The sequence below is a fragment of the Amblyomma maculatum genome, chromosome 1, assembly GCF_055883805.1.
Source record: "Amblyomma maculatum isolate TAMU_Amacu chromosome 1, ASM5588380v1, whole genome shotgun sequence".
In the NCBI taxonomy this organism is placed as follows: domain Eukaryota; kingdom Metazoa; phylum Arthropoda; class Arachnida; order Ixodida; family Ixodidae; genus Amblyomma; species Amblyomma maculatum.
In genome coordinates, this window is record NC_139344.1 from 239624837 (window position 1) to 239685784 (window position 60948).

General features: G+C 44.7%; 2 protein-coding genes across 2 annotated transcripts; both read left to right on the plus strand.

Moving 5' to 3' along the window:
- Positions 1-21780: 21780 nt before the first annotated feature.
- Positions 21781-60407, plus strand: LOC146206018 (leukocyte surface antigen CD53-like). Its single transcript, XM_084590656.1, has 7 exons — positions 21781-21974; positions 24833-25018; positions 29331-29405; positions 31064-31159; positions 36198-36302; positions 53479-53562; positions 59427-60407. Exons 1-7 carry the CDS (start codon positions 21909-21911, stop codon positions 59487-59489), a joined length of 675 nt encoding a protein of 224 aa, XP_084446782.1. The 5' UTR covers positions 21781-21908; the 3' UTR covers positions 59490-60407.
- On the plus strand, positions 44998-50749 carry LOC146206019 (uncharacterized). The gene has a single exon (XM_084590655.1). The coding sequence runs from the start codon at positions 46305-46307 to the stop codon at positions 48234-48236; it is 1932 nt and encodes a 643-aa protein (XP_084446781.1). The 5' UTR covers positions 44998-46304; the 3' UTR covers positions 48237-50749.
- Positions 60408-60948: the final 541 nt, after the last annotated feature.

The following is a 60948-nucleotide window of genomic DNA, read 5'->3' on the forward strand; positions in this document are numbered from 1 at the left end:
GATAGACCTCAAGGAGAGCTTAAGGACAAAGCGTTTTAATGGACGGCCAACAGTTGTGCGTCGCAGCTTCCTTCTTCAGCATTCCGTTCGTGTTCTCTTTCGTCGTAGTCTTCCTGGCCGTGGCAATATAAACGTTTTGAGTGTGCGTGCGGGCATGCGTGCGTGTGTGTGAAAGGGAATATACATGTGTGCGTGCGTGCGTGCGCGCGCGCGCGTGTGTGTGTGTGTGTGTGTGTGTGTGTGTGTGTGTGTGTGTGTGTGTGTGTGTGTGTGTGTGTGTGTGTGTGTGTGTGTGTGTGTGTGTGTGTGTGCGCGCGTGTGAGTGAGTGAGTGAGTGAGTGAGTGAGTGAGTGAGTGAGTGAGTGAGTGAGTGAGTGAGTGAGTGAGTGAGTGAGTGAGTGAGTGAGTGAGTGAGTGAGTGAGTGAGCGAGCGAGCTAGCTACGGTTTCCTTTCATTGGAACTACCTGTATGTTTCTTCATCCTAGCCCTGTCATTTTTCTTTTGATGCGAAAGTAGAACTAGCCGGGGTAAATCGGAGTTATGTCTAAAGCTTCAACTTTTCATAGCTGCTTCTTCCTAGGTATTAGTGTCGATTTCAGAAGCACTAGCACCTACCGGGCTTCTTGTAAAGTGTTGGGTTACGCTAACTATACAGCAGCACGCACAGATGCCGTGGAGTGAAACAGATAACGCGCTCGTGATCGAAGTCTTGGCCTGTTAGCCGGCCACTTGGCTGCTGTGTCAGCGGCTACCATGACTGGTCGCACAAGGGGTTTATGAACCGCACTTGAAGCTTGCGAATTGGGATGAATCCAGCTTTAGATTGCATCGATTAGCCCGGTTCGGCCGAATGCCGACTACATGCTCCACCTGAGACCTCAGCGTTGTCCCTTCCGTCGTTTTGAACAGCCCTCGTTGTCCGAATTAGGTGACGAGGTGATGAGCGTGTGGTTGCTCTCACGTGGCAGCGAGGACGCCGTGTGTAAAACAGTGGCAATCACAAGTTCAGTCTCCTTATCTCGTGTTTGTACAAGCTTGTCCGGCGTAGGCTCCCCTCGTCGCTGCTGCCGGCGGCAACAGCTGTGCCAGGCGAGCAGCAAGGAGCGATGCCTTTTCCCAGAGAACAACCCTTGGAAAGGCGAATGTCTTCGTCGCGGTGCCTTTCTGCCGCCCTGATTTCAAGATTTTTGATGAACTGCAGTGGTCGGGACAGCACGCGACAAAATTACACGATTAAAGTAGTTGCACAAATATCGAGTAAGTATGCGAGAAGCTCTGCGTATTACAAGCAGAAAGGATGGAGGTTGCATTGAGTGTTTAAAGTTGACTGCGATAACTATAGGATACAAAGTTACTTCAGAGGCTTGTACAAACAGGACATTAGCAGAAAGGTTCGCCAATCCACAAGTCCCTCGATCTGACATTATCGCAGTTTGTGTGCTGTTAGAACAGTCACGAAGCCTTGCAGGTCAATGACGCATGCTCTGTAGCGTTTTCTTTCATTGTGATCGAACCCTAAAATTTTCTAAACACTAGAAGAAAGAAATCGACCGTGACCGTTAAAGCATATTACTTTCGAGCAAGTGTTGTCACTACTTTGCTGCGCAGAGGCTGGCATGCCCAAATGGTAAATACATGAGGAAACAACATACAACTTTTGACCGAAGTGCGGCATCGGATGAACTGTGAAGCTTCACATGAAAAAATACGTGCGCTTCGCATTCTGCATATACTAAAAGTGCTCGTGCTGCACAACATGTTCGTATTAAAGAACGCGCAACGTTCATATCATTACAATACAGCAGACCGGTTCCCCGCCGTGGTAGAGCAGTGGGTAGGGCACTCGACTTCTGTGCCCAAGGATGCGGGATCGAATCCCGGCCGCGACGGCCGCTTTTCGATTGAGGCAAAATGCGAGGCGCCCGTGTGCTGTGCGATGTCAGTGCACGTTAGAGAACCCCAGGTGGTCGAAATTTCCGGATCCCTCCACTACGGCGTCTCTTATATCCTGAGTAGCTTTGGGACGTTGAAAACCACAAACCAAACCATACCTGCCCGGTTTTTCTGGTTATATTATAGGTTCAGCACCCTCCACCCTGACTGGAAAGAGAAAAGACCTCGAATCAAAAAGGTCTTTGTAGTGACTCGAGCCATATCAATGATTTTGTTGCTTATCCAGTAGAGCGTGACGAACGCCTCATGCAATTACAGACGAAGAGTGATGTATGTATGTAGTATACATACACGCCGTGTGAAGAAAACAGGACGGTCGTGCATCGACTAATGCGTCTTCGCGCTCATACCCTGCATGTCACAGGCTCCCGGTTACAACGACCGCGTTTCCAAGTCACGATATGCAAAGACGCTCCCTTCTTGATCTTTCAGTTAACGTTGATGATTTCAAGCCGGCTTACACTGGTGCCAGATGAATTCCAATACCGCTCTTCTCACTTCGAGACGTATAAAGCGGCGCATAACCATAGTCATCATTACTGTCATCATCATCATCGTCGTTGTCGTCGTGGCTGTGAGAACGTGAGCCAAATAACTGTCCATTTTACTGTCTCCCCTGTTCTCTCCATCCGGCGCCACAGAACGCCGAGAACGCAGCCTCGCCCGCGTCCCAGGAGCACGACAGGTTGCTGCTGCTGCGCCGCTGCCAACGAGTGGGAGATAAGAAAGCGCCACGTCGCCCCGCAGCAGCCGCGGCCACTTCGGCGAGTCGCATTGCAGAGTAGCTTCCTGCCCGCCACCTGCGCAACACTCCTCGAACAGCTCCTTTGGGATTCTAGAGTGAACGATGCCACGCGAAGGAGGCGCCGGGCTTTGGTTCTTGCTGAGCACGCACGTAGGGCCGCCGCGTCGGTGGCACGAGCGACTATATAGTGCGCCGAGCACGAATGAAAACGTGCGTAAGGTGCGAGGAGATCTTGTTTTCGCTAATAGAATTACCCGCAGAGGAATATCAGGAATCTAGCGACGACCACGCCATCTCTACTCACTTACAGCAGGTTTCCGTCCCAGTAATACTGCTTTACTTTTTCATAGTTTCCTTCTATGCTCCGCTAGAGTATTGCAGAGTTTGTTTTGTTACGTAGCTATTCGCGAAGTTGACGTTCACAAAAAATTCTTCTTTGGCATTCTCTTTACATGTGTGTAGAGAACGTATACCTACTGCTGAAATTCCCGGCTTTTGCTGCCCCAGTACGTAGATGAGACACCTGCCTCGTTATACCGAGGAGAAACTTGGCCCAGATCTCGGAGCTTAATATTCTTTTTTTTTTTTTTCCGCGCAGTGCTTGCCGCACAGCGTCTATAAAACGCGGCAGCTGCACAGAGAAAACAGAATAGAAGCGAAAATTTTTAAGCTGGAGCAATATACGTTTAAACTGGGCATATATATTGCTCTTGTGTCCCGCCATAACTGATGGGAACTTATCGAAGCTTTAGCGAACGCCCAGCTGGTCTAGTATATTTTCTGCTTTTTGCTCGAGGCATGCAGCATTACTGAGAGGCGTTTGTCAGCATCTGTTCACGAAGGCCATATTATCCTGCAGCCGACGTTACTGAGACGTCGGCGGCGATAAACCCGCGCCGTATACTGCAGCTTGCCAATGCCACGTTGCTGCGTTTATATAACGCTGGACAAGAAGTACGCATACAAGAAATAGCTTTTTTTTTTTCTTTCATAATTTTTTTGAGAAGAAGCTCCACTACGGCAGCCAACTCGAGCTTTCAGCGTCAGTGTCGGTGGGTGCCTGAAAGAACGCCAACTCGGGGCTTTCCTTTCATGTGGGAGGGTGCACATTAGAATCAGCCTGGCATGACATTTGAATTCACGTTACCCCTATAACCACGGACAGGAGTTGCCAACTCAGGTCGCTGTTTTCATATGGGAGGGTGATATCAGAATCAGCCTGTCAACACCGTTTGTATTGTCGTTACCCCTATGACACTCAGGCACGTCCATACGGCTTGGTTATTGCGGGACTTTATATGTGGTCTGGTAGCTTACGCTCTCGCGTCATACCCGTAATGGCTGAGCTTAAGTGTCCCCAATAATGTAGCGCCCTACACTGATAGGGTTTGGTAGGGGAATAATGCAGGTAAATATCCAGGTTTAACCAAAGCTAAACCGTCAGCTATATTTTTTTTTTTTGCCATTTCGCTCATCTTTTGTACAAAGCACGGCTCCTTATACTATTCATTATAAGTTAAAGGCGCCACAACACGCACGCACACAAGAAAAAAAGAACGGGACAGAGCGCCACTCACAACTGATTTATTGTGCAGGAAAACGTACATATATATCACTGCCGGCACACGCGCAAGGAACACATTCAGCATCATGTCATATAAGATAAGCTATGTTTCTTATATGACGTTGTTATATGACGTTGAAGAAAGCGTTTCTTCAACATAGCTTATCTTATATGACATGATGCTGAATGTGTTCCTTGCGCATGTGCTGGCAGTGATATACGTATATGTACTTTTTCCTGCACAATAAATCAGTTGTGAGTGGCGCTCTGTCCCGTTCTTCTTTTCTTGTGTGTGTGTGTGTGTGTGTGTGTGTGTGTGTGTGTGTGTGTGTGTGTGTGTGTGTGTGTGTGTGTGTGTGTGTGTGTGTGTGTGTGTGTGTGTGTGTGTGTGTGTGTGTGTGTGTGTGTGTGTGTGTGTGTGTGTGTGTGTGTGTGTGTGTGTGTGTGTGTGTGTGTGTGTGTGTGTGTGTGTGTGTGTGTGTGTGTGTGTGTGTGTGTGTGTGTGTGTGTGTGTGTGTGTGTGTGTGTGTGTGTGTGTGTGTGTGTGTGTGTGTGTGTGTGTGTGTGTGTGTGTGTGTGTGTGTGTGTGTGTGTGTGTGTGTGTGTGTGTGTGTGTGTGTGTGTGTGTGTGTGTGTGTGTGTGTGTGTGTGTGTGTGTGTGTGTGTGTGTGTGTGTGTGTGTGTGTGTGTGTGTGTGTGTGTGTGTGTGTGTGTGTGTGTGTGTGTGTGTGTGTGTGTGTGTGTGTGTGTGTGTGTGTGTGTGTGTGTGTGTGTGTGTGTGTGTGTGTGTGTGTGTGTGTGTGTGTGTGTGTGTGTGTGTGTGTGTGTGTGTGTGTGTGTGTGTGTGTGTGTGTGTGTGTGTGTGTGTGTGTGTGTGTGTGTGTGTGTGTGTGTGTGTGTGTGTGTGTGTGTGTGTGTGTGTGTGTGTGTGTGTGTGTGTGTGTGTGTGTGTGTGTGTGTGTGTGTGTGTGTGTGTGTGTGTGTGTGTGTGTGTGTGTGTGTGTGTGTGTGTGTGTGTGTGTGTGTGTGTGTGTGTGTGTGTGTGTGTGTGTGTGTGTGTGTGTGTGTGTGTGTGTGTGTGTGTGTGTGTGTGTGTGTGTGTGTGTGTGTGTGTGTGTGTGTGTGTGTGTGTGTGTGTGTGTGTGTGTGTGTGTGTGTGTGTGTGTGTGTGTGTGTGTGTGTGTGTGTGTGTGTGTGTGTGTGTGTGTGTGTGTGTGTGTGTGTGTGTGTGTGTGTGTGCGTGTGCGTGTGCGTGTGCGTGTGCGTGTGCGTGTGCGTGTGCGTGTGCGTGTGCGTGTGTGTGTGTGTGTGTGTGTGTGTGTTGTTTGGACGCCTTTAACTTATAATGAATAGACACCAACTAGCCCAACAAGAAGTTCTCCTTATACTATACCCAGAGAAGCATGAGAGGTAATATTTACCCGCTGTTACTAAAAATCAGCGCTGAAATCTCGTTGAATCGCGGCCTGAAAAATAAACGACCCAGAGCTTCGGATACTGGGACGCAGTAATTCGCGTTCCGGGGACCATACAGGGCAGTCATTGGAACGAAGTGCGGCCGAGAAGAAAAACTTTAACTACAAGCAGGCGCCAGATTTCTTTGGTGGATGCTTGCCTCGAAGCCAATTTAATTTACATTGGATGCCGTTATATGCCTGAATAGCAAACAAAAAAGATATCTGCCTGCCAATACACAAATAGCAAAACAGCGCGAATCTCAAAGTGATTAGAATACCTTAAAGGAAGCGCTGTAAATGCTGATATATATACTAGCCATCCATACCTATACTCCGGACTTTGGAATTTCGATAGAGCCTCTCTTTTTCTCGTTTAAGCAGCCGGGGCATTTCTGCAATCAGTTGATAGCCTTGGTCGCTCCACGTTTTTTCTGGAGGCAGGAAAAACGTCGTAGCAGTCGGTGCCCGCACGTCTGCGCGTCGTACGTGACAGTGAAATGCTGCAAACTTGTGTTGCGGACCTCTGACCATGCAGCTTTCAAGCTGCGCGAATAAAACGTATATATCGGGAAAGCAACGGCAAAGGCCGTGCCGCACCTCTCGGCGCATATAGACGAGCAGCTACAAAGCGCAGACCTGGGCGCTGCGACCAATGAATTCACTTGAGAAAAATTAATTGTCAAGAACAAACATATAATCGAAAGATGCCGGCTGACCGCTGATGATCCATACTTGCGCCATTAACGATCCAAAGTGCGCATTTCTGTCTCGTTGATTCGTGGCGTGACACGTTTTTGTTTAGGATCGTCGGGCGTTCTCGGAACTCGCCAGCGCAGGGCGCCACAGGCAGAACAGATCAGCGAGATTGCGTGTCACCCCGTGGCCCGTGCGCGCTTTCAGCTGGCCCCGTCTTGCTCGTAGTTTTGCTTTTGTTAACCCAAATTCAGGCGCCGGGGCAACACGGCGTTCAATTTGTGCGTTCTTTCTGCAGCGGCGCGACGGTCGTCGCGAATAATAATGGCCGCGCAGTGCCGTAGAGGCGGCCCGAGGCCTGCCCGAGCCTCGTGAGTGCCTCCCAGGAAATCAGAGCGAGGCCGAAGAGAGCGCAGCTGTTACAGCGCGGTGTACATCGGACGACGAGCAGTGCGCGTCCCAGTGCCGCATTCTTCGCGGCCACGTTCACTGTCTGCCGTTTTATTTCGACGCTTCTCCACCTGAACACTTGATGCGCAGCTGAGCAGGTTATTTATTGCGTTACAGGAAAAAGAGAGAGGTGGACGGCCCACCTGTGAGAACGGGTTTAATCGAAGCGTCCGCAGCCCACCCTTTGTCAGGTGGCCGAAGGGGCACCCACCGGCGGTGGATGCTCTGGAGGAGGCAATTTCCGGCAGGGAAAACGCTAAGAGGAGGTGTCAGCTGCTTCCCCAGTAATAAGCTTAGCTGCATAAAAAAAAAAAAGAAAAAAAAAAAAAGCCAACCGCTTTTTCTGGAGTCTGCTGGGAAAGACGTTTTCTTAAGACGCAGCCAGATATATGGCATATTAGGCTGCTTCACTGATACACATGCAAGTACCGAAAGCTCTTGCTTCTGTTTTTTTTTCTCGTTTCATTCATTCCATCTCAGCGCGAAGCGATGCAACAGGGGCGTCAAGCCTGTCCCCAATTTGACTCACCCCTACTCCTCAGCCCTTCCCGTTTTCGCGCCGCAGCCCTACTAATGTTGTGGCGCCGTCCCTTTCTTCTTGGTCGGGGGGTGCCGGAAAGATGGCACATACAGCCTCAGAGTAAGGTCACCTCATGAGGTCGACCTCACTATCACGGAGTGAGTTGAGGTTGAACTGAGGTCGGCTGTGAGATGAGGATTTTCGTAGTTGCCATGGCTGATTTCGACGAGCTCTGCTTCCGAATCGGAGTTCAAATGTAGGACCACGATTCGCAGTGACGCTTGTTGGTATTCGGTTACCTCCCTTCGAAAGAGGGGTAACCACGCGCCGATCCTCTCTTTGGGCCGTTCCAGCGTAATGTTCGAACAGCCGTATAGACACGCTCCCCGCTGGTCTTCTTGGAAGGAGCGCTGTTTTCAGTCTTCACACTTGGCGTTTTTTTGTTTGTTTGCAAGTGAGTTATTATTCTTTCTTTTTGTCTAAGGTTTTTGAGTCAGATTGCCGAGCTATGTTTCAGTGGAACGGCTGTGCCCTTATACATACCGCTGGCTAAGTTTTGTTTCGGATATTGCGCAAAGAATCATTGTGCAACCCTCGAGCTATCTTGCATTGGACCGGCTGCATCCTTACACCTTAAGCTAAGTTTTGTTTAAATATTATGCAAATAATCATTGCGTAGCCCCTTTCCACTCTCTTTCTCTCGCATTGGTCTGTTTGCTTCTTTGAATGAAACACAGACTGCAGTGCAACTTGAAATCCGGTTAGACGACCGTGAGGAGCCCTTGTGACGGTCGCATTTTTCATTTAGAGCGGAACGGGCACATGGACGAAACAGGGAGGAAGGCAATGACAGTACGGCGTCTCCTCATGCGAGCAAGACGAGAATACCCAGAGTGCGAATGGAGGAGTGGATACCAGAGCCAGGTGCACGGGGCCGGCTATGCGTGTTAGTCTTCTTTCTGTTGTCGTGGTTCCTACTCATCTTGTCACATTAAAGGCGTAAATGGATTCGCGGAATGCACGCAATCTCCAAGGATGGAGACGCCACTAGGGCTGGCGTACTGTTGGTTCATTTAATTTTGAACAGGACAAGTGAATTGCCAAAAGAAGCAAGGACCAATACGTTTAAAGAAATTATTCCCATGGTGTTGTGAAAATGTACGCTCATTTAGCATCGTCTTTATGGCGCCCAGGTGAGGGACTCAGAGAATCCTCAGGCGAACTTCATAGGGCAAACTGGAGTTCGTTACAAGGAGAGCGCTCTACATGTGTATGTGCCACTCTGGTCGAGTCGTTTTTCCCTGTACAATGTAAATAAAGGTGTGCAGTGTGCTTGAGAAGTGGACTGTAACTATTCCAGGAAGACTGAATGATCGAACTCGCGGGACTTCGAGCTCACCACCACCTCTGCCTAGAGGGAAGGGGTGGAAACGGGTGAATGGCTTGACTTGGGCAGGCATAAAAACCTGAATGTCATCAACCTTAAAGATTACCTGCACTTTCCCTGTTTCTTCTTTTTAGAGCGTTAGTCTTACTGCGTTCATTTGCGAGTCTCGCGTTGTTCCGCGTTATTACTGGACCTAGTACCTGGCTTGCTTGAAAAGGCTCCATTTAAAAAAAAAAAAAAAAAACATCGTCTAATTTTAATTCCAACAAGATGATCAATTGATATAGGCAAGCCTTAATTCGTTCGCAGCGTCCCGTTACAACTACGTATACGCCCATATATGCTACAGCTGTGGGGCGAGGAAAAGAAAAGCAGCCATTAATGTACACAGCTGGTGTGAGATGACCACATGACATCTAAAGCAGCAGGCCTGCCATCTTGATGAAAGAGAAGAGTTACGGTTACAACAGTTGTCAGTGCGTTTACATGCAACCCTCCATGCGATAGCGGCGCGGGAAGGGCACTCCCTCTTTTTAGTCTCTCTCCACATCCTATACTTGCATCCCGCGCGAAAACTCCTTACCCAAGTAGAGGCTCTGACGAGAAGATTATAGTCTGTGAACAGAATGTGCTATGCCCTAATTGACGAGGTAGTGGAGTTTTTCGGTCTGCACCCGGCTTTTGTCCAAAAACAGGGAAGCAATGCCTTATAATTTACCTCTGCACTACTTAACCATGCTAAGACAATCGTGGGCTTCGTGCTCCTGTAAAGACATTTTGTGATTTTCGCCATACCCTTACCCTGTTATTTCTCCCTATCACCCCCATCTTTCATTTCCTCTTTGTCTCCACCATAGCAGCTCACGTGCTTCCGAGCGCGATAATAGATGCCGCGGTTGACACGAGTTTCTCCCTTACTTTTCAATATTTTTGAGTGCACTGCTTGATGGCTAGTTAACCTATCGATCCCGTTGTTTCACCGCTCTCCTCGCTTCCACAGTTTCTTGATTCTGGCTTGTGCCCGTTTGTAAGAGGCATTCAATAGCCAGTATCATGTCGTGACATCCATCTATGGCGTCCAAAACCGAAATTAATATAATAAAGTTGATGGACGTTTATCACTGTTTTTTTCTCTTCGATTTAAACCAAGGACTCCAAAACTCCAATTATTTTTGCTCATTCTGAAGTTTTCTGCCACGGTATCTTAACGCTGCATAAATGTCCTTGCAATTACACTCCATGAATTCCTAACAAACCTTTCTGAAATAGGAAGCACCAGTCAACGAAGATATGTGGTCTGAGGAATAATTACAGGTAATAACATCTGGTTTGGTTTGGTTTGTGGGGTTTAACGTCCCAAAGCGACTCAGGCTATGAGAGACGCCGTAGTGGAGGACTTCGGAAATTTCGACCACCTGGGGTTCTTTAACGTGCACTGACATCGCACAGCACACGGGCGCCTTGCTTTTCGCCTCCATTGAAAAGCGGCCTCCGAGGCAGGGATTCAATCCCGCATCCTTGGGAACAGTAGTCGAGCGCCGTAACCACTGCGCCACCCGGCAATAACATCGTAATTAAAATCAAGAAGAAGAAATGAGCATGGGCGGGACATGTAGTTCGAAGAGAGGACAACCGATGGTTGCAGAAGGTAACAAACTGGATTCCAAGGGAAGGAAACCTTAGCACGGGGCGACAGAAAATTAGGTGAGAGGTTGAGGTTAAGAAGCTTGCAGGGGTCAAGTGGATGCAGCTAGAACAGGACCAGGTTAATTAGAGGAATATGGGAGAGGCCTACGCCTTGCAGTGGCAGTGGGTACACCTCAAGTGTCACTTTAAAGTGGAAGAAGTACGGAAGTTGGAAGGCAAAGCGGAACTTAGTGCAGCCACCTGGCTGTAACATCACAGGCGCTAGCTCATTGCCGTTAATTAAGTACAGACGTCACGCTCTCTGTACTAAATCTAACAACCATACGTAATACATTTTGTAAAGAGCGTCACGGGAGTCTGCAATAAAAACATTTCTAAGCTGGTCATTAGATTTCATAATTTAATCTATAGTGCAAAAATACTGGCCCCGGTGATATTTTCGCTCTGTTTCAACAGAAATTTTAAAGCATACTGGCAGATCATAGTCGGTTCGCTACACGTTGGAAACAGCAGCCCACATACATGTACTCGCACAGAAATGAAAAATGAAAGAGAGGGAAAATAGAATAGAAAGGCAGGGAGGTTAACTAGGTGATGCCCAGTAGGCTACCCTACACATGGGGATGGGAACAAAGGGAGAAAAAAGAAAGAGCGCCAAAGAAAGGAGTCTGTCACAGTAAATATATAGTAAAAGGGGGTAGAGAGCGTACGTACAGTCTTTGTCAAAAGTGTAGAGCTCAGGGGGTCTGCTTCTCAGCCGTGTAGTGGCGCTGATTTATCATTATTGGAGGTACTTTTCATTGGATAAGGTAGGACAAAAAACCTTCTTACCTTTATGAGATTCGGAACACTGGATATGCATTACAAGCCGCATGAAGTAGCTCAGAAGCAGACCACCTGGGCTCTTTACACTTTTGACAAAGACTGTACATTTAAAGTCTTGAACTAAACCACGAGTCCTTTAAAAACTTAAGGAGCGCCTTCACTGCTTTCCTTTCTGATGTAGGAGTCATCCAAGGGCCCAGAATCTTAGCTTGTGTAAGAGTCCAATCGGTGGAGTGTATATATACCAGCTAGGAGGTCACGCTCACGCTCAGAAATGAGGGATGCAACCATGGTTGCGTCCCTCTGATCTGTTGTTCTTGCGTGCATGCGTGCGTTGCTGTTTCAAAAAGCCGAGCATCTTCTCTGGGTTTTTTCTTTTTTTTTTCTATGCTTCATTTTCATTGTGCTTCTTTTTTAGAGTTTGCTTCGTGCCGAGTTCTCGTTTATTACCTAAAGTTCCTCTTGTTTTTCGCGCTTCCCGCAGTGAAGCCTATATATTTCAAGGATCCCCATGCCATTTCAACAGCCAGTGGTGAAACTGCTGAGTACGCGTGGTTAAAAGCGTGGCTGTTCGCGTTTTAGTTTGTGCAGTTATCCATAGGGCCTGCGCCAGCCGCAACTCAGCGGAATGCGGCTGAAGCGCGCATGCACGGCTCGTCGAGGTACTCCCGCTCTTCCGTTTTCAAAAAACGCTCGTTATTTTGGCGAGATCTCGAGGTCAAAAAGGAGCGTTAGAAGTGAAAAGAAAAGCACATATACTATACCACTTAAATCAGGCGCCTCCACCTCTGCAGTCAGCAGTTCTAGAATTATTGTGCATATGCATGAACTTGACAGCAATGTGAGAACGCGACACGATGCATTGAAGTTTTGGGATGAGAAAAATAAAAGGACGTATGTTCCTTCAAGCTTAGATAATTAAGTGCGTGTTAAGACAGCCGTAATTCTAGTCCTCAGACAGCCTCACGCCATTTCGAAGAGCATAAAATTGCGCATATATATAAACTGGAAAATACCAAGGAGGCAAATGTGATGTCAGAGCGTTACAGGCAGCTGGAGGTCTTTCGTACCTGTACTTTTTGGCATTAAAATTTAGCGTTGGATTTCAGGCGCATGTTAGTCGATCGCCACGTCCGCGGTTGCTGACTCTCCACGGAGGCTTAGCAGTTGCCTGAGATAACCACTTTATTCTTTCAGTGCAGCATTAAGCGCTCAGTAAGTTGGTGGCTTGTCGGTCGTTCAGCTCCTGAAGTCGCGGGGCTCCTTCACCAGGGCTTCTTTCCCGCCCGCGGATGCCGCCTTTCGATGGAGGCGAATCAGAAAAACGTCCCCGTACTCAGGACATACACGAAAGGAGTTCAAACTTTTTTTTGTGCTCATTTATTGATCGTTTGAATATTGTACCTCGATGTCTGTTCTCTCCTGCAGGGTTGAGTTATGACCAGTATATTATAGTTTAATGCTACATTATGCCGATTGCCAGAGAAAATGACTTATGAATAATAGAGAGAGCGATTTTGGGCCTGAAAACATCGCTACAGTTTGTGTGTGACGTCGCAGTGGAGAGCACCCGGGGCGCTTTGATCCTGACCCCCTTGAGTCGTTCAGCATGCATACGGGCGGTTTTATATTTTCCCTCCACCAGCGTAAGGCATTCACGGCCGCAGACCCTTGTTTTCGTAATCGAACTAAGAAACACTCGGATCGAGCCCCGAAGATTTAAATCATGCGCAATACGCGAAACCACCAGTACCCTTTAAATTACGGCTCGCGGCGAGCTCCTTTTGTTTACAGGTTGAGCCGATGCAAGCCTGTCGAGCCTCGTATCAACGTCAGCGAAACGCGGCCGCCCCGGTTTAGAGCTGAAACCGGGAACTTCGGGTCAGTAGCCAAATAGCGCGCGAAGCCGCCGTGCAGCAAGCACATCGATCGCGCCAGCGGGCGGTCGTGAGACCAAGGGGTGCGGGCGTTGCAGCATGTCAGTCCGGTGTTTTTGCCAGGATTTCAGTAAAGAGCAGGCCAAACGCACCACGGAGGACTTAAAAGCGGCGACCGTACTCGCGTGCACATTTCCTCTGCTGCTAGCAGCTGTGGCAGCCTTTATGGTTACGCCTCTCGATATCTAGCTGTTTAGTTTGCTATCAAGGAGCGTACTAATCTGACAACTACGGTCTGTTGAGATCCGCTAGTCTAGCCGGTGGGGAAAAATACCTCATTAGCTAGTAACTACTCAACATTTACTTGCACGCATACATGTTCTTTGTGCCTGTAGTTTGCAATTTGGCAATTTTTCTTCCTGAAGAAGTTGGTCAGTCGCACAACCACATTTATGGTCGCACCTTAGTTACGTTACAACACCGAAGTTAGCTAAATGCCGTTCCTAGCCGACACGTGTGACCAGCGAAAGACACGGGAATGCAAGAAAAACAAGTACGTGCATGGGACAGCGCTGGTCCCGTGTACTTTGTGTGTGTGTGCGTGCGTGTGCGTGTGTGTCCGCCTGTCTTTCGCTAGTCCAGTATGTAGATTCGCACCAACTGACCCAAATGGTCACCATATTAAAGGAAAACAACACATTTTCCCTCCGCAAGATGGTCATAGTGTATCAGTTTGGAACGTCTGAAAAATAAAAGAAGCTGTGCACCTGCGGCGTGAGAGACCGCGAAGAATCATGGCGGGACAAAAAAAAAAAAAAAAAAAAGACAGTTTCAGGCAGAGATAATGAGACAGGTACAAGGCCCTTGCGAGGCATACAAATCTACATTTACTCTACAAACAGAGAGCATCATATCGACCAAACCAAAAACCAATCAAGGCACGCACAAATTTCTACGAGTTCAGTATACACTCAAAGTGTGCAGCCCCTGAGAGCCACTGCTTTCTCATTGAACCAGGTTATTTCATTTAATTAAAAACCTGGCACGAGCGCTTAATAAAATTGCACGCCTCACGGTTCGAATACGCTTTATTAAAAACACATTATATTAGGATTATTATTATCATGATTATTATTATTAATATCATAATTTTTAATCGTGATAATATTTACTAACAAGCTAGTTACAAGTCAAGACAGCCAACAGATGCACATATGTATAAAGTATTTGTTTTTTTAATGTGCACTCCAAGAGCATTTCTGAAGGTTTCTTAGGGTGCATGCTATTTAATGATCTCGAGATGAGACGAGACGTCTTTGAAGTTTGACCTTTTTTTGTTATTTCGGCGACTGAGAGCGGAGCGGAGCTTCGACGGGCTCTACGCGAGACGCGCACCGCCGTTGCAAGAGCGAGAAAGGGGGAGAAGGAAATAGAAGGAAAGAGCTCTCATGACGCGTGAGTGCGCGCAGAGCTATTTGCATGGTTTGGATGGTTTCACGTGACACCGAAAGTTTCAGTTGCACTAGCGTACACAGTATGCGCGCCGGAGGCGGGAACGTGCGCTAGAATGCCGAGACAGTTTCAACTCTGTAAAGTTATCCCACACCACTCAACTATCCGCATATATTTGAAAATTGCCCGCTACCATTCAGCCTTAATGAAATTTTGTTATCAGCCACTGTACCAACCTTAACTGATTATTTGCGAATACTATCAATTTGGCCAGCAAAATTGTTGCAAAGGAAGCAGTGCTGCCAGGGCAAGACTTCTGTACATCTGTAACGCCTTAACGCAAGCTTTAAAGCTCCTAGCAGGCATAAAAAAATACCTGTACCACTCAACTTGTAGCAGTTACTAAGCTGATGCCTTCTGTCGAGACACGTAAGCCTTACTCGAGTCACGTCAACGGCTGAAAGTGTCAGCATTGAGGCAGCTGCCTTACGAAAGCTACGTTCATGTATGGCGCAGCCTGTTGTCACCGTAACGGATTCAAAATCTGCCCTTCAGAGCTTGGCAAGAGAGAGAGGCTGAAGCTCCTTTGGTGCCTCTTTGCTCCCTGCGCTTGGTGCATAATATGGCATGAGGCTCCTCAGTGCGTTTCTAGTAGGTGTCCTCGCACAAACGCATTGTTGCTGCTTGCGTATATGGGGAGGCCCACCTGCCAGGTCACCGATTCGTGCCTTTATTCCGGATTTGGGTTAAATTATAATGGTCGCAATGGTGGAGCAACTGTCATAATATTCCACAAGGCTAATCCCACCGATAGCTGCAGCAGCAACCTCAACCTCTCAGACACGTAAGAGCCTTTAAAACTTTCTTATCGTTTCTCAACAAATATTTAGCCCGTGACAATGAAACAACCATATATCACAACCGGCTGCTATCTTGAAGAGGCTGGGGGTTACGTCGTGACTTTGATTTCTTTTTGTATTCAAACGGGAATTAATATGGTAAGGTCAAGGGAGCAAAAAATCACCTTTTATGTGTGCCGACTGCATCTCAGAAAACATGAGGTTTCATAGCGCACAATACAGAAGGTCTGACTTACACTCATTGCAACAGCACCGCCGGGGTGGCGCAGTTGAACTGCGCCACCCCGGCAATTTGTTCATTGTTGCGAAAGTGTGGTATGTTTTGCAAGCATTGTTTATGTCAAGGGTTAGCGTCCAGAAATTTCACCGATTGCTGGCGGTTTTCGTCTGGGGTTCGGTGTGGGAGAGAACAAGTCGTACAAATTTGTTTCGCTCGGTAAAAGGTGGAGGACTTTTCTTACGGAACCAAACCGACCCTTTTCTGCATGCGGTTTGTCAAGTTAGACTGAGCCAAGACTTACCTGAATTTTTGGTGTCCTCTAGCAACTTTAAACACAGAAGACTGAGTGTCTTTTTTTTTTTTTTTTTGCTTGAGGTTGTGGCTTCCTTTAACATTTTAAAAGTGAGATTCTCAATGGAATACCTAAGTGTTGTAACCCAAAAGCAACTGTATAAGGACCTGCTTGATGTAATGATGCCAGTGCCGTTGTATCGATCATTACACTGTGGAGGGGAATGTAAGGATGTCCTAAAAAGAGTTAAAACGATGCCAGCACGGTCGTCAGCAAAAAGTTCTTTCTTCCTATTACACAGTGGTACATTACCTGTCAAACCGTGGTTGAGGGAAAAAGGTGTCTTTGTTCCGTGGTCGGTGGACTGCTTGATTTGCCATAAGCCGGAAACCGTAGACAACATTTTCTTTGACTGCTGGGATGCAGTCTTTCTGTGGGATATCTTGCAGAGGACTTTAAAAAAGGACCTGCCAATTACACCATATGGTATACGGTCCCTGCCGGTCCATAATCAAGAGGGTGTGCCATATGACTTATTCATGTTGCTTTGCCTCCACAGTGTATAGAAAACGAGAATGGCTGTGAGACACGCGGACGTGGATGCTCGCTCAGCGAGGGAGTATTTCATTGAGAGTATCAACTACATGACCGCCATCTATAGTACCCAAAGTGAGAGACCTGAATGGATGCCAGTTTTGAGTGAACTGGCTAACCTAAAGCGTTTTTGAAACTTTGTGAACCATTACTTTTCTTAGAGCGCTTCGTGGCATGATACTTTGACTTTGCCCCACTGTAAATGTCATTGTTAACAGGAAATAAAGAAAAAAAAAAAAAGCCGGGGTGGCGCAGTGGTTAGGGCGCTCGACTACTGTGCCCAAGGACGCTGGATCGAATCACGGCCTCGGCGGCCGCTTTTCGGTGGAGGCGAAAAGCAAGGCGCCCGTGTGCTGCGCGATGTCAGTGCACGTTAAAGAACCGCAGGCGGTCGAAATTTCCGGAGCCCTCCACTACGGCGTCTCTCATAGCCTGAGTCGCTTTGAGACGTTAAATCCCATAACCCAAACCGAACCAATCATTGCAACAGAAGAAATGCCAACAGAAGATATGTTGTGCGCTATGGAAACAAGTGTATAGATTACTAACTATCCCGAACCCCGTCTCTTGTCAGAAAACGAGACATTTGATGGTCACGCGACACAAACTTATCACAGCGGGTGCAACGCGCGATATTTCGAGGACGCTGCGTTTCCAATGACGAACAGCATGCATGTAATCATGAAATTGAATGACGAAAGTATAGAATGAATGACGGAACTATATAATCAGTAACCAATGAATGCAGAGAAAATGAGGGGGTTATGAGATGCACAAGAAATAATCCAGCAGCTACTTACACAGTGGGAAGTAAAGGGGATGTTCTTTTTTTATCAATGCGAAGTATTAATTAAAGTTTGAGATAACTGACTACAAACTAGAAGAAAAAACAACCACATGCCGTTGGTGGGATCTGAACCCACCTCCTCCGAATTTATCGTCCGGTGCTCTATCGTTTAGTTGCGGCGGCGGCTGTTTAATCTTTCACTTTCTTAGGTATTTGTGTTGCGTGCAACCGATCCTTGAGGGTGTTCGCTAGTGCCACCCTCCTCCACAATGAGGACGTGGACGTCCTGTGTTACCGCAGGAGTTACGTTGAACGTGATCGAACGGGTACTAATTTTGTTTTTGTTTTTTAGCTTGCTGGGGAATCTGATATATTGCTTCCAAATCAGATCGGAGAGCAACTGAACGCACGCAGGCGGTGAATTAGAGGCAAATGTTTCCCCAAGGCTTTTGTGTGGCCTCTGCAGAAGTGGTTAACTCAAGCACATGTTCAGCCCAGAACGAGGCGCGTAGCCAAACGTTCCGTGGATCCAGGGGCTTTATTTGAGGGCCTCGTGAAACCACGAAGAATTGAAAACAAAACTGTGCACGCTCGAGGAAAACATGAATGCTGCTTTGTAGGGTTTAACGTCCCAAAGGGACTCAGGCTGTGAGAGACGCCGTAGTGGAGGGCTCCGGAAATTTCGACCACTTGAGGTTCTTTAACCTGCACTGACATCGCACAGCACACGGGCGCCTTGCTTTTCGTCCATCGAAAAGCGGCCGCCGAGGCCGGGATTCGAACCCGCATCACTGGGCGTAGTGGTCGAGCGCCCTAACCACTGCGCCACCCCGGCGGGGGGGAACGTGAATGCTGTAATATTTTCACGCGCATGCCGGCAAACAAAATGACCATTTAGCTTCAGAAGGAGGAATTTTTTTTTTTATGACAGTCGAATATGTCCTTTTAACTCTGTGCATATATTTGAATATTTTTGCAGACGACGCGCGCCCACGACACAGACGCTACAAACAACGTGCATAACTAATGTGCCCATCTAGGCTCGCTAATCGAAGAGACAAAAATAAACTACGTGCAGGGGTTGTTTCAAAGGCGGTACAGATACCTCATCAAAGCTCGATCAGGACATTAGAAGCACGCTTGTGAAGTGGAACGTCACTGTTCGCTTTTCGCAACGCGATCCACGCACATGCGTGAATATATGGCGCACTAACCCTGCAAGTCTGCAAAACGCGCGCGCGCACGCACGCACGCATAAGCGCAGATGCGGTTCATTCCAACAAAGGAGATGCGAACAGGCGCAGTTTTGACCGCAGGCGAATTCGGTGTTCTGTAGCGTAAAACATGTAAATAGAAGCGCTCTGACAAGCGAGGCTGTGTATACATATATATCGGCAACGAATGGAACGTTATATGCTACTCGATAGATACTCCCGTCTTCGCGAGATGTGCGCGCTTTGGAAGCAGTGAAAAATGTCGGAGTAGAAGAGGCCTCCTCACATCTTTCGAGATTGCCTGTCCCCGAATGAAAAGTTTCTCAGAACACCACGCATCGCACAGAGCGCGTGCGCAGCACGAGCTGGAATTTTAACCGCCCGGCTCGGTGTGCGTGCACCTTCCGGTTACAGGTCATCGGGAAGATGACAAGAAGGGAAACGCCCAACAGCAGTGAAAGTTCCGGCCACTGAAAAAAAAAAAAAAAAAGACGTTTTTTTTTTTTTTTTTTTAAATTTTGTCAGTGCAAGACTGTTGCGTCTAGGTCGTCCGGATCCGCTGTCTGTGTCCGGTCGAATTCTGCTGGTGAAACACGCCGCGTGCTCTCGCATAAGAAGATGACAAAAGGGGCAAAATAAAGGTGAAACAAGGTCGCGCCGTGCTCCGAATACGGTCGAGTGAAAAAATGTGGTTCAATGCGCTCTCACTACAGCGGCTCTCTCGGAAAGCTGCTCAGTTTTCTTTTCAGCAGCACCTTATCCTGTCCTTTTCAAGCTTTCCTTTGTGCCTCGCTGGAAAAACAAAGAAAGAAAGGAGCAACAAAGAGAGCAGAGGAACGGAAGATAAAAGAAATGCTCCACCACGAAGTGAGTGCCTTCACAATAAATAAAAACCGGAGCGGATTTCCGTCTCCCCTGCCGCACGCAAGCGCTTGCCTGAGCGCGCGGTGTCTCTGGTCTTGTCTGTGAACGACCATCCTGCAAAGTGTGTGCACCGAACGGCGCCGCCCCCGACAAGGTTTTCACGCGAACACAGCATGCAGTGGCGGAAGGTTGCTAGAAAGCGGGGCAGTAGAGGGCCACCCGACGCGAGCGTTCGACCGCGCGCCATACACGAGGCGACATTAGCCGGCAAACGTTTGTCAGGCAACGGCGCACGCCTCGTGTATGAGCTGGCCCGCCTATGTCCGATATGGAAACTTAACCCTCATAAACACGGGAGGCCATTGCGCGCTGTCGTGGCTCAATAGAATGCCATGTTCGGAAAATATGCACATTGAACAATGCATGGTATAATTGACATATAGGGTTGATTACGTGTCAAGCGTTTATGTTTAATAATGGCCACAGGGCCTTTGAGGAGTCGAGAAAGGAGAGGGAAGTCAATGTCAGCGTTCCACTGTGAATAGAATGGTGGTTGGACCCACTTCACTTGCGCATTGTCTAAGTTTTGATAAACCTGGAATGTCCAATGAACGTATTTAATCTCACCAGGATATCTGGGCGTTCCAGATCACACAGACACCGCGTGCCGTGTCGCATATGTCAACTGTGGCGGATTTTGTGTCGGACAAGAACAAAGCACAGATAAATAAATTAACAGTTTTATTTGCGAAGACTGCGCTCGATGGAAAATTGATTTTCTTCTCCTGGGTCTACCCCGGGGAAGGGATTGCATGGATTATGATGGTATAGAATTTCGAGACTCGATACTTTCTTTGTGCAAGCTAGAATAATGTATAAATATATAAAACCAAAGGAATGAAATCGATTCCTTGATTGCGGACTCAGAAGCGTGCAAATTTACTTGTGCTTCGAACAGACTGTGTTGCAGAAAAAAAAAAGAAAAGAAAAGAAAGCAGACAAGATTTTACTATATTAACATAACAAAGAATTAATTCAGCCCATGGGAATTGGCTCGGCGCTGGTTAATTCAATACTTATATGCATGTAGTTCAACTATCCACATTTGTTCGTCAAACCGGTGCGCGAGTTAAAAAAAAAAGTAAATTTTTGCTGTCTTGTATATATATAGTTGCGGACATGTAAACGGAGCATGCTATTCCGCCTTCTAATGCAATCACGCCGTCCCTGCCGGACATAAGCAAACATTCCTTGTCTATGAGAAAGCGCACTATCATGACTACCTGCATGCACATATATATAGCTAGCAATTTCAATTAGGCAGCGTGTAAGAAATGTTAGAAGCCGTGCTGCGTTTACTTTTGTCTGCACCTGTACGTTCAACGAAACCGGTTTTTGTTTTTTGTTTTCGAGTCAACGTTCAGCTTTTGGTAACCTTTTCTTTTCGAAGTAGGGAAATGTACACCGGACTGAACGGTCAACAATAATAATAAAAAAAAAAAGCTTTTGTTTGGTTATTTCAGCAATAACTTACATGAGCCTCCAAACGTGACTGACAGTCGAGCAAGGTGCAATAACTTTACGTCACTGGCTCATGGAAACCTCTTAATCATCGACACCTGTGAGCGACGTATACATCAAACACCTGCCGCACAGTATTGATCAGAATATCCTCGAATACAATAGCGGCACACCTGTCGAAAGGTGCCGACACAGTCCGTACATCCGATTCCGCACTGACGCGTTTACCTCTCGAGCACTGGCTTTCAGTGTTCAAAACCGAGGAGAGTAAAAAACACAACACTCATGATAAATATAGCATTCATTACAGTTTTAATATTTGTTCCAGATTCCATTAGGTAGGATCTGATTGCGCCAGAAGGGCGCGCACCAGATACATGGCTCTTATTTATATTAAAAAAAGAATTCAAAACACACGCAGCTAGCGTTATAATAAAACTGTGCCAACTATCTATAGTACACTGCAGCAAATCCGTCTCTTAGCGGAACTGGCGACGCCTCTTCGACACTTCATAACCACGTGGACCTACGATAAGAGATAAACGCGCGGCGTGAGTCAGCGCTGCCTTGAAACTTCGCGCATAGTCGCAATGGTCTACGTCACGGCGCGTGAGAGTACGCGAGCGCGTCTCCGTCGTCTGTGCACGTCACAGAAAAAAGTTCCTAGCGTTATTGCGTTTTGTTTTGCTCGTTCAATCACTAAACAGTATATCTTCACTACTTTATAATTGTATGCCATTATTGCGCATTTAAAATAAAAATAAAAACACTAAGAGGCGCTGAACCTTTTTTCCTCTGTTTATCGATTATAGCGTCCTATTTTCCGCCCGCTGCAGCTGCGTCGCGCGGAGGAACACAAGTCCAACTCGCGCGCGGAGGCAAAGGCCACTAACGCTCCGTCCGCAGTAGGCATCAAGTTGGGTGGCAACTTTTGTCGTTCTGTTTTTGTTTCTGCTGCGGCTTCGCTTAACTACTTGACTTCACCATGGTGAATTCATCGAAAATGGGATTTGTCAAGTACCTTCTCTTCGCTTTTAATGCCATATTTGTCGTAAGTACAATTCTCTTGATGTTTCGTGTGCCATTTTCTTTCGTTACTTCAATGGCAGGGAGCGCCTTCGCTCCTGAAGAGCGGAGGTTTTGTGACTTCTCCTGACAGATGACCGAAAGCTTATGCTTTCTGCATTGCACTGCATTCATGCATTTTATATTGACAGAACGGAGTTTCCGACTTTCCGTGCGTGGCATTTTGTGCACGTTCAAGGACGCTGTGTCACTTTAAAGTTCGTACCTCCTCGAGCTGCCTATTTGGTCTATCCGGTTTCCGTAGAACTGCGCGTTTAGAGAAATATCACTTATTCATGCAAGGCCATCATGTTGCGCACTCGTACTTGTTTCTAAGATCTTTGAGCGTGCGTGGTATTAATCCGTAAGCTCTGACGGCGCCTGTTGGAGGTGTATCGTGTCGGAAGAATAAATTTGTTGGCTCTTTCGCCCACATCTCTGGTTTGTGCGAAGGTTCACCGTTGTGCAGTGCTATGATAATGCCTAGTTATGCATGTGTCACTTTGTCGCAAGGGACGGTCAAGGACGCCATTGTAGGGGCGTATTACCTCCGTCACATGGTGTGGGAAATGTTGCAATAGGTTGAAATCGCGTTCGACGTCTGTCAAATCTAGCGTTACTGGCGTTGCGTTTGTGCCGCCGTAGAAAGCCGTAACGATGGGCTGAACGGAAAATAGGTGTAATATGTGGGTTGAGCACTCAATTTTCACCTTGACTTTCGCATGGCGCATGCGTGTTATGGTCGTCGCAGTATTTTCGGTTTTGCATCTCGCATCAATCAAACTTATTCTTGCGTTCTTTGCCTTTCACGCGCTAGCTTACTGTACTATTTCGTCTGGCACCTCATAGTACTGGCGTATTGTTCATGCCAGATAATAATAAAGCTGGCCGATATTTTGCATGTTACACCTGTAGCCAAGAGGAGCATGTCTATGGTCGCGTTCCGTCAAGGCGCTCTTGAGTGATGTGCGTGCAGCCAGGTTCGTGAGCAGCATCCAAGCTTTGAAGTCATGCGGCTTTGCGTAATCGTCTGACATTGTTCTGTAGCCGCGTTTTCTCAAAGCTTGGCTGGCGCATTTATCGAGAGCCGAAAGATTTTTTTGCAGAACGAAACATGGTTTCATGTTGTGCAATTTTAAGACCATGCTTATCTTGGCGTGCTTAAGCGACTTGAAATTTATACAGCGTGCTTTGATACTGCAAGTGTGCTGATGAACTGACTTTTCGCAGCCAATTAATGTGTAATTGGGTCTTGTAGGTGCTGAAGCGCGGACTATAATTTAGTGCGATCTACTAGCAGCCTTCGTAGCATTCCATGTTACATTAGTTCTAGTGCATTGAGCTGTCAGTAATTTTTCATTTTCTGAAGGCAATTTTTGTGCGCAAACTGCCAGACTGTTTCAAATTAACTATCCCGGCAAGCTTTGCTGAGGGCTGTGGCATTGGGCATGCGCACTTCTTAGGTCTGTGCTGCCTTTTTTGTTTTGAGTTTATCCAGAATTTGTTGCTCATTATGAACTAGCACATTTAAAGGTTTATTTGCAGTTACCTAATGCTTTCATGAATAATATCAACCTTTATATTTACCGCATTCTCTTTCCATACAGTTGTTCCAACCAGTAGTTTAAGGCATGCACCCCATTCATATTCTTCATTCATGAAAATGCTGAATAGTGCATTGCTCGCCTGCGTTCTCAAAGCGGTAAAAGGTTTGGGTTCTTGAGTGTTTAGGGAAGGAAACAAATGTATGAGCGTTTGTGCTGTCCAAAACTCTGTGTATATAACAAAGCCTCCAAGATATCGTACTGGACGTGTATAGGCCATTGTGTGGAAAAGATGCCAAGGTAAGAAATTTATTGGAGAGAAACAATAGAAAAATTTAAGTGGAAACATGGCACTTGTGGTGAAGGCTCAAAATACACCCAAATGCTAAAAATTCAAATTTTTTACTCGCGTGCCTCTGCAGGCTAGCTTAAGGCATTTTTAGTGGGAACAAGCTTAGTTTGTCTTTTTTTTTATTTGTAAGTGAATGTTTCAAGGCAATTGGAGTAAAAGGGCGCAAACATTTAAATTGTTACTGAATACAAAAAAAAAGGTTGATGTTACATACATGGGAATGTATTGCTAAATTTGAAAACTGCATTTAAATTTAAGCTAGAGCAGACTGGTGAGGAAAGCTTTATTTTTTTCACAGAGAAATTGCTGTATTGTGCATCTCATGAACCACAGGCGAGAAAATTTTTGTGTACCAGAGTCTTATCCATATTAGTTAAGGCCAGTATATCAACGAACTGTTGGATGGGGCGTAATATGCTCTTGAGTGGCTTGAACATATTACATAGTGCTTCTGGAGTTTGTTATTCTTATGCATATCCTGAGAAGTAGGCATGCAGGATTGTGCTAAACCAGTGACACTATCATTTGTATTCATTTGTGTACTATATAGCTTATTTGCTAAAGCAGATCAAAACATGGAAATGCTTGTCTGTTTAGATGTCAGCCACCTTCAGCTATGCAAAGTTTTCTAAACTGAAAAAAAAACAGTAGTTTTTACAGCAGATGGTTCAGTTTTTATAAGTAAATGTTGACTCTGGGATAATGACAGGTCAGAAGGCTGCAGACAGGCACTTGTCAGCAGTCTTTGATCTTCAGTAAAAGGTAATAGTTTAAGTTTAGTGAATCGAAGTCATGGTAATTTAAATGTATTGAATCATTGTGTTGAGGGTTGTGGGTTTCCATATTACATGAGTGGGCTTATCTGGCCATGAATTTTACTAGGAAATCACCTTTAGCATGTGATCTTGGCATGCTTATTTGCCTAATCTTGTTTTCTTGCTCTGGCAGCTGTGCGGCATTGCCTTGATAGCTGTTGGTGGAGTGGTTCTGTCAGCCCTGAACCCACAAAAGCCCTTTTATGAGGGTTACCTGGGTGCACCCGTGGCCATTGTTGTCTTGGGGGTGTTCGTCTTCGTACTTGCCTTCCTGGGATGCTGTGGTGCCATCCGGGAGAACTACCACATGATCATGGCGGTATGTAATCAAGGAGCCTGTTTGTCCAATCTTTTAAGCCATTTTTTCCCCTACCTTTCTGTCGGACATACTATCGGGTTCAGTATACTTGCAACATGCGTCAAGTGGTACGAGCCCGTATTGGGAAGCTGTGCTATTTGGGCATGCTACTGCAAAGCTATGCAGGTGCCTAGCAGCGTGCCCGCTTGCCTGGTGCTGTGTAGCATGGTGCATTGATTTACTGTGAAGCGCAAACAAAAATATAGGGGTCACCGAAGCGTTGAGTCGTACAGAGTGCAATTGTGCATTTCCTGTACATTGCAAGTCTGATAGATGTTAAACTGTTCTTAGTCAAAGTTGAATGTTGGAATTTTTTATATTGAGGACAGGTTAGCTTACATTGTTGTGTTCAAAGTGAATTTTTACTTGTTTAAAAAGCAGTGGAAACCTATAAATTGCTTCCTGAAGTTTTTTTAGTCTGTTTCAAATTGGACACAGAATTTTGCAGGCCCAGCATTGCATGTCATAATGGGTGTTTAAGGACTGTGGTACCTGGGTCTTGATATTAGTGTGTCGTGAACAAAGTGCTGATCCTGCTATTAAATTTTCTAGCTTTTTTTGTTTTGCGATTGACACATTTCTGTTTTTAAACCACATACAGGAATGGTGTAAATCTTAAAGTGTATGAATCTGAGTATAGTGAAGTCATTGTTTCAGAAAATTCAACTTTTTCTGTGAACTGTCTTGTAAGTGTTGACATTTCAGCTGTTTTGTCCTGAGCTCTGACATGGTTCCAAAAGTGTATAGTCTGTAAAAGCTGTAGGGTACAAATCAGTGAAGCATTAAGCTTGTAAGACAGGAGGGTATTTTCTATTGTAGTAGTGTAGAGATGTGGACTGATGTTCGTGATATAATACAAGAAGTTGCTACTAAGGTAGTTCCAAAGCAAAAGAAATGCAAGAAAGCAAAATGGTTATCTGAAGAGGCTTTGCAAATAGCTGAGGAAAGGAGGATGGCAAAAGTTATGGGGGAAAGAGAAAGATACAAGGTTCTCAATGCGGATTTTCAGAAAATAGCAAGGAGAGATAAGAATGCCTTCCTGAACATACAGTGCCAAGCAGTTGAGGACAACAGCCAATTAAGGAACACAAGAGCTCTGTATAAGACAATCAAAGATATCAAAGGAAGCTTCTGTGCTAAGATGGGCGTGATAAAGGACAAACGAGGCAAGGACCTCACTGAAGCCGCAGAGATAAAGAAGAGGTGGCAGGAATACACAGAAGAACTGTACAAGAAGGACCCGAATGTGCAAACCCAACATAAGACGGTTGTGGTCACTGATCTCGAGCCGGGCATCCTGAAGAGTGAAGTTGAATGGGCCCTAGCCAGCCTTGCTAAGAACAAAGCTAGCGGAATTGATACAATTCCAGCTGAGTTGCTTCAAAACCTCAACCATGACGCTGTTAACATTCTGCATACATTATGTCAGAAGATTTGGACAACCCTGCAGTGGCCACAGGATTGGAGGAGGTCAGTTTACATCCCCATTCCAAAGAAAGGCAGTGCCAAAGATTGTTCCAACTACCGCACGATCGCGCTTATTTCGCATGCTAGCAAGGTGATGTTGAAAATCCTCCAAAGTAGGCTGCAGCAGTATGTGGATCGGGAGCTTCCGGACGTGCAAGCTGGGTTTCGCAAGGGCAGAGGAACTAGAGACCAAGTTGCCAACCTTCGCTGGATCATGGAAAAAGGAAAAGAGTTCCAGAAACCCATCTACTTCTGCTTTATTGACTATGCGAAAGCGTTTGACTGCGTAGATCACAGCAGATTGTGGCAAGCTCTCCAAGAGATGGGAGTTCCAATTCACCTCATCTGTCTCCTCAGGAACCTGTATGAAGGGCAAGAGGCCACAGTCAGAACTGGGCATGGTCTTACTGATTGGTTTCCGATTGAGAAAGGAGTGAGGCAAGGCTGCATACTGTCGCCCTGCCTATTTAACCTATATGCAGAGTGCATCATGAGGAAGGCTGGTCTGGACGAGTCTTCAGCTGGAGTGAAGATTGCTGGAAAACGTATCAACAACCTTAGATATGCGGATGATACCACTTTAATGGCAGAAAGTGAAGCGGAACTCAAGAGACTTCTGATGCGCGTACAAGAAGAGAGTGAGAAGTTTGGGCTTAAACTGAACATTAAAAAGACAAAGATCATGGCGTCTTGCCCTATCAAGTCCTGGAGCATCAAGGGACAAGAAGTGGAAGCTGTGACAGATTTTCTCTTCTTGGGCTCCAAGATTACCTCGGAAGGAGACTGCAGCCATGAAATTAGGAGACGCCTGCTTCTGGGAAAGAGAGCAATGGTTAGCCTTGACCGCCTAGTAAAGAGCAGAGACATTAGTCTGCCAACCAAGATCCGTATAACTCGTGCTATGGTCTTTCCAGTTGTGATGTATGGATGCGAGAGTTGGACTGTGAAAAAGGCTGACCGCCGAAGAATTGACGCGTTTGAATTGTGGTGCTGGCGGAGAATCTTGAGAGTTCCTTGGACGGCCAGAAGATCAAATCATTCGATATTGTCGACCATAAACCCTGACTGCTCATTGGAGGGTCAAATTCTAAAGTTAAAGCTCAGCTACTTTGGTCATCTGATGAGAAGAGAGGAGTCGCTGGAGAAAGATTTGATGTTGGGAAAGGTTGAGGGTCGCCGGAGAAGGGGTAGGCAGCGAACGCGATGGTTAGATGGCATCCTCGAGGCACTGCAGATGAAATTATGTGATGTTAGGAAGATAGTGAGAGACCGGAAAGCGTGGCATGACATGGTCAATAGGGTCACGAAGAGTCGGACACGACTGAACGACTGAACTGAGTGCACCAGTTAAATTTATGACCAGTTCACTAGTTTACTTGGGTAGTGAATGAATGAGTTTTCATTTTCAAGTTGAATTTTGTAATCTTTTTCCTTAATCAGCCCAGTGAAGGTGCAAACTATGTGTTGCCCAGACCTGCTTAAAGCTTGCTGTTTCAAAAAGAACAGCTACAGCTCATTTGTAGCATTTTTTTCTGCAGGAAAAACAGCTCAAGCTTTACAATATATATTTGCTCAAAAGAGGAGGTTGTTTGGAGCAAATATTGAAGTTATTAAAGTCCTGTTTGACTGATTGCAAGCAATTTTAGTACATTACGGTATTTAAGATATGCAGTGTGTGGTCCAAGTAGAAATGGTTTTGAGAACATTTTATTCAGTTGACAAATTCTACAGGCTAGCCCTCGATTACCCTATGTTTGAAGGCATTTTTCATGGCAGACTAAATTGCTTTAGGGCTCAAGCTCAGTGCGATCACCAATGGCAACTTAATTTTACACTTCATATTGAGAGTGAGCATACATTTTCTTATAGGTGCTATTTGTGCTAAGTAACCACCCTTGGTTATGAATATAACATGACTAGCACTGAAAGCTGTCCTGCTTATTTTAGAAGTGCATCACAAGCTTGGCTACATAATTTCAGTTTTTTAGGATAGCTAATTGAAGCAGATGTGATCTTGACTGGTTGGGAACATATGGATGCTGGGCTGTTATATGCTCCTCCCGCTCCCGCATCTACTGCGTCTAATATGCATATCAATGTATTTGTGCATGCTGCCCCATCGACTGGCTCGATCATTTTGAAAGACCGCGACAAGATTGTGAAAGTTCACTGAATACTGAAGAGGAAGTTGTATCGAACTGTTCTTTATTCTGCGTGGACAAAGCCCGCACTTTCATCGCTCGATGCAAAGATGTACACGATGAGGTGTTGCGCAAAGTGGAAGGTGTTGAGTTTTTAATCGGGGGTGTGTGTTACATGGAAGAAAATGATTTTTTCAAATAAAGCAGATTTGAAGTTGGTGCTGCATTTTCATTTGTGCTTTTGCTTGTCTGCATACATGTCTACTGCCAAGGTACATAATTTTCATACAGGTTTGACCACTGGCTTATAACTGCATTACGACATTTCAAAAACGATTTTAGGTGGTCCCCTGCAATTCGTTATATCGAGATTTGGCTATTAACTTTAGTCCTTTGTAGAAGGATTTTTATATTCCGCGGAACTTGCAAAATCTTCTAGCTTGCTGCCATGATAGTTTTTACAGGAATTCCTATTGGCATAGACTTCTATGGTTACTTTAGGTTAATATGTGGGCACAGATTGGAGTGAAGAGAGGTGTGGTAAAAGCATGTGCTATCATTATCATGCTTGAATCCAAAAAGCACAAATTTGCACTGTGTCACTTGTTTTGTTGTTTACTGTCACCCCTAATCGGTTGGTTTCATGATGTTCTTTTAAATTTCAGTTCAGTGTTCTGCTGACTATCATTCTCATCTGCGAGCTGGGAGCTGCCATTGCTGCCTATGCCTACCGATCAAAGGTATAGCTGTTGTGCTCTGTTGTAAACCTGTATTGCTTCAATAATCTTATTCTGAAGTCATCATTTATACCTTGAATGAGGTGTATATTACAAAAGGTCAAATAGTCATGTGCAACCTTTGCAGTGTAGGGCACATTTCTAAAGTGGAGTTGGTGGGGTCAGTGAACTTTCTTTAGAACAGCCTTGTTTGAACACTCTAAACAATGTGATCAGTGCTCTATTAGACAGTGCTGATCTGTGAAAATATTTACTAGCTTTGTGCTTTGATTGAGCATTGCAACTGTATGTCCACAGGTAATTAGATTTGGAAATGAGTGCCAAATTGTCATGAAGATTGTAGGGACCAGTTGTAAACTTTGAATTTGACATGGATGTGGACCCACTGAAGCTTATATTTTGAATAATCATTTTTTCATGAGGACTCTTATTTATGTGCTGTTCCTTGCAAAATGTCAAATATGTTAATGTAGCCTGACCAAAATTATGTGGTAATGGGACAGAGTATAGGTTCTGCAGCATATAAAACTTTTGAACTTGTTTAATAGCAGGATCGGATTCAGTGGTGCTCAAAATGATATTTAGGTTATGAGAATGGTAACAGTTCCTGGGGGTGAAAACTGTGTTCCACCAATTTTTATTTGGTACCCTTCATAATGGGAGAATTACTGTGTAGTGCATGCTGATATGAAATGCTGAAGTTTTTGCAGCATGCATCGATCGACTTATTGTGGCTGCTGTAAGAAATGGTAGTTGTGCTATTGTATTTAAAGGAGTACAGATGCTAAATTTTGGCTATGTTCTTTGTAGTGATGCACATTAGGCTGGTAAGCATAAATAGCCATGTGAAAGTGGTAATTTGGTTTTTCTCATGTGATGTGGTCTTTGTTTGAAAACCTAATGACAGCTTGCTGGAGGGCGTAGAAACTGATTCAAAAGGTTAAATGGTGAACTGGAAGGACAGATATGAATCCAGACATCCACACTTTTGAATAGGCTTGTTAGGACTCGAAAATTTACTCTTTACAATGTTGCTTTATTCTGGCCACTGAGTCCAGGCTATTGCTGTTTAACATTTTAGCCTGTCTGTATGTTTTTTGTTCAGAAAATAAGTCCAAACTTGCTTATTTTCAGTGAAGTCATGTATTCTTTGTTGTGTGGGTCTGAACTGCACATATCTGGTTGTTGCAGACTATAGATGGACGGACCAGGTTAGGAAATTTGCGGGGATAAACTAGGTTATCTGCAGCTGGCACAGGACAGCATAGACTGGAGATGCAGGAAGCCTCAGTTATGCAGTGGACAAGGCTAGCCTGATGTGCATGCATTTGAACTCTCAGGATTGTTTCAACGATTGCGAGTGCCAGCCGTCTCGCCTAAAAAGACCTTACTTGCAAAGTGGTTTCTAGCAACGTTGAGGAATTGAAAATGTGTAACTGCTTTTGGAGCTGCTTATGCAGTTAATGCTCTTTAAAGAAAGAGCTTACTTTGGCAATGGTACATGGTGTGCTGGTGTATTTTTGCAGAATTTTCGCCACACATTGTTCTCATAGAAATTGTGCAGAGTGCAAGCAAGTTTTACTAAAGCCTATCAGTTTGAAGGTTCTGAGTAACATTTGGAATTTTGGTTGCTAATCTTCGAAACTGTGGTCTTATTCAAGATCAAGGATGCTATCCGGGAAGAGGCCACCAAGTCCATCCATGAGTATTCTAACAGCACTGATGTGCAGCGCCTGTGGGACGACATCCAAAGCAGTGTAAGGCTTGATTGTTTGCTTTCATGCTGGCATATTGTTCTTGTGTGCTTAGTTGTCAAACAATCGCTAGCCACATTATAGGGAGCTGCATGCATTGCAGTATTTGCTAGGTACAGTAAAAAGTTAGCTTTCTGGTCCAGTGGGACACTATACTCAACATATTATGAGGTCCTAAAACATCAAAGCAAGTTTGCAGTATGAAGGGCCACCCTTTTTGAAGTTTCCTGCTGTGAGAAAGATTGAGTCATTTGTGTCATCCAGCTGTTTTGACACTTTTGCAATAAAGAGCCATTATCAGTGATGGAGAAGCCTAAGGGGCTGGCTGCGTCCAGCTTTTAAAAACAATCCTTAACAAGTAGTGTTAGAAAATTTTATAAATTTGAATACTATTTGTTTTTTAGCAAAAAGGCCCTTGTGGGCGCTGTGTTCAGGCATTTTTTTAACAAAAAGATGCAGTAGATAAGGTTGAAGCTTCAGCCATTATACAGTAAAGCTCGTTAATTCGACAGACAGGACCGCAAAAAATTACGAATTATTCGACTGCCGAATTATCGAATGGACCAAAAATTTAAATGTGCCCCTGGATAACATACCCTTATTTGGTAAGGAAATTATCACCATCTGTTTTTTCGGGCGAATTTGAGCGGCCGACAATGGAGCTAATCGCTGCCAGATGCTCAGTGGCACACGCACCATTGGTAATCTGTTTGCAGAAGTCCTCCAGCACGGACAGCGCTTCTGTGGCTTCTTTAACCGTGCGCTTCGGCGGCTGGGGCAGCTGTTCACAATCATCTTCTGATGAATCGTCGTTGCCGTTACTTGTTACTTCCTGAATTATGTCGTCCTCAGTCAGCCGTCCGGCGACTGACACCATCATCGATGGTGATGTAATCGGCAATCCGCACAGAAGGCAAGACATTGTCAAAACAGCTGTCATCCTCTGCGTTTGCGTCAGCAGTCTCACATGGCAGTGTCTCTGCACAGCAGTCCGGTGGTACAAAACTGCTATGCCTGAAGCAGTTAGCGATTACTTCTGGAGGCGTCTTTGTCCATTCATGAGCCAGAATGCCTATAGTGCTGAGGAGCGTCAGCTCGTATTTCTTCCCCGCTTCCATACACAGAAGCATGCGCTGCAAGACATGCTTTCTGTATTTGCATTTCACGAACTGAATTATTTCCTGACCCATGGGTTGTAGGGCTGAGGTTGTATTTGGTGGGAGAAACACCAGCTTGATCCATTCAAGGCCAGACACCTTGCAGTGAGCGTTGCAACTATCTACAACCATGAGGACTTTGCGCTTCTCCATTCCATAATGCCGGTAAAGTTGAAGCAATGCCTGAAAAAATGCTGGATGTCATCCAAGCCTTCCTATTAGCGTGATAATTAACAGGCAGGAAGGTTCCTCATGTTTTTAAAGCATCTTGGCCTCTGCGCCTTCCCAATCACAGAGCAGCAACCGCTTTGTACCCGTCATGTTGGCGGCAAGTAGAATAGTACTCTTTCCTTGCTGCGTTTTCTTGCTGTGCACGGGTCACCTTTGAAAGTTATAGTCTTGTCCGGGAGAGCTTTAAAGAACAGTGCTGTTTCGTCAGCGTTGGATATGTTCTTCGCGTCATACGCAGCCAGATATTCACACTGGTTGTTGGTCCGCCACTCCTCGATTGTTTCTTCGCTCGCAGAGGCTCTTTCGCCACACACATTGTTGAGCCTGAGATTGTGTCGGCTTTTAAAACGAGCGAGCCAACCTTCGGAGGCTTTGAAATCTTCGACATTCATTCTTGCGGCGAATCTTTCAGCCTATGCGCAAATTAGTGGCCCACTCACGGGGAGATAGGCCTCTCGTGCGTTTGAGATCCAATGCAGTATGGCTTCGAGCTCCGGGTGGGCCGCCGTCCGCAGTGTTTTCCTTTTAGCACTGAAGCTTTCACTGTCGAACGCCTCCAAGATGCTCTTTTCATTTTTGACATATGTCGCCAAGGTTGTCCTCTTCACTCTATACTTGTTCATCACGTCTTGGCGTCAAACGCCGTCCTTGAGCATCTTCAATATTTGCACTTTTGTGGCCAGGTCCTTCACCTCATTCTTCAGCCGCTTTGCTGGTGTCGCCATCATAGCAGCACGCAGCGTCAAGACGCGCAGGCACAGCACTTTATACACACACGCAGCACAGTAAAAAGTAGGCGAAGTGTGACCGTAGATGCAAAAAGCACGTGGCACCGACACACGCTGAGGCGAAACTTGACTGGGCGAAGGAAGGGCTAGGAAAGAACGAACTTCCAGTTGGCCTCTCTTCCCTCTCTTCCCTCTCATCGCTTATCACCGCCCTTTCTTACACTGCTGATGACGGTGACAGTACAGATGGCATATGCTGCCTTTTTTTTTTCACCTTCACACTAGCGCCGCTCGTGGCTGTCTTTTTTTTTCCCTTCTGCAGTGAAATGCGAAATGGCGGGCTACGGGGCTACGAAGCTACGTCGAATTAACTGACTCATGGCAAAATTTGGTCGAATTAACGAGAGTTTTGCCCCATAGACTCCTATGTATAATTGGAGAGACCTCGCGTGCACATATAATTAACCGGTTTACCGAATTAACGGAGGTCAAATTAACGAGCTTTCACTGTACTAGGCATTCACCAGTGGTCACAATTCCTGGGTACATTTATAGCAATTTATGACATTAAAATGAAATACTGAAGGAAAACATTACACTAGGCTAACTGGTTATTTCAGGATTATTTCCATATGGAAAAGGTTTGTGTTAACAACTTGTGTTCGTGTCCTTTCTATGCTCAAATATTTGGAAAAAAAAAAGCCACCCAGATGACCTCTTGATGGGAAATTTTTATGGATAGCACTCCCATACTGCACATAGCATTTGAGCCTCTTGAAAAATGGCAACTGTAACATTGTGCAAGAGCACTTTTGAGAAATGGTGCTATCGGCGTGCACAATGACCCCATGCAGGCAGACTCGGCAAGATGTGATATGAGCATTGTCACATCTGTGTTTTGGTAGGATTCATCACTTCTCTTTCCTATGTCTCTGGTACTTGCTTGTCTCATAGTTGGATGTGAATGATGAACCAGTTTGTAGCTGGCAAAGAATTCATTTACTTACGTGCAGTTAATGGACTTGTTGTTGAGGGCTGTTGCTGGCTGTCTTTCGCTTCAGTGCGATTTTTTAGCCTATTGATGCTCTGTTCTCGATAAAATTCATTTCGGGGGACTGGTTGCTCAGCCTAGGCGGACTCTTTAATTCTTCAGTGGCCTTCTAATGTAAATGATGTATTTGCGTGATGGTTTTTCACCAGCGTATTTGACCACTAGTTTTAGGAGACAAACACATTGCATGCCTTAGAGGATATAAAATCTAGTATCATACAAGTTCGAAGCAGTCAAATAAGGGAAATGAGTCATGTAGGTTGTTTAATTGAGATGACTACTCGTCTTGAAAAAACATCAGCGGAATTAACTTGAAGCATATCTTAAAAATAATTTGTAGGTTTATGCTGTCAGCATAATTTTGCTTGACCAGTTACGCACGATGCCTCGAAGTGTGATATATTACCCAAGTTTCTGCTTTAAAAGCTGAAACATGCTGGGCTGTAAATAGAAAATCTGTTTTGTCTTTCTCCTAAGAGTGCTAAAAAAAATTGGGTCTGCTACTGCTTGTGCACAATGGACCTACAGGGCAAAAATGGTGGCCCACTTTTAATGGGGGCTGGAAAGAGGACAGTTGTGTAGTCTGCAGCCTTATTGTGGGTCTCCATGTAGCTGTTTTCAGGCGATTGTAAAATGCAGCATTATGTAAGTAATGCTGCAAGTAAGTGCAAGTCCTCAAGAGCAAGTTGTCAGTTTGAAAATATCTTAAACTTCTCATTTATGCCCCTTGAAGTGAAGTCTGGTCTCTCAAAAAATTGTGGAGATGGTCATGCATGAAGCAGGAGGGAAGCTGGAGTGCACAGCTGGCTAGAAACCTTGGCCCAGTCTATTCTCCCCCTGTTGTCATATCAGCCAAAAAAATAAAAGAAACACAGCCGAGCTGTGTTTTCTTGGTGACTTGTGGGCAGAGCTGGGTCCCAGCCTGTGATCATTTTTTGTTTCTAGCTCGCTTTGGTGTACGAGCTCAAAGGGAAAAGGTGGAGGGTCATTTTAGTTGATGAGATCAGGTGCTGCTTTAGCTAAATTCGATGGCTATTAGCATTTGGCTTTTCTTTCTCTCTTTGCAGGGACCCTTTAGTATGTACCCAAGGCCTTCCTAGTGTTTCTGTTGCTAAGATGTACAGTGCTTACCTTCTGCACATTATATATATATATATATAATATGAACAAAATTTTGCGGAGTGTGGTTGTGTGAAACATTTTCCATGTTGCCTCTATTTAGAGCTGCAGTTTCAGCAGATGGAGCATGCGTCCCATCATGTTTCAGGGCTTTTCAATGAACTGGTGGGCCTGGCCACAGAAATAAGTTCTCTCATCTCTTCCGAAATTTTACATGAGTGTATACAGCTCGTTCTGTTGAAAAGGTTTCACCATAGCCTCTAATTGAGAAAAAATGTATCTCAGAAAATACGCCCTTGTTTCATGCCAACATTATAACTCTAACCATTCTTTGTGCAACATTCAGGGTGGTGTCGTACCATTTCACTTCCCATTTAGCATCCATCTGCTAGTCAAGTTAGAGGCTACTTAGTGATAGTCTGGACCTATGACTTGTGCATTTGCAGTTGTATGCTGTTCCTTGTAAGTGTAGGTGCCCACCGAGAAGTGAGACAGATACTGCGAGAAGCGAGACAGATGCTGTCCCTTCCTTTTTCTGAAAACCAAACCAAGTAAAGGCATTTTAACTCTGACAAACTGTGTTCCAGCCTCTCAGTGCCACAGTCACTGAATGAAAAGATAGTGTCAAAGGTATTGTTGTGTCTACTCGTTAAGGCAAAGCTTAAGTGTCCTTCTAATTTTGTGAGTGAATATATTGTTGTCTTGGAATAAAAATGCCCATTTGAAGCGTGCTCATTGTGCTCTGCTTTTTACAGCTGCATTGCTGTGGTGCCAACAGCACTGCTGACTACACTGTCCTGCCGCCATCCTGTTGCCCTGACAAGCCCAATGATTGCACTCAAGAAAAGGCTTACAAGAGGGTATTCTGAATTATTTCGCATCTCTGTCATTCCTTGGGGTCGAACACGAGGCTCTGAGGAAATGTTAATGTGCATTTTTATTCTGCCATTGAAGGTTCAGTTCAAATTGCTGTTTTTTTATACCAGGGCACATGCATGAAAAATACTGAGAACTCTGAGTGTACCTCAACAATGGTTGTCTGTTTAATAAGTTTGCAGATAGTAACATGATTTCGTGATAATTACACTAATAATTTCATATTTTGACCATATAATATGTTCAGTAATCAGTAGGTATGTTAACGTATGAGCAGGCTTCACCTTTGTGCACTAAAAGTAGTTTTGTGAGCATCTGCGAGTGCGCGGAGGTGAAGCATTTGAAAATGTTGAAAATGGAGAGGTTTTGGCTGATTACACCCTTCCAGTCATTATTCTGTATGCATTGCTACATTTTCCTTGGACAATTCATATGTGGGTGCAAGTCTACAGGCATAGTAGAGTTCAGAACTTGAGCCAACAAGTGTTGGCTGGCTGGCTGGCCTTTTTAGCCAGTGAAAAGGCCAGTAAACACTAGCAGTGTGTGAATAGTACTTTTTCCAAGCTGAATAGATTACGAATAGGGCAACTAAGAAGTGAATCGAATAGGAATCTAATAGTGATAAAGCAGAGTTCAATGCATAGGTATATTACTACTATTAGCTAATTGTAAGAGTATATTTGTACAAATTGAGCAGTCTTTTGTAGGGCACTTGGATACAGTGCTACTTTGCGTGCATCCCGATACTGCTTCCAGTACATCGAAACTGCACTCTGGACACTGTTTCACCGCATTGCACACTTCGCCGCATGGACTGTGCGATGAAGTATCCTCAAAACACAACAGGGCTGTTTTCTGAAGAGGCATTGCTGCTGCTGTGTCGCACCGCAAAAAGGATGGTGGAGAACATCACGGTTTTGGAGCACTTATCCAGTTTTCCAGATAGTGTGCGTAAAATAAAGCACCGGACTAAACTGGAAAAAAACCATCAAATCTCACTTGGGCTTTATCTTAAATGCAGACAACCATCATACAGGTGTTTCGTAGATATAATTGCTATGGTGCAGTTTTCAGCAGTTTTTTTCAGGTCCATTTGATAATCCAAACCTTGTTGGCCTGCAGGGTTGCCTCAGTACCTGACTCATTTTGTCAGACAAGCATAGGATCACTTGGGGCAGATCTGCTAGGATGAAGTGGACTCTTTCACATTTAAACGAAGTGCACGAGAATCCCTTTTCATCCCTGTGTCGTTCACTGCTATTTTAAAACCCAAATTAAGGACCTTGATGCTGGAAAAATGATTAGTCTTGGTCAGTGGGAGTGAAAGCAATCACTATCATATTGACAGCCTGTGCATGTACACTGCACATTGGCCACTGGTACCGTCGGCGACTGTTGGACGGAGAAGTTTGCCTGAGAGATGTACTGCGCGGCAGACATTAGGATGGACTATCATGGTCGTAAAATGTGCATGAGTAGCTGTTATTAGCATATATTATAAAAACCGACAGTCAGCGAGGCCAAGGAGAGTTTAGGGGATTTTTTTGCTAAATTTGTACTCTTGACTGAAATTAGTACCGTAATCTTTTTATGGCATGCAGATAATTAATTACGAAGTGAAAGTAAAACACTGGGGCTGGTGGCATCTAAACCATGGAATTATCATGGAATTTGTAGGCATTCCTCGAGAACCAATCTCGTACATATACCATGCTTAAGGGGAGACACTGGTCTTAAAACAAATTTTTTTTTTATTATTAGAGATATCACAATGGGAAATTCAGTGTTTATATGTATTTCTTCCTGCTGTTTTCAAAAATATAATTTGTTTTACTATATCTCAATTAGTTCTCGTACTGTGGAAAAATAAGTGATGCCTAATTAGGTCATTTCTTATTGGTGATTAAGACACTTTCCCTGAATATTATTTGGCTCTGATTAAAATGTAGCTGTAGCCAAAGACCTGCCATGTGCAGCTATGCTATTTATATTATCACTGAGGCGCGTTACCATATAAATATGTCCAATTATGCCGATGCCCCATAATTTTTAAATATAATTAACTGACATTACTCTCCCCCAAATTTGATATGTTCAACCTAGCAACATAAAAATAACATAGCTCCACAGTTCAGTTCTTCCTTAATGCAATGGTGGAAGACTTATTAAAATTGTACCACAAGAACGTAATGAAAAGTTCCGTAAGGCTAGTCATGTTGGCAAAAAATATGAAGTTGAGAAAATCTCATTTGACTCTGACTGTAGAAAATTTTAGGAGGAATCTTCAAGTGCAGATTTTATTTCAGTGTTCCCTGTCTGTCCCCCTGCAAAACAAAACAGTGTCTTATTCCATCCAACAAAACATTTCCTAAAAATTTTGAAGATGTGTATATGACGAAATTATATATATAAAAAAAAAATTAATGAAGCTGTTTACTTTTTTTTTAAAGCAGACGAGAGCGCGGGGCTAGGCTGTCCAGCTCCAAGGATAATATCTTGAGCCCTACAAACGGTTTCTTGAGGGAGCTAGCGGTCCCGTGCCAAGTGGGCCTGTGGCAAACAGTTGGGTGGCCCTGAAAAGCTCCGTTGTGACGCTCGTGCGATTGACCGCTCGCATCTTCGCGATCTCACCGCAGCTTTCGCGCTTTGTGTGCGCAATAAAGTTAACGCTTTCATGTCCACAATCGCGAACTTTGTACTGGCATCGCATTCCGCGCTGAGGCCGCGGTGACACTCGCGTTGGGTCGCAGACTTCCCCAACAAAACTGATTTTGCGCCGACCGCTCAACACAGTGCGTCGGCTCCGCCGTAGAGTAGTACGCGGTGGTGGCATTAGTGTATCATGATCCGGGATGCAGTTCGCGGTGTCGTCGTAACACAAGTCCCGACAGCACGCTTGCGACTGGCGCCTTCTGGATTTTGCTCCACGCCTGTTTCTTACGGCTTCCAAAGGCTCGTTGCGTGCACGCTTACAATCTACCGTTTTCCGGCATTGCGACCGCAAGGGGAAAAAAAAATGAAAAAGCAATCTGCACAGAACGGTGCAAACGCAGACGCACGCGAAGAGGCAGCCACGGCGGCGAACGCAAATGAGAGAAAAAAAAAAAATGACGCGCTGGTCACTCCAGACAATAGGAGACACGGAACGGTGCGCTTTTGCGCGGCGCGTGACAGCCAATCAGAGACCATAAACGGCCTTCGGAAAACCGGCGCTTGCAACCATACCGCTTGAGCGACGCTATTTTGTGATAGCACAAATTGCGCACAAAGAAAACAGCTTTAAACCAAGCCCAAGATGGGCTGGAACGCCCGCGGCGAGCGCGGGAATTTCGAACAAATTTTCTCTTCTCGGGGCATGTCGTGGCTGCTGTGATGTTTTGAAAACCGATTTTATTGCATTTCCTGACCGGCTTCAGCATTAATAATTTGAGTGCAGGTGCTCGAAAGGTGAAACCTTCAGAAAATGGATGTTTCTCAAAATCGATTTTTTGACAATTTTAAGGGGGGATACGGGTCTTGCGGACCAAAAAATGGCGAAAAAATCACTTTTTAGAAAATGTGATTTGCAAAATCAGTAGCTCTTTATCTACCTATCTGCTAAGTTTTTCATCTCTAGGGTCGGTATTTTAGTCACAATGCCAATTTATATAATCGATGTCGTCCAAATTTGGGCCGAAAACGGCCCCTGAAACCACCATTTTCTGCGAGGCGTAGCTCCCATTTTGTGTGCGGCACCGTAGCCATCTTGGTCTCATTCGAAAGAGCCGCCTTTCGTCTTCAAATTGCCGCCTCTGCTGTTTACATTCGGCCATTGGTCGCATAAAAAATAGCAAAAAAGAAAACGTGGCATTTGCAATCCCATTGGCTTTCGGGGTGCACATGACGATAAGGCGTCCCCGCATTGGTGGAGCTGGCTGACGGCGTCTGCTCGGCGCGCCCGAGCCACGGGGAGACGGCGGAGACGTGACGCAGGCCGCGCTTGGTTCCGAACCGCGAGGTGCGTTCATGGCAAGAATTTGTGAAAAAAGTGAAAAAAATAGTTAAATAATCATCTTAAGTGATGCCCTGCCCCGGCTGTGTGCGCTCAGGCCGACGAAAATCGTGCGCCGAACGATCGTGTGTACGAGCCTGAAGTAGGCCTAGCGTGTTCCCCAGCATGGGGGACTGCTACTGCCAGTGGTCGCACCCGCCGCGACAGTGATAATGCAGGCCGCAGATGAGCAGAAAGATAAGCTCAAAATAGGAAAAGCTTGAACTCGCGCCAACTCCAGCAACGAAGCGGTAGACGGATTGTGTTCGTAACGATGACGGCAGCGCGACGGACAGTCCGCTTGGCGATGCGGAGTTCACGATCGTCAGATCTAAACAGTTTGCCGAGATTGGCGAAGCGTAAAACATACGGCGGCGATATTGGCATTTAAAAAAGTGAACGGGGATAAGGAATCGCCGTCAAACTTATTCTCCAATGCGTAAACTGCGGGACACGTCGTCTTCGTAGAGCTCGCCGCGCGTTTGCGCCGGTCGGACCTCGTTCATAGTCCTTACGGAATTCACTTGCTTCCAGTGCAATGCAGAGCACTGGGAAGCAGCAAACAGCTCCAAATTACATTTCTTTTCCGCAATAAACGTTCCTCACCGCGGTCTTGATGCGAGGACGTAGCAAAACGACGTACGTAAAAAAAAAAACGAAAAAAAAAAAAACGAAAAAGTGACAACTGATTGTGCTGTATCTGCAAATCAAAATGAGAGGCGACACTTGGACGTTGGAAAGCAAAGAGACTACATTCCTGGAGGTTTATAGCCATTTTAAATTGTAAACGTGTGCATTGCACCAGTGAATGTCTGAGAGCAGAGAGGAAGCATGCTTCCTCTTTAGCTTTTCAGACTGCAGCAAAACGAAAGCAGAAGGGCAAACCCAATGCAGATTACTGTCCAGGAGCCTTCTAGGCCACAGTGGCCTGCATTTCTACAGTTTTTGTTTGATTAAATTAGTGTTTGACATTGCAATTCGTTTTTTCCATTTTTCTCAAAATGAAAATTTTGCCTATCCTTCTATTTTGTGGGTGGCATTGTGGCTCTCCTACTCGTTAGATTGTAATTTTTTTTTTTACTGGCTCGTGAATGTTAAAGGAACACAATAAAGCTATTATACAAGGTCTCAACTGCATGAAAAATTTTTAAACATAAGATGTAAAAAGGGGGTGGTTGCACTTGTGAAGCTGAAACTTAAAACTTCCATAACTTTGGCTTGTAGTAAGGCAGGAGCACAAAACTTGTTTTATTGTGTTCCTTAGACATTCAGAGACAGATCCATCTGCATTTTAGCAATTTCCCTTCCGTAGATATTTTTACAAGTTTCCCGCAAGTCTGGAACAGCAAAGTTGCTGTAACTACTCAGCAAATTTATGTAGAAGAAAACTAACAACATATTTGAAACCAGCACAAGAATTTACATAAACCCTGCAAATTTCATACTGACAGGACAAATATTAAGAAAATTTTGCTCAAGACCCATGTCCCCCCTTAAACTAGGCAGCCCATAATACTTGCTGCATGCATCAAAAGGCCAATGCATTCCGCTACTCTTCTGTTGGCTTTTCAACCGCAACATATGTGCTTTGAGCATTGTCTTCTCGATGCTTATGCAGAAGCCAAGCCATGTCAAAAAAAGGCAACAGTTTGTTAGAAAATGTGCAGTGCTAATGCTGGCACAGGTGCAGCAAGGGGTATTGCAGGGAGTTCTAGTTCATCAGGGTGTCTGGCAACCGGGAAAACCGGGAATTATCAGGGAAATTTTATTCACTAGGTAAAAACAGTGAAATGTCAGGGAAGCAATCAAAAATTTCGCCAAGTCAGGTAAAATGGCACAATATATTCTGCAGTACATTTTCATTTTAAGCGGGTGCACAGGAAGTATCTTAACACGTAAGGTGGGTACGCAGTAAAATATGCAGAAGCGCTATGTTACAGTGGTATGTGACAAAAAGCAGGAATAGCCGCGCCAGCAGTGGCCAGTGTGTAAGCGATTGGCAAGCTGTGCTGCTAAGTGCGTGAGCCATATTGGATTGGCTCGGCTTTTTGCCGAGTGGGCAGATCGCAGGTTCTGAGGCTGGCATCAGTGAGTTTTTAACTTTCAGTAATATTTTGACGTTCTTAACAGCCAGTAACACTAATGACAGCCTTTTCACTATTGTAAATTGCAGAATGGTTAATAAATAGCTTTTGTTGTGAATTATTCGTTTATGCTCATTATCATCAGCAGCTACATTTTTTGAACCTCTTCACGCATCAGGGAGATTGGAAATAATCGGGGAAAACCTGGAAAAGTAGAGTATTTTGAAAGTAGCGGTTTGGTAGACGCCCTGGCTCATATTTTCTAGAATCACTGCCTGAATCTCTGCATATGCCACAAGTGTTGCGCAGTTGGAAGTGTCCTTGTAGCTGAGTGAGAATTTTCAAGGTTATAAAGGGTATGGACAACAGTTTTGTCTAGGACCCTTTTTCCAAGCATTTGACCCTCAGGGTGCTAATCACCAAGCCGGGGAAAGCCATGTGTCCATTTGAAAACTAGGTACGGCAAGGGGTATCAAACTAATGGCACCAAAGATCAAGGCTAGCACCTCCCGAACGGTCTTTTGAAAAGCGGGAGCAAGAAATCTTCTAGGTACGAAGTGTGCACACGGACCACGTAGAAGTGAAATTTTAGGTAGGCTTCAACTTTTATTCTGTCTTAGCTGCCTGTTCTAATGATCACTAGCCGGATTGTGTCCTCTACAGGACAAGTGATTTTTCCCCTTGCTCTCCAATTATTCCTATCCTATGCCAGCTGTGGGCTTCCCTGTTGCAGATTTGTTAACCTTATCTTGCTACCTCAATTTTGGCTGCTCCAGCTTTTACCACTCACGTGGGATCCACTCTGGTACACTCGATTCATATGTTAGTGATACTTCATTTGAAATTTCTCGCCCAAGCCAGGGTTTCCTCTTACTTTCTATTTAGATTCAGCTTGTTCTCTAATTTGTGTTACTCTTGCAGCGTCTCAAGAGTACTCACCTTCGTGGCTCATTGGCATAATGGTATTTTCAAGCTTCTTACTGGCTTTCAAGTTCTTATAGGTACATATGTGCTAGCAGGGTACAGTTGTTTTTCTTCTTGTGAGGTACTGGTAAGCTGCTGGTCAAAATTGAGTGGCATGGTTGTTGCTGATGCACATGCTGCAATGTCATGAACAAGCTGGTAAACTAAGCAGTTTTTTTCTCGGTAATGTTCGAGTCATGAGAAAATGTTGAAATGAAATACTTCATATATTGTCACTTTTGATCAGTCAGTCTGAGAAGCACAAAAGTTCTTCAGCAAGCCCCTCTGTACGTTGAATAGGCCCATACCCAATCAAAAGGAATTTTGTGTATTAGATGATGGCTGAAGTAGTTATTGCTTGACCAATGTTTTTTGAATGTGCAGTAAATGCTTGAGATTCGAATTTTATGGGACATCCAATCCTCAAATGAACCTGAAAAAATTTGCAAGAATCACTTTCATGATGGTAAGCTCATTTGATGCTTTAAACTATCATTAATTCAGCCCTCAAGCACTCAGGAAAAATGTTCAAATTAACTGAAAGTTCCAATTATCGAATGGGCCTGAAAAAAACTTGAAAACCATTTGTGTCACAGTAATGTTATCTAATGAACATGTGCTGATGGTTGTCTGCATTTGGGATGAAGTCCAACTCTGGACTGCTTCTCCCAGTTTATTCAAGTGCTTTACTTTGCACACACTAAGCTCCAGGCGTTAAGTGCTCCAAAATCATGTGCCCATTCACGAAATATCCCCATTGCGTTTTGAGGATACTTGACCACGTGGTCCACGTAGTGGACTCAATGCATTGAAACTGCACATGTCCAGCCGGAGCGACTGGCTGATGCACGTGCCCAGTTGCAGCTGCGTGATGGCGTAAAGTTAGAAAGTGAAGCTACGTGGATAAGCCATATTTCGGAAATAAGGAACTTCCGGTCATCTTTGTGCCTTCCATAGGGACCGGACAGCTGAACGGGTGGCATCGCCTCTCGGCGCAACGCTCATCGCTGGCATGCGCCGGCCCCAGCCGGCGCATTGCCAGCGCATTGGAGCACACTGTTTGTCGTTGGTTTGTGTGGAAATTGGAAATCCTAATGGTTAGATGATGTTGTGCATGAATATATCCTATATATATATATATATATATATATATATATATATATATATATATATATATATATATATATATGTCCGGTGTAACGAAGTCTGGCCAAACAAGGCTGGCGAAACGTGATGCGTTGGCTGCACTGGCAGCTACGCGAACTCGTCGAACACTTTTATGTCTATTCATTTCTATGGGTTTCCACACAAGCATGAGTGGTGGGTGACCTAAGCACGATTCTTTGAAAGACAGATGTTTGGTTTCTGCGTGGTCGTGGAAAGTGCCGGATTTTTTAAATCCTTCCCCAAGAGTGACGGCACGAGAGTCTCGGAGACGAAGTCTCACTCCTTCATCTCTAGTCGCTTATTGACAATTGGAAATTGAAGAAACTCTACAGCGTAAGTTGCAACGCTAGCATTTCCCCGCCTGCGTACAAGACCCCAGCACGGAAAAGGAAAAGGCAGCCACCATCGTCTTTCGGGCCACGTTACGATGGCAGAGACAATGTTTGTGCAGCTACTTTCGCTGACATAGTTATAGAGAATTCTGTTTTCTCTTAACAGAAAAAGCAGATAGGAGACATGAACAATTCCTATTACCATGATCTGTCCTTTTTCCTCTCTTCGTTGGTCAACGAATGAAAATGTCCCGAGAGCTCTGCTTTGATACTCTTAAAATTTGTTAACATTTGTTTGTGGCATGTCCGTCTTGCCTAATAAAATCACTTATTTCAGAGCTCATTCAATACCGCATGGTCACAAAATCTGCTATCGGCTTCATATAAAAGGCAAACAAGAAAAAAAAAACATTTTATTTGTTGGAAATGAGCATGATCGTAGCATTTTTTTTTTTTAATTTCAAAGGCACGCAGATTGCCATTTAGTGTTAATAGTTTGTGCACATATTTCTTCTCAAGTAGCAATTTTTTTTTATTTCGCATTCACGTTGTACTTGACGCGGGTTTACATATTTTCTCATCAGCGCCCATTTCCTGGCCCGCCTAAATACAGTGTTTCTCATTGGCGTTTTGGTGAACACGAGATTTCCTGATTATGGTGCAGTAAGACAAGACCGTTTTACCCCTCAGAAATTTCTTGTATGGCCAATGCTGTAAACAGATATAGCGGCAGTCTGGCAAGCTGCAGGGACAAGGTATGTAAAAGGAATGGCTTCGTTATCCGGAATCCTTGACATGCAAATAGAAAACTACCTATATGGTCATATCCCCTCACACTCATCAGGTATCGCGGTCAGGTATCTGCCCCGAAAGTTCGTTGTACGCTGAGAAAGTAGAACACCTTAGCGAACGAGCCATCAGAGGGACTCTTTTAAGGGGGGACACGGGTCTTGAAGGCGGAAAAATCGCCCAAAAATCAATTTTTAGAAAACTGAAGTATTAGAATCTACAACTATTATTCTCTGATTCCACCAACTTTCTCACCTCTCGTGTCAATATTTGAGGCGTAATATCAATTTATAACAAGAATAGCGCATTTTCAAAAAAGTATAGCTTCCGTTCCACGGCCGCGCTCACGGCGATCTTGGTCTCTTTCGAAAGAGTGGCTTTTCGCCTTCAAATTTCGCGCTCCTGCGCGTCGATTCGCTCATTGGTTCGATACAAAGAAAAGAAAAGCCACAGCACACGTTCCTATTCGTTGCTTCGGTGCATGTGACAAAAAGGGACCCTGTGATTGGCCGTTCGCGTCTCGCGTCGTCTGCTGCGCGCGTCAGGGCAGTCGGAGCCGTGCCCTTAGACGCCATCTTGCCTAGTGCTGTCAGCCTCGAACGCCTCTGAGATCTCGCAGCGATGTCTACGCCAACGAGAAAGTTTGCGATGCGTCATAAATACGGCAGAAAAAGGAAAAAGTCGTCGATCGGCAATGCTAAGAAAGGTGCTTTGGTGTTGCGAGACGCCGAAAACGAGCAGATTCCTGCGTCCAGTGACCGTGTCGACGAACCTATGGATCAGCTAGGCCTAGCGGGCCCGTCAAGCGAGCACACTTCAGACGTCGTCAGCTGCGTTCGTCACGATACAACGCTTCTGACGCCTTCCGATCTGGCAAGTGAAAAGAGAAAAGCCGACGCCAAACTGCGGGAGTTGGATTCAACGCCAGCAACGAAACGTAAGACAGACTTTGCCGCCAGCGATGCCGCAATCTGCCCGCTTGATGAGACGAGCATCGCCGTGATTTGCATCGAGTCGATCAACAGCCTTCTTGACGGTGCAAAGTGTAAAATGTGTGGAGGGAGTGTTAAAATCGGCCGAAGTGATCGCAAATACGGCCTCGCTGTCAAGCTTTTCTTGACATGTGTCAACTGCGGCGACAAGGCATCGGCGTGGAGTTCGCCGCGTGTGGACGGAAAGCAAAGTGTAAATCTTTTCACTGTGAACATTCTGGCTGCGCGCGCGATGCAAAGTACCGGCAACTGGCGGACTGCATTCAACGACATCTTTGCCGCGATGAATATTTCCCATCGTGGACTGCACACGAAAACGTGGCAGAGCTACGTAAAAGAAAAGCTGACGCCTGCCGCGACGCGTGCAGCCGAGAAAGTGACCGTTGAATGCGCGGAGTCAGTCCAGAAGCTGTACGATGAACTGAACGTTGACAATCCTGGCAACGTAGCCGTGTCCTACGATGGGACTTGGATGACTCGTGGGCATTCTTCCCACATCGGAGTTGGCACTGTCATCGAGCTTTTTACGGGGCTTGTCCTAGACTACGTTGTCCTGAGAAATTTTTGCGCAGGTTGTGAGCGGGGACCGAAAGTGGACGACCCCACGTACCAAGAATGGAGAGCAAGCCACGTCTGCCAGAAAAATACTGATAAAAAGGCTGGTGAGATGGAAGTAGAAGCAGCCCTAATCCTATTTAGAAGATCGCTTCAGAAGCACAACCTCAGATATACAACGGTGCTGTCAGACGGCGACAGCCAGTCCTTCCTCGCCCTGAAAGATGACCAAGTGTGTGGCTACGTTGAGGTCACCAAAGAAGATTGCATTAACCATGTTCAAAAGCGGATGGGGACAGCTCTCCGCTATCTGCTGTCAAAACAAAAAGGGTCAGGCTCGGAACCACTTGGTGGTAAAGGCAGACTAACTGGTGATCTAGTCAACAAGCTAAGTTCTTACTATGGCTGGGCACTCAAGTCCCACAGTGGCAACATAGAAGAAATGGCAAAAGCGGTGATGGCTACCTATTATCATGTGACATCAAATGATCAGGAGTCTGATCACAGCCTTTGCCCAACAGGTTCAAGTTCCTGGTGCCGGCAAAATGCTGCCAGTGCCAAAGGAGAGCCAGCCCCAAGGCACCGCTACAGCCTTCCTAGTCATGTATGCAAGGCATTGCGACCAATTTATGAGCGCCTCTCTGACAAGAAGCTCCTTGAGCGATGTGCAAGGGGAAAAACCCAAAATAATAATGAGAGCCTGCACTCTCTCATATGGGCACTGGCACCAAAAGAAAGGCACGCATCCCTCTTCAGTGTTGAGGCCGCAGTTGCAGAAGCAGTCTTGAAGTTTAATATAGGGTACCAAAGGACCTCGGTAGGAATTTTGAACGAGCTGTGTTTGAATCCTGGCCAGAGAAGTGTGCGGCGTATGGTAGAAAAGGACAAGCTTCGGTCCGTTGCATCTACAAGCAAGCGTGCATCGGCAGAAAATTTGCAGCGTGCTCTGAAAAAGCGCCACAAAGGTGGTAGTGCTCAAAATGACTATGCCCTTGGGGCATATTAACAATGTCTGGTAGTTGACATGTACATATTTTTTACTTTTAGTGTATCTCAACACCCATTGCAGATACAGCAATGATTTTTGTTTCAGCATTAAGCCAAATATGTGGAGCACACAATGTTGCAAGCAGATTTCTTAATTATTGCTTTAAAATTTTTTAAAATGGCACTTTTTGTGACCATTGTGTTTCCTTGTTACGACTACTAAACTTCAATGTGCAATAAAATGAAAAATAATCATTAAATCAAAAATCTGCTTGCAACATTGTGTTCCTTATTCATTCTAGTATATAGCTATATGCTAATAAGAAGTTTTTGTGAAGTGGTTTTTTTCCTATTGTTTTCACAGCAAGTGCACCATTGTTCTTAATTATCTCAATGCCTAATTGGTTCAGAGAAAAACTAATTATATTTTTGGAATCAGCACCAGGAACTGCACACGTGTGCCAAGTTTCATCACTTTAGTTCAAAAATTAAAGAAAATGGCTTTAAGACCAGTGTCCCCCCTTAATAATAGAACACCCTCTTAGCTGATGGTGGCTTATCTTACACATACTGTGATTTTTTTTTAGATTGTATTTAAGTTTGGCAGTATTGGACTACTGCCTTCAAAGGCTTGAGGCAGTTGCGGTCAATCGCATTGAACTTCCTGCGCTGGGAGAACGCCTGAATAAGCAAAAGCCAAATACTGCCAAGATCCCTCTTTCCTAGCAGGTGTACGAAAAAATAGGGCTGCTCATAGCAGGGAAATTTTTTTTCTTTTCGCAACCTCCGCAGCACGTCGATAGAAACGTATTCATAGCATAACATTTTCTAAGTCATTTATCTGCAGCAGCTTTGACGTGTTTAACCAAAGCATTGTCGTATATGTAAAAATGATGCTGAGGTGGTATTACTCATTTCGCTTATATTAAAGTTGTTTGATAGTCTAAGGCCGGGTTCAGTGACCTAATGTAGCGTAGTTTTACAGGAAGTCCTGGAAGTTTGTTTGCTTTTCCTACCATAAATATAATCCTACTGTTGCCTTGCTTGTTTATTTTTCTCCCTTTCCAGCTCTCGTTGGAAGGTTGAAGGCTGAATGTCATCTGCTATTATTCTATTCTGAATCGTTTGAGTCTATTACCAAAAAAGACAGGTGCAGCATCTTTTTCATTTTACATGAACGCTGACTATTACAACTACCACTACTACAGCCCCGTGGCTACACGGCTCAGTGGTATTTGAGCTTCAGGCGGTTTAGACAAAAACACAAATAAAATGAACGCACAGTGCAGGCGCAGATTCAGTCTCCGAAGTCGTCTTCACAAGCACCTAACGAAGGCTTTCCTAGCGCATGGTGAAATCGCTCTCGTGGTGTTTTTGTTATAGCAGAAATAACATGCGCGGAGCGCTTTCACACAGACACACAAAAACACGCACACCCTTTCGAAGACTGCCCTTTCCTTTTTCAAGATTTCCGGTAGAAAAATACTCCTTGTGATTACTCGAAGTAGCTCAAAGCCGCACTGCAAAACGACTGATAAGGACATGCTCGAGTACGCCTCGCAGAACAAACAACTGCATCGCTCAGCTGTCTCGTTACTGCGCTGCCTCAGCACTCTGCCGCGGGCGGTGCTGTTCCGCCAAGATGACGGTAGCGCCATACAACGGGCGCCTGGTCCCTATAGTGTGCAGGAAATTGTGGGGCGCCACTATTTCATGTAGTTGAGGCTCGGTGAGGTCTTTCAGTAATTGCTGGCTGTGTGCTTTGTACCTCGACACGGTCGCCTGTCCAAATTAACCAGAGCGAGGCCTGCATGTGTCTGAATTAACGAGCGTCTGACGCCATAGGCTTAGATGGGCATCTGCCGGACCAGGCTTCTAGTTCGAATTTCCGAATTAATGGGAATCGAATTAACAAGGTTTTACTGTAAAAGCTTTGGCAGTGGTCACCTACTTTTGAACTGAAAACAGTGCTACTGTTACAGGGACTACTCCTAAATCTTAAGGGCTTCTGCAGCACCCTTCAGAGGGGTGCGATAGTAATGGAGCACTCTCACAGGCAGCTCTGTCTTGTATGCGGAGGCTTTGTTGTTGTTTCTAGAAGAAAAAGGATGCCAGCGTCAGTTATCTTCTGGAACAATGATGCTGGGCTGGGTTGGCAGGCTGGTGTGAGGCTAATAACTGCTGTCACTGCATGCTAGTTCAAAGCTCTAAAATATGTAACCAAAACTGAGCTGTCAGACTAATTTTAGAGATGAGGTAGTCTGCTCTTCGTTGCACCTGCTGTTGTGTGCACATCAGTAGTGTGCGGACAGCTCTGTAGCATGCTATTCAGGTCTCAGTATGGCTGTTTAAATAACTTACCGAACCAAGTATACTTAGACTCAACCGCACTTCGGTAGCCTGTTAAAACTGTACAAGACCCACAGCATCCGAATTAGTGAGGGGCCGACGTCATGGACTTGCATGGTTCTGGCTGCGGTCATGCAAGCAGCCCAGATTTTCGAACTATATGGAGTTGAATTAACAACGCTGTGCAGTATGTTCTTGCAGAAAAATTTAAACCCAAAGAGGAGCTGAGAATACTGGCACCATTATCTTGTTTCTGTTGTTAAAGGTGTTACCTTAGGCTTTCTGTGCCAAGATATCTGTTCGGTCTGTTAATATTTTCTATTTGGAGATGTATTGTCGTATCAAAATGGAAGTTTACATTCTGTACTAAAATGGGGTGGCTGTACGTATTATATATAATTTGCAAAAAAAAAAAAAAAACAGCGCAAAAGAATGTACATTAGAGCAACAGATAACACAGGATGAGTGCTGACCACCAACTAGCACTCGTCCTGTGTTGTTTTCCTCTTGTCCATATTTTTTCGTGCTGTTCCTTTTTTTATTTATTATTTTTATTTTTCATTGATTGGCTCTGTGAACCAATTACCCCAGACACAAGTCCGGATTCTTTGTTAGAGTTGACTGCAGTACGATTCGTTGACTTTGCTGACATTGTGCAATAACCTCTTTTCTAGTCACCTGGAAAGGTGCAGCTTGTAAGTAAAATATGCAGTGGCTGTAGTTACAGTTGTAGGCGTACACACCTTTGTGGCTCAGCGCTAGATTAAGAGTGCAGTTCGTGACTGTGAGAAGCATATTTTGTTGAATACAAAACACCCTCATGCATTTTGTCTTTTTAAAGAATTGCATTGAAATTCATTTCAAGGCTTTCACTGTGGCAGCTTTTAGTGAAGGTCTAGCTTTGCCATTCTGAGGTGCATTTTGTTGAAAATTAGGAAAGTCACTTATTTCCTTGTAGTTTCGATTACTGTCTCTGAACTGTGGGCTAGTGATAATGCCAACTTAATTTTGTGTGGAAGAGGCCACTCTTGTGCTATTCACCGTGAACTTTTTTCTTCTTGTAAAGGGTGCTTGGTGAGCCACATGACTAGTATTGAGAGCACTTAATGAATATCCAGGGTCTTGGATTGCTTTTTAAGGGAACTAGGACTTTTTTTACGCGTCTATTTCATTGAGGTCTTACTCCATTGCAGGATGCAACTTGTATGTCTTGTCAAGTTTAAGCTGAGGTGTTTGTTGCGCCTTAAGTGCTTCTGTCTCTTTAAAGCATTGAGATGGTTTCTTCAGCATTAGCAATGCCTTGTGTTGCAGCCATGGCCTTGTTATCAGGAGGAGGTATCCAAATATTAAATTTGGCACTTTATGTACAGATGTAGCTTCGGTTGAACCTTGCTATAACGAACATGGATTCAGCATATTATTGGTTAAAGCAAAGTAAAGGTAAAGTTTGGTTAGTCCATGTTTAATTCTATGGGTATTCTATCTGTATAATGAAAGAAAATTCAAAATTTCACACTCAGTCTGTTATGACAAAACAAGTTTTTGCATTCACATGGCTAAAAATGCGTAAAGGATTGAAGAAACTTCAAGGAATATAATATTTCTATCGTTTAAATCTGCCACTGCAGAAGTGTTCAAATTCCCTGCACATTCACATGCTGGGTCATCTATGGGCTACAAAATAACTAGCATAAGCAGCTGGCAGGCATGTGACCGGCGCATGATCAAGTCATCCGTTGTCACCACTTGAACCGACCCACATGCGCTTTCTGTATTCTGAGAGTCTCTTGACTCTGTCCTGCAAAATAGCAACTCAAAGTGCAAACCAGTTTTTCTCGAGATGAAAATCGAGACATTTAGGGCAATAGAGAGCAGGCACAGAACAGGACTTTGCTGTGGATTTTGGTGTTGCACCTAGCACCGTATCGACAATCTTGAATGCGAGGCAGAAGATTGAAGCATGTACATTAAAGGTGCCGTGAAGAACTTTCAGAAGCGATCCTTGTCACCGTGTCAACTGGAGCTTTTGAATGTTACTTTTGAGGACTTCGACGCAGTTCACTACAACTTTGTTGTGATGTTGTGGTGCACGAATTGGCCGACTTAAAAATTCATCTATCGGCTCATTCTTGCATGCTATAGTAGTGCTGATGTCAGAAAAGTGTAAAGAGGAGTGAGCTGTAGACAGTGCAGAGACCACAGACATGGCCTAGATTGCGTCGTTCTTTTAAAATAAATCTCTCCAGCACGGAGTGAAAGGAGGTTTCATGTTTATGCCAAGCTTTAATTTTAGAAAATGTGTGTTCTTGCACCTTTTTTGTTGTCCATATTTGAATGCCTTTTGCATCTTCTTTGCAGGAATTTGTGGGCGTAGTTTTGAGACTAACATCTAATATAATTTTTTGCACCAAATAAGATTTGTTATAAAGAGGCTCGACTATACCTGTTGAGGTACAGGGTCGTCCACTTTAAGTGCGAACACAGCTCCGCGTGGCCGCGCTCCGCGAAGCGCCAGCAGATCCGGCGCGTTCGCGCATCGAAGCAAAGCCGCGCAGGCGCACAGGGGCCCGGGGGAGAAGCTTCGTGTCGTCTGCTACAGCGCTGGCTCGCACCTCGCTTGCATTGCTGGAAAGCAGACGACACGAAGCTCCTCCCCCGGGCCCCTGTGCGCCTGCGCGGCTTTGCTTCGATGTGCGAACACGCTGGATCCGCTGGCGCTCCGCGGAGCGCGGCCACGCGGAGCCGTGTTCGCACTTAGAGTGGACGACCCTGTACATACCCTATATTAGAGACTGGCAGGATGAGCTTTGAGTAACAGTTTACTCAAACATTACATATATTTCGTTTTTGTTCTTGCTACAGAGGTATTGTGACCATTTGCTTGTACTGAAACTGCTTCTCTTCTTTTTCAGAACTGTATTGATGAGCTCTTTGACAAGTTCAGTGATAAGATCGTCTACGTTGGGGTGACTGGCATTATCATTTGCTTCATTGAGGTAAGAACTGGGTGACCTCCTTCAGAATTCCCGCACTGGTACCTCCAATATGAATTAATGATGCACCTCTTGGAAGAGCTTTATGCTTGTCTCTGGGGGGCTAGTTGGTGCATGATTTAAAAAAAAAACAGTGCGCGAGACAGAAAGACAGACGACACGAAGGGAAGAAAGACAAACTTAATGCAGCAACTTGAAAGTAACTTTGAGGTACCATGGTATGGTTTGTTTAACCTTTTTTTTTTTTTTTGCTATAATTGTGTGGAAGCTTCAGTGTAGATGTATTATTTTAATACAAGATCAAGTCAGTGTTGCATGCATGATAGTTGTGCACTTTGCGTGATTAGGGCTTTCTAGAATGGATTGCGAGCCATTTTTTGCTGGCTCGCAATCGTTTTATGCTTGCCCACAAATGCCTACTCATTCTTAGTTTCTGCAAGCTCGTGTAAACATTTTTTGTGTATAATGGGGGCCTAATTTTCAGTAGCAATACAGTGTCCTGCACTTGCTCAGTAGACTGAATTTTTGTCTGGAGGACCTCTGTTACTGTTTTCTGGATTTGAATTTCATTCATACAAAAATTTATAACCTGGCAGTGCAAGCAGTTCAGTGTGGTCAAAATTGGTGCATTCCTTCTGTTGCATCCCATCGTGTGCTGGCTGATGGGATGTTTTGCCTTGAATTGTGTGAATACTGTTAATTGTAGTTGTAAACTGCTGTCTTGTCAAGCTAGCAGCTAAGGCTTGTTGGGTGAATTTTTGCCTACAGAGCAATAATAAACACTAGTAGTGCTGACAAGTCTAAGTCTGTATGCTCTAACTGCTGCTTATCAGACCTCTGCAAATAGTCAGTTTCTGGTTCAAAGCAGACAAGACAAATAGCTATTTTGTTTGAATAGTTTTAAAGCGAAGCAAATATTTTGCTATTGGGGTAGCTAGTTTGCAACTGGAACTGGAGTGGAATTTAAAAAATTAGCGCATGCTAAAAGATGCTTGCGGAATTTAGCTCTGCCGTGGTGGCTCAGTGGTTAGGGTTCTTGCTTGACTCTGAGCCAGGCAACCCGGGTTTGAGATTTTCATTGAGAGTGTATAGCACTCCAGTGCTTTAAAGAGACATATAAATGCTAGAATGGGTATCGTGACGAGTTGGTATGGATTTAACTTGAAGACCATTCATTTATTGATGGAAACTGATCCAAAATTAACTGTTACCCCGTATAACAACTGCTCGTAACGTGCGCAACAGGCCCCATATAAACCTGTTTTCTTCAGTTGAAATTTCAGTTGTACGCATAGTTTTTCTTTGAAGATGAATATGTACATACAATTTTGATTGGCATAAAACTCGTGAGCTATGCTATGTGGCACAGTTCTCTTCATAATAAGTTTAATCGGGGATAACATGCGTGGTGCCGTTAGTTGTGACCCCTTTTCAGGTGCTTGGTTTTGCTTATTGTTAAGGATTTGCAGTTGAAACAATTAAATTTGTGTGCTTTGTGGGGACAGTCTACTGGCTTTTTTAGCAATTTTTTTCTTGCGTTGTTCAAAAGCTGCATCCCCGAATTAAAAAACCAGACTGTGGAGCTGAGAAACATGATGGAACAGTTTAAAACTTTTTTCCTTATGATGGTCTTTTTCTCAATGGTAATGGCATCTACAGACAGTGACATCATACACACTTCATACAGTTGGTATAGTAACTCTATGAACACTTCATTAAATAGCATATCATTAAATAAGATTTGCAGATCATGCTAGGATTGTAATGTAGAGTACTGAGATAGCTTTGAATAGAATGAAATGAATAAACTAATTTCACTGTCATCTACCACAGATACCAAAAGGTTTTTGCCTGTAGCAGCGCTGCTGATGGCACTGCTGTAAGTTTAGAAGTGTCTTTGGTTGTGTGGTTTTGTTTCGGAAGCATTTTAAAAGTGAATCAGGCAAAAAAAGAATAAAGTAGTTGTAATTTCTTGAGAGAAAAGTAGAGAAAAGTAGGCTACTTACTTGTCTCTCTAAGGCATACTCAGAAAATGTAGTATATTTACTCCCTTAATATGCTTCAAACAGGTACCATGTTAACGCAATGAAAGGGCTCTGTATGATGCCACCATCTGCTCAAAGCAGACTTTCCTGACTAATTTAAAATATAAATTCCTGCGTAAACCGCAAGTTCTTTCCTCGTTACGGCCACCAGGTGGTGAGATCTACCACAATTTGCCAATATTTTGATACTCGTCTCCAGCAGTAGACTCTTAAAATTACTCCTTTGCCACCTTTAGCACTTATCAGCAATTAATAAATATAAAGGTATTGCAACAAATTTTTGGTCCCCTTTGGTTTATCCTGCATTAACTACAGTTCGATACCTAAGAACGAAACAGCAGGTGTCCCCGGAGAGGGCCTTCCTGCCTTACACCTACCTACAGTGCAGTCCACTTATAACTATACCAGATATAGCGATATATTGCTTATAACAATCAAATTCTTAAGATTTATCATTTTTCCCATTTCCCCTAAGTAAAAATAAACCAGATTATAACGATAGATTATCGGCAATACATTGGATACGATAGCTTTATCGCTGCCCGGTAGGTGTTTACCACGAAAGTTTGAATGTTCAATAAATAATAAAATATTAGGAAGACAATGACATGAAAACTCTACATATTCGGCGAAAACAGAAGGAAATGAGCACTATCATCATCGCAATCGCAGTCTCGCAAAAGGTGCTGCTGCGGCCATATAGTCATCGCCATTGCCGAATCTGAGTGTGGGAAATTCCGGTGACCACATTGACGGACGGCGTGATAGCTCAAGAGATGAAACAGCAGATTCATCAGGATTTTCGGCAGGGTTTCAAGGTTGGAAGCCTCGTGAAAAAATACGGATATTCGCACTCTAAGATTTTAATGATCATCAAGGCTGGGGATGTTTTTCAGTTCATCCAGTCGTTTATCGGTTTCGTGCCCGCAAAAAGGACTGTCGCCAGCATATACACGCTACTGGAAGCGATGCTCAAGCGAGCGCGAATTTCAGACTTCTTTAAGCATGCTTAAGTTATTATATGGCTGTTGATGTATACTGTAATAAAGTGTTTAATTGTCTTTATGATGATTAGCATTATTCAACCAGATTTACTCATCGTTAGTAGGCAAGCCTACATGCATGGGAAAATATGTGGGTGTGCTTTTTTTTTTGTTCCGGTCCAGATATAATAATCGGTTATAACGATCGGATTTTCAGGTTTTCTCAATATCTCTAAGTGGACTGCACTGTACTACGCAGGTGGCTAGCTGCTTTAAGGTGATTGACTTCAAGGTCATTGATGTTGGTTAGTGTCTCAGTTGAGAGGCATTTGCTGCTATAGTTCTGAGTTGTATCTAAATGTTGTACTATTTTCACTTGATTCAATTGAGTTGAGGGGCGCTGTAGGGTACAGCATACCATACTAAGAGATATAGTAAAACGTTAACTAAGTCTTTGGGACTGCCAAAATTGTGCGAATTAACCAGGTTTTTGAATTGAACAAAACTCAAAAGAAACTTGTCCCAACCAAAAATTTGGGGCTCATAATGCACTATGTAATATTACTCCCCCACCGTGAGTTGTATCTAAATGTTGTACTATTTTCACTTGATTCAATTGAGTTGAGGGGCGCTGTAGGGTACAGCATACCATACTAAGGGATATAGTAAAACGTTAACTAAGTCTTTGGGACTGCCAAAATTATGCGAATTAACCAGGTTTTTGAATTGAACAAAACTCAAAAGAAACTTGTCCCAACCAAAAATTTGGGGCTCATAATGCACTATGTAATATTACTCCCCCACCGACCTGCTGCTGCACTCTTTCTTACCTTCCTGTGGGGGGCATCAGATTGCATGCAACCTAACAAAAACAGTGAGTTATAATTAAGTTATGGTGCCAGCAGAGATGAAAGTGAAGCGGCACTCCACTCTATTTTGCACGCTTGAGTGGAGCCCGACTAGCATGTGACAAATTTGCCTGTCCATTAGTTTAAGATTCCTGAGGTAGCTCTTGTGCTACTCAGCGCTTGTCTCAGAAGGAGTGACTTCCAGTGCCAACTAGCTGGGCAAGCAGCGTGCAATTCGAATTGCAGTTGGGGCACGGCACTTGACTGCTGGTCTTGAGGACATGGGTTGGATCCTGGCTGTGGCTTGTGTATTGTGGAATTTTTGTGCATGTTAAAAAATTGCAGGAGGTCAATCTCCTGATCAGTCCACTGCGGCGTTCCTCACTAGTGGACATTAAACCACATATACCATATCATGCAGGTGGCATGCTAATCTATGGTAGCAGCATATCTGCATTATTTTAGAGGCATGCTTCAGCTGCACATGCCACATGCGAGTGAAGCTAAGCGTCTGATATCTTACTGTATGCAACCACTGTCAGTCTTGCTGCTGCTACTGAGGGCTTCAAACTGCCCAGCCCTTTGCCTATTTGCCTATTGGTTTCCTACTTCTCAACTTTTCATCAGTTTCTCGTAACTCATACTGCAAACGATCGTAGATATATCGAACTCCAAGGGATCGCGAAATAGTTTGATATATCGATAATTCGGTATGTGAAATATTTCAACAGATGGGGAGAGTCTCTCTAACCTAGAAGCGTGCAATATACTATGTACCCATGGTAATGGCATGCTTCTACTTGCAATGTGCATCCCGCCCGCATACTGGCAGCCCACAACTCTCCAGAGTGTGCTGCTTCCTGAGAGGTGTATGCACGCGTTCCCGCACGTCGAATGCTAATTCGTGTTAGCCATTGGAAAGAAAGGCGCACCTATATGTGCCGCTCTGCGGGTGTAAGCATGCTCTCGGTATTTCATAGGGACAGATTGGGATGTCTGGGTCAGCATCTTGAGTCTGGAGCACAAGTGCCCATGAGGTTGGAGTTGGCATCAAAGCTACTGCGAACTAGTGTCTGGAAGAGCCATTTTTGTTACGGTACATTATAAATGTAACAATAATTCAGCTGAAATAAGGTATAAGTAATTTCTTTTCCTTGGGCAGCAAAGCAGGCTGCGTGATAACCGCCACAAGCTTTTGGTCAGCAAGGCTGGCTTTGCTGACTGGCTGACAACCAGTGCATTGAATGTCGCCTTCTTTGCATCGCAGCAGTGTCGAGTTAAAAACAAGCATGCTAGACCGAAGACCACTTCCATTCAGACTCTCGGTTCTACAGCGTAATGCTGCCAGCAGGTGGCCAAGGCAACGCAGTAGCTTGGTTCCGCGCACGAAAAGTGATCGTGGGGACCATTAGAAGTGCCCTTTGCAGGGGCACAACATGCAGTTCAATATATCGAATGCTCCGCTGAATGGGAGTTCGAATGGCGAGCACCGCGTCTGGGCTCTTGATGAGATATTCAAGGGGATATTCTAAGAGTTTGATATAAGCAACAATTCGATATAACCAGGATCGACTATCTTCTTTCAGTGTTCCTAGCTGCTTTCTCTTTTGCACTTGTACGCCACACACTTGGCCCAAAGGTCTTTGCAACCTGGCTTCTCATATCTGCTCTCCAGCTTGGTCTTCTATTCCCGAGCTACCTTGAAAAGCTTGAGGGAAAAATGTTTGCAAAATGCAGTTTGCAGTACGCAGACATTAGTAATTTGTTTTCAAAGTGTTAAGGTTTTGTTTGTGCACTTCGCTTGAATTTTTTAGCAAGGTTTTCTGAAACTGTCACCTTAGTTAGCATATGAGGTTTCCTTTAACACAACCTTCTTGTGGATATTTTTGTGTGAGTCAGTGTTTCAATTGTGAGGGCAGTTCTGCGATCCCTGTGTGACCGATCAGCTTTAAATAACATTGTTTTTTTTTTTTTTTTTTTTTTTTTTGCAGGTTGTTGGCATTGTCTTTGGTTGCTGCTTGGCCAAAGCTATCAGGAAGTACGAAGTGGTGTAGTGTTTTATTTACAACAGCTCGGGTCTGGTGATGTTTTACTTTACCAGTCTGTTGTCAGGTTCAATGCTTTCCTGGTTAAGCTGATCTTCTGCACACACACTTACAGGTTTAAAATATGCTCTGTGTAGCAGGTGCCAAAACAAAACGGAGTTGTCCACTAGTGCTGGAAAATTAGTCTCCCCCATGATCCTAAAAACCACTTGGATACATTCCGTGCCTTACATGTCAGGACAAATTTTGGAAACCACCATGTGCAGAGTGTATATACAAGCGCTGTTGGCTTGCAGCCCGCATACCGGCATCCCATTGTGGCAAAGGCTGGCCCCACAGGGTTGCCTGTTCACCAGTCACTATTCTTTTCATTGCCCAAACTATAGGCAGCCACACTTACTTGGCAGGTATGACCTTAGCGTTTCCTATGTAGGCGAAATGTAGGATTTTGGTGTGCTTCTCTTGGACTAGCCTCAGTGTGATGCTTCTACATGGACATTTCTGCTTTTACTTTGGATTTCAAATGCCACACTTGTGTTGTGCTCTGCTACTCTGTGTGGTGGGGTAGTGTTAGGGGGCGTTGTAGTTCCGTTTACCCTTATTGCTTGTGGCAAATGCTCTGTACTTATGCTGTATTACCCAACGTGTACAGAAATTGTTTACTTCAGTTAAGCTACTTCAGATTTCTGTTGGTTTGTATGCTTTCAAAGTAGTTATTGGTGTGAAGTTTTCTTTTTGCAATATCTTGCAAAGATTTTACAGGTTCGATCTATGTGATCGCCTTTCATTTTACATAAAACCACTAGTAGTTGAAAGTACCATGTATTGTTGCTATACTATACGTTATTTAACTGTGTCTAATAAAACATTGTACTGAATGATGTTTGCGCGCTTTTCAAGTGGAGTAAAGCCATTGAATGTTTGTGATTTGTTGTACCTGTGTTCTTGTTCAATGCTGCACCATGTGCATACTGCTCTCTGCCAACGTATTATTCAACTCTGCATGGTTCCTGCATACATCGATCAACATTGTGCTCTTCTGTGAGGATTTCCATAAATCATGCGGGCTTCGCGTAGGCCGCTGGCAGCTAGTGACGTTCGTTCCTCCTCCGGACAACAATGCCGGATTGTGGTCGTTCTCCGCGGTCGACAACTGAGGACTCTGGATAGGCGAGCGAAACAAAGGGTCGTCGCCGCGATTCCTGGCGGCTGCGCGTCGCAGGTGCGCGCGTCGCCAAGGGCACGGTGGCCGCCCGGGCGGCGGCCGTTGCATGCGCGCCGACTGACGATGTGATGGATGACGGCGAGCGCGGGAATCCGCTCCGTGGCCAGCTGTGCGCCCGGCAGACTCGCCGCGCAGATGACCGGCAGCCATGTTCTTGAGCCGGTTACCGCCCGCGTAGAGCGCTATATAATAGCGCTCTCTTGCTAAACTTGTGAGCTCAATTTCGGTCGCGTGTCGGGCTAG

What these genes read in the sequence shown, in the direction of transcription:
- LOC146206018 (XM_084590656.1), top strand. Translation starts at nt 21,909, where the DNA reads ATGGTGAATTCATCGAAAATGGGATTTGTCAAGTACCTTCTCTTCGCT. An exon ending in CTTTTAATGCCATATTTGTC is followed by an intron (nt 21,975 to 24,832) that starts GTAAGTACAATT and finishes TTGCTCTGGCAG; the next exon opens with CTGTGCGGCATTGCCTTGAT. An exon ending in AAGAAAAGGCTTACAAGAGG is followed by an intron (nt 36,303 to 53,478) that starts GTATTCTGAATT and finishes CTTCTTTTTCAG; the next exon opens with AACTGTATTGATGAGCTCTT.
- LOC146206019 (XM_084590655.1), top strand. Translation starts at nt 46,305, where the DNA reads ATGTCTACGCCAACGAGAAAGTTTGCGATGCGTCATAAATACGGCAGA.